At 33.2% G+C, this 72089-nt stretch overlaps 5 protein-coding genes across 5 annotated transcripts; 3 read left to right on the top strand and 2 right to left on the bottom strand.

Annotated features, from left to right (window-relative positions):
- Positions 1–3686: 3686 nt before the first annotated feature.
- Positions 3687–5594, top strand: LOC108324001 (protein VAPYRIN-LIKE). Its single transcript, XM_017556777.2, has one exon. It carries the CDS (start codon positions 4046–4048, stop codon positions 5450–5452), a length of 1407 nt encoding a protein of 468 aa, XP_017412266.1. The 5' UTR covers positions 3687–4045; the 3' UTR covers positions 5453–5594.
- A 3098-nt stretch (positions 5595–8692) lies between these two features.
- On the bottom strand, positions 8693–10938 carry LOC108324616 (polyprenol reductase 1). The gene is made up of 6 exons (XM_017557558.2): positions 10769–10938; positions 9682–9740; positions 9477–9607; positions 9042–9137; positions 8894–8965; positions 8693–8800 (listed from the first exon to the last, which is right to left on the bottom strand). Exons 1-6 carry the CDS (start codon positions 10936–10938, stop codon positions 8696–8698), a joined length of 633 nt encoding a protein of 210 aa, XP_017413047.1. The 3' UTR covers positions 8693–8695.
- Positions 10939–29675: 18737 nt separating this feature from the next.
- On the top strand, positions 29676–41264 carry LOC108326196 (serine/threonine-protein phosphatase BSL1). The gene is made up of 22 exons (XM_052875449.1): positions 29676–29757; positions 29877–30224; positions 30302–30362; positions 30490–30568; positions 30665–30744; positions 30841–30935; positions 31617–31716; positions 31820–31889; positions 32131–32232; positions 33845–33926; positions 34045–34212; positions 36635–36812; positions 36921–37122; positions 37507–37674; positions 37843–38081; positions 38981–39065; positions 39164–39262; positions 39333–39532; positions 39740–39815; positions 40349–40484; positions 40559–40698; positions 40796–41264. Exons 2-22 carry the CDS (start codon positions 30023–30025, stop codon positions 40877–40879), a joined length of 2646 nt encoding a protein of 881 aa, XP_052731409.1. The 5' UTR covers positions 29676–29757; positions 29877–30022; the 3' UTR covers positions 40880–41264.
- Positions 41265–47898: 6634 nt separating this feature from the next.
- On the top strand, positions 47899–49799 carry LOC108324883 (protein SLOW WALKER 1). The gene has a single exon (XM_017557820.2). The coding sequence runs from the start codon at positions 47977–47979 to the stop codon at positions 49558–49560; it is 1584 nt and encodes a 527-aa protein (XP_017413309.1). The 5' UTR covers positions 47899–47976; the 3' UTR covers positions 49561–49799.
- Positions 49800–52757: 2958 nt separating this feature from the next.
- LOC108325572 (peroxidase 3) lies at positions 52758–54279 on the bottom strand. The gene is made up of 4 exons (XM_017558669.2): positions 54030–54279; positions 53643–53834; positions 53366–53531; positions 52758–53275 (listed from the first exon to the last, which is right to left on the bottom strand). The coding sequence occupies exons 1-4, from the start codon at positions 54225–54227 to the stop codon at positions 52869–52871; spliced, it is 963 nt and encodes a 320-aa protein (XP_017414158.1). The 5' UTR covers positions 54228–54279; the 3' UTR covers positions 52758–52868.
- Between the last annotated feature and the right edge of the window lie 17810 nt (positions 54280–72089).

Here is a 72089-nt window from a genome sequence, read left to right on the forward strand (position 1 = left end):
AATCTTATGGCTTAGCATGCCACAATGGTCACACTTGTGTCACCATTTTCCTGGCTTGCGAGAGCGATTGTGATCATCACGTTGACATGCCAAAATAGAGGAATCATCAATAGAAACAAGTGTATCGTTGATAGGTTTACTTGGCACACACAAAAGGGTGGAACAAGTAAAAGTAAAATTGGGTATAACCAAAGTTGTTAAACTCGAGAGTTTACGTAAACTCATGAGAGAATGGTAAACTCAAATCTAAACTCAAATCGTAAACTCATAAGAGTTTACTTTATATAAAAAATATTAAAATATTTATAAATAATATAATATTTTATTGTTATATGATTTTATAAATAACTTTTTAAATTTTTTTAATGAAATATTATTGTTACTATTAGATTATTATATTATATTTTAAAGTATTTTTTATATTTTTTTATTATGATTATTATTTTATAATAAATTTAATTAGTTACAACATTTTATATAAGATATACTACACTTTATATGAAACAACAAAATGGTGTTAGACTGAGGCCCAAAAGCCCATAAAATAAAGGAAACCATAAGCTTCACCAAACTTTACTCCTACACCCATAGTTGGGCAGCATGAGTGCGACAAAGGCGCATCACCAGCACAACATAGGAAGATCACCACGGCAAGCTACCGGCAAGAGAACGGAGAATAACCATAACAGAACTACACTGCATCAACGATCACGTGACGAGTCGCAAGAGTGATAATGCAGAGAGTTGGAACCCTTATCACGAGTCACAATAGAGGAGAAGAACGTCGAGCTAATATCACATAAGAAACTATAATCTTTGTTGTCTTTCTGGATATGAAGAAAAGTCACATGGCCTCACCAACTTGTTTCCTAGATCACGAGTTTAGTCGAGTTCACAACGAGTTTAACAAGTTTACTCCAAAATCAAGTTTACTACCGAGTTAACTCGATATGAGTGTGGGAATGTAAACTCGGATGACTCTACGAGTTGAATCACGAGTTTGATAACCATGGCTATAACAGGGGAACCCAAAATCTAATCACAAACATGGGAATATTGATCAACAAGTCTATGTAAATCCTACATGAAGAACTTTGATCATTGTTCTATTTCTTGAGCTGGAGTAGAGGCAAAAGGTAAAACATCATTAAATTCATGAAAAAGAGCATGGATCTTACCCAAATAATTAGTCATAGAGTCTTGATTTCGAGGAACAACAATATTGAAAAGATCGTGTGACAAACACCATAAAGACGTTAAGTATCATTGGTTTTAAAGAAGATTGGATGGTACTCTCGAAAACCATACATAATTGAGCATCAATTATCTTCCAACGAGAAAAATCACCGAGAGCAATATCAGTTACTTTTTGAGTAAGATGATTAAGATGTCTCTGACTCTTAAGCCAAAGTTTAATGTTTGACACTCAAGTGACATAATTATTGTCATCTAACTTATCAATAAACAAGTACACATTAACATAGTTAGTAGAGACTAACGGGTCAGACACACTAATGGAAAAAGAGATATCGGAAGACGCCATGGAAGAAAGAGAGAAAATCCCTAAAACACCAAGGTTTGAAGGCAACAAGCACATATCCTGAAAGAGAAGGAGACAACTTTAGCATTATTGATCGTTGCCCAGATGATACGATCCTATCCAAAAAAGAGTATGACCATTTCTGAATTTGATTCCTCCCGTAGGATAAAAAAGAAAAACAGAAAAAAATGTGAAAATAAAACAGAGATGGAGACGCCACAATCTAGCAGATTGATGAGTCAATGTAGATTCGCCACAAAGATCTCAATCTTTGATAAGAACCACTATTATATGATAAAAACCAATAGAATCCTCTCTCAATGAATTCAAAATTCAAATATTTACTATTAAAAGCTTTCAGCTCTAGATACCATATCGAATATAGTAAAACTAGGTATAGGATTAATCTCCCTTATGTCTAAAACACACACAGGGTAATATATTTATAATGAAGAATAATACATGTATATTGTTGGAAGTCCCACATTAACTAGAGATAAGGCCAATTCATAGTTTATAAGTGGGTGCAAACCTCACCCTACAAGCCGGTTTTGTGGGGTTGAATTAGGCTTAAAGTCCACTTCTAACATATATATGGCAACCAAACACAAATATGGTAAATAGAAGATATTGTTAAAAAGCAATATGAACACTATCTACCAATATCAACAGTATCCACCACTATCAAACAAGATCAAAAGTCTATGTTTCCCTAATTAACATAAAATACAATATATCTAATAGTGTCCAAAATCCTCACTAATTATAATGTCATTTTGTCACTTTTAGTTCGTAGTGTCTGTTACTTAGTCTATGCTGAGGTGAAAATCAATCAGGACAAGCTTAGTTGACTTTATTGGTTCCTCCCTCAACATAGACCGAGAGGCAACAATGAAAATTATAAATTAAAACCAACATAAAAATGGTATATGCCATAATTAATGACAATTTTGGACTACTCAAATTAGGCAACCCGATGTCCATAGTTTCAAGCCAATATTCCCTCGAATATTTGGACCATAGTATTAAAGTGCGGTTGTCGTAGGAGTGTAAAGACTAGATGTGATTTCTTTCTTCGACAAAACACTTATGTCACCACCTTGGCTCTTTTAGCAGCTTGCGAAGGTGTGATAAGTTTGCTCATGAGCCTTCAAAGCTTCTTCTACATGGAGACGAGATTCCTATGCTTCCCTAAGGTGTGCTTCTTCTGCTTGTCAGGCTGCCTCTGCTCTTTGTTTTGCTTTTTTGGTTAAATTATCGTAGGTCATTGGCTAACATGACTCGCTGCAAGGTGGAAGTCTCACCATCATCCTCCAATGGAGTGGCACTAGTTTGATTCCTCATTGTTTGAATTTGCAGAAGTAGGAACAGTTTTACCTATCATACAATGGGCTCTAAAATGTTCAAGTTCAAAATTATTGGGGGACTCCAAACCATAGCATTCATAATGAGTTGTGTTCTTATCAGAAGGAAAAGCGTCACTATAACCGAGGTGCGAAAAGAATGAAGTCTCCTTTGCAAACTCATAGACTCCTTGACAATAAGCTTTAATTAGTTGACAAAGACCAAAAGAAAGTCCTCGTGCAGAAGATGTACAGGGCATCAATAATAAGGTTAAATAATAGAAAATATATTTGGCAGTAAATAAATACACTTGAATACTGACTTTTGGTTGTTAGTCTAGTACTCGATCATTTGAATCATTGAGAAACAAACAACCCAAATCAATTCTAATATATGCTAAATTCCCTCTTCATTTATAGATGAGGAGACCATTATTGTTCTAACAAAGTTTTTAGGTAGTAGATCCCGCACATTCGATATGCTTGGTTTCTAAAGTGGGTTGCCTGACACCCTATCTATCCAAAGGCCACTATCTAAGTGGTACAGGTTAAAAGAAACAATTTATTAAAAGTGTATCTGACAATGATATTGAGTGACCCGTTTAAACACAGCAAACATGATATTGAGTGACTCGTTCAAACCCAAACCGATGATCCTCAGAGACCTACTCATATCACCAACTAACTTGGTCAGAATTAGTCTGAGGCCTTTCCTAAAAATATTTGCAATCTAAATTTTTATTGAAATTGAAATTTTCATTAAAAACTGAATAAAACTTTTAACCAGAATAGTAGATCTTACTGGCAAATTCTTCAAATCAGGCAACTCTTGTCCGCGTCTTATGCAATTGAATAAGAATAACATTCTTGAGTCTCGGGTCGTCGCTAAAAATGCTTCAACACATTCAAAAGCGGCGCAGTACTATTCCACCCTTCTCCATTGTCTCAAGCAGTCATGGTCAACGTCTCCCACCTTCCCTGTCACGGTCACACCCCAACCAACAAGCATGCTACACATATATTAATTAACAGATCAGTGTCTAGTAATTAATTCACAAAAACATAGACTAAATAGACAGCGAAAGAATCAATCACCTTCTTTCAAGCAAGCACCCTTTAAAGTTCAAAGTCAGAATCAATCCATCAATCAACCAGATTGAAGATGGACAGACTGGTGAAAGCAGAAGCAAAGGAAGTCGAGGTGATGTTCTTAAAGGGCCAAAAGTGCAGCTCCTCCTTTAAGTTAACAAATCTAATGCACACCATGTCAGTGGCAGTGTCTCTAACCACCACAAACCCATCTCTATTCTCCATCAACAAACACTTCTCCACAATTCCACCACTCTCGTCCGCATCATACACTCTACACCTCTCCCACACCTCCGGCCAACCCCATCTTCCCGACCCCCCCGATGCCATCACCGTCCGAGCCACCATGCTCCCCACCGGAAAGGCCACCGTCGACCATCTCCGCCGCCTCTTCTCCAAACCCGGCCCTCACGTCTTCCGGGACGCCGTCTTAACCATCTCCCTAGTCGGACCCCACGTCGCCGAATACCTCATCTCCCGAAAACCCCAATCCCACAACCTCTTCACCAAAGCCATATCGGCGTGCACGAGATCGCAGCTCACGGAACTGCTTAAACCCGCCGTCGAAAACGGCAGCGCAGACGCCGTCGCCTACTTGCTCGACGCCGGCGCAGACGCTACCGCGACGGCAGAGTCCCTCATGCCACCCGCAATCAGGTCGGGGAGCCTCGACGTGGTGAAGCTTCTGGAAGCTTCTGGTTGCGAAATCGTGGAGTCAGTTCTGCACGAGGCCGCAGCAACGGATCGAATCGACGTGATGGAGTTTCTGCTGGAGCGTTGCGACGAGAAGTTGGAGGTGGATTCGGTGGACTCGGAGGGGAGAACTCCGATTCACGTGGCGGCGAGGGAGGGGTACGTGAGGGTTATCGAGTTCTGCGTCTCGATGGGAGGAAACCCTAATCGCGTGGACTGTAAGGGGAGGACCCCGCTCCATTACGCGGCGTGGAAGGGACACGTGAAGGCCGTGGAGTGTTTGTTAGAATGCTCAGACGTGAAGTGCGTGAAGGACAGGGAGGGGAGAACGGCATTTTGTGTTGCGGCGGAGAGTGAAGAGTCCGACGCGCGCAGGCGTTTGGTGGATTTGCTGGGGTTGGGCGACGCGCTGATGCGTGCGGCGAGGGTTGACGATGTTCAGGGCGTGAAGAGGTGTTTGGGGGAAGGGGCGAGTGTGAACGGGAGGGACCAGAACGGATGGACCCCACTGCATTGGGCTGCATTCAAGGGTCGAATAAAGAGCGTGAAGGTGCTGCTTGAACACGGTGCTGAGGTTGATACTGTGGATGATGCTGGCTACACTCCCCTGCATTGTGCTGCTGAGGCAGGGCATTTGCAACTTGCCCTCTTCTTGATCACTCATGGTGCTTCTCAATCACATCTCAAATCCTTTCCCTATCTTGCAGCTCACCCTCTTCACTTTTTCGACTCTTTCCAAAATCAGGTTTCTCTTCCTTCTAAATCTAACACACTCATGTATCACTGAATCCAAATCTCTGTTTTGTGTATATATTATGTGTAGTGTGGAATCTTCCTTGGTGACTGCTTGGTTGATGAAATGAGAAACGAAGCTGTACAAATCCAATCCAATAATAATGATAAGCGAAATCTCAACAGTTATTCTGAAATTGATACTGTAATATCATTCATTTTATGTTTACTTTGGGTTGAGTATTTAGACAAGAATTTCATTTGACACTTAATTTATGCATCCGGGAGTCTAATCCCACCATATCATTTCCATATCACTACATTGCCGAATAAGCCTTCTATGGTTTGAGCAACTTAAATGATCATGGTGACGCCCTGAGGGAGCGATCTTAAAGGCTCAAATTTCAGACATAAGACCAAGTTGCAAACATGAGTTCTAAAATGATCATTTCTTTTTTTCGTTTCATTGGCCTGATTAGGCACACAACCGAGTATGAAGCTTGGAAAGTCTTATCGAGTTTTACAAGTTTCATTAACAAAAAAAAGTTATCTTATTTGGCCTAGTTTTTTATTAGGGATTTGGTTGATTAGGTGAGATTTTCTTCTATGTCTAAAGAATTTTGTATAAACTGAGTTTGATTCTTATATGTTGGGGTTTTATTATTCGATGTTTAAAGAATTTTATTACAAGTACAAATCATTATCACTCAAACATTCATGTAATTGTTAAAGTGTATATTCTTTTACTTGAGTGATAAAGGTTCTCACTCAATCCTGAAATTTGAGTAAGAGATAGACGCAATTTTCTCTCCTTTTGGAACTCTCATCATTGAAGTGACAGCTAGTCACTCAAATACTGAAAAATCAGAGTTTGTTTGTGATTCTAAAACTCAATGGCTTGGTGCACACAGAGAGTGAGTGTTGATTCTTTCTTTACTATAAACTTAAGTAATTAAATGTTGGTTGATGATGGCTCAGTTTTCTCTTTCATAAATGCATCGCTCAAACATTCAAATGAAGCTCAAGAAATATGTCGGATCGTCTAAGAGAAAACTTTATCGTTCAAGTTTGTGAGTTGTCACTTAAGCAACATACTCACATCTAAAGTGTCATTCCTCTTGTTTAAAATTCAATGTTTTAAATCAAATGTGGATTATATAATGGATTTAACATGTTGTAATATTGGTAAATAATGACAAGAGTGATATCCTTATAACTAATGAACGTGTATTGTATGTCATAACTAGGGAGATACACTACCAAGTTGTTGTTGATGTAATCTTTTAATATTAAGTTAAGGATTTCATATAGTTTTTAAGTTTTATATATAAACAATGAGTCAAATGTACAAAAGTATTAGATTGTGAGAGTTTATGAAGATTTTTAATATCGCATCATGGTACAGAGTTACAAATATTTAATGAAATATAAGAAATTACTCAGTCATATAAAGTTGTTAAATGAAAATTATATTATAGAAAGTAGATTGTAAGACAATCCAAATATTATTAGTCTTTAGATTTAAAATTAATGAAAGTTATTATATATTTATGATTGATAAATTTAATGACTTTATGATTACTGATACTTATTATTACCTCTTTAATAATTATTGAAATTTTTTGTGATTATATTTTTATATGACTTATGATTTTACAGAAAAAGAGATAAATATATCCTGTAGATATTTCGAAAACACATTTTTTGGTTATTTATGTTTGTTGTTGTGTATATTTAGATCATGTAATATAACCATATACTAAATATGCAACCAAGAAAGAATATATTATGGAATTTTTGTTATTGTATTGTCCAAAAACTAAAGATTTTGATGTGTTATAAAAATAAAATTACACATTTAACTAACTATTGTCCCCTAAATATGTTAAATTGATTAACGTCTACTTAAGTGAAAATAAGTTTGAATTATTTAAATATAAAATCTATTTTTAGTTTTTATTTAAATTAAAAAAATTAAAATTAGATATTAAGGAAATGAAAAATACTATGTTGATGGTATTTTTCCAAATAAATATATTAATTATAATAACCCGGGTCATACCATAAAATATTACTTTATATGATCCTTTATTTAGAAAGTCCTCCTCTATTTGAAAATAATATTGACAGTTTAACTATTTATTTTGTTTTAAAAAATAAAATAGTGTATAATTGTTATTTCGAAATATTTATTTTTAGTTTTATTAGTGTAAACATTTATAGTTTTATTAGTGTTCGATTTTAATTGATGTAATCATGATTTGATGAGAGAATGCATGATATATATATACATAATTTTTTATGATATATAAAGATGATAATTATGTTAACATATTGAATGTGTTATATTTAGATCTTATCTAAGTATAAAATATTTTAAATATGTTTTGCAAAATATTTTGAAATAAATAGATTATAAATTAAAATATTCAAAAAATAAAATAGTGTATAATTGTAAACATATTTAAAATATTTTATATTTAGATAAGATCTAGATATAACACATTCAATATGTTAACATAATTCATCTTGGGTTATATATGTTTTTCGTCTTTTAAGTATCACACGATTTTGGTTTTAGTTCCTATTCAAAATTTTGATGGTTTTTAGTTCTTGTAGTTTTGAAACTCTTAGTAATAGTCCTTAAAAATGGATGGCGTTAAGTTTTAGTAGATGTGGCAAACGGCGAGGTCAGGTTTGATGTCAACTGTCGTGCCACGTTGATTGTTTCATTTTTCAAGTTGAATCTAACTTCGTCCACTACGGCGACCCAGAAGCTTCCCGTTTTTGTCCCTCGCCCTCCACGTCCTCCAGCAGCACTGTGGCTAGGAAGGTGTCGGCATCGTTGCCGTCCACGACAACCTCTTGGTAGGCACACACCCATAACAACATTAACCATGGTTATTTCAGGATCAAAAATTATATTTGTATACAAAGTTATGCAAGTTTTCCTCCAGAGATTTGTAATTTGATAATCATAGAAAAGATTACTCCAACCAATAATATTGTCACCGCGAAAGTTATCAGCTGAGTATTTTACATGGCCAGAATTTCCTGAAATTTCCACAATGAATGCAATCATATCTATTTAGGTTTATTTTGGAGGATAAAAGTAAAATAGGATCGACTCTGACTCTGAATGTTTGATTTTTACACCAAAAAGAGAGCCAAAAGTTATCTCCGTAATTTCAGTATAGCTTACCTACACTAAAAAGGCACGATCTAAACAAGTACAACTTGAGAAATAGTAAAGTTCTTTGCTGAGATCAATTGTGATAATTACACATTACTCATAGTCTCACAGAAGAAATGGAATTATAGCAAATCGATTACTTGGATAATCTTTAAATTTCTGACTATACCATTTATGTGTTTCCACAGCTGCGAATGACAGATTTGCCACCTATAAAAGAAATATGCCAAAAGCAAATGAAAAAACAGAAGATAATTTGTTTAAAATATTAAAACCTTGCAAAAACTGCAAAAGAAATATTACCACAAAAGCAAAGAGTAACCAGACTGTTAGGTTGGATCCTCCAGTTGCGACCACAAAACTAGCGTATATAACCTTCATCATTATCAAATATTAGGCTTTTCATATCAAACACATAAGCACAAGTTATAAGAGACGGAAAGAGGCTTACAATCTCAGAGAGATAATGTGGAGAGGAGACGATTTCAAACCAATCACCATGAGGAATTACGTATTCCTCTGCGTCCGTTGAATGTCGTAGAGAACCCTGCCAAAATTATAAAACTCATAACCTGACGATAATTGAATATAACAATATTAATATAACCTAGTCTACATCGTTACAAAACTAACATATTTGCTTCATACTCCAAAATTTCATTTTAAAGAATTATTTGTATATTAGTTTACAAAAATGTCAAACAAAGCAGAGCAAATGAAAAAAGCTATAGATATTTAATTTCTGACGCCAAATTTATCATCTATTGTGACTTGGTAGCATTAGTATAATTCTATATCAGTGAGATGAAAATAAATAGCAACTAGAAGCCATGAAGATAAAAAGTCTCAAAATCTAAGATTTAGAGGTCTAACAAGTAGATGATACAAGAATCTTATGGCAGTGGTATTGATGAATCCAACCCCATAAGAAAACAGCTGCAGAAATCCAATGCTTCCAACCCCATAATAAATCAATCCTCTTTATTTTATTATCTTCTGGAGAACAACCAGTGATAACTAAAAGGTAAAAATACAGGAAATTACGCAATCAATCTTTATGTATATAGTGTTCTAAGAACATAGGTGTGAACCTTCCTGGCCACGGTGCTGCTGGAGGGCGTGGAGGGCGAGGGGCAGAAATGGAAAGCTTCTAGATCGTCGTAGCGGACAAAGTTAGGTTCAACTTGAAAAATGAAACAATCAACGTGACACGACAGCTGGCATCAAACCTGGCCTTGTCGTTTGCCACATCTACTAAAACTTAACGTCATCCATTTTTAAGGACTAATACTAAGAGTTTCAAAACTACGAGGACTAAAAACCATTAAAGTTTTGAGTAGGGACTAAAACCAAAATCATGTGATACTTAAGGGACGAAAAACATATTTAACCCTTATCATCTTTATATATCATAAAATATTATGTATATATCTCGTGCATTCTCTCATCAAATCATGATTACATCAATTAAAATCGAACACTAATAAAACTAAGACTAATAAAACTAAGAGATAAACTAACAAATAAAGAAAAGAAGAAGAAAAAAAAAAATATATATATATATATATATTAATTATATAACCACCAAATTTCATATTAATTATTTTTTCAAAATAACTTATTTTGATCCAATAAATTAAAATACTAAAGAGTTTCTCAAAAACAATTACATCCAATATCAAATTCAATATGTAAAAATTTCAAAACAAAAAATTCAAGAAGAACATAATTTTAAGACATGAATTAATTACCAAACATTCAACCCAGTTAAACAACTCAAACTATAAAATCAAATCAAATCAAAACTCCAAAAGTTTCTATATCATTAATTTTTTTAGTAAAATTTAATTATGCAATAACCTAGAAAATAAAGTATTAAAATTGATAGGTGTTTTAAAATAATGAGATTAAATGTTTTAAAGTTAAAATAATTCAATAAAATAAATAGAATTTCTTAAACTTGTCTCATTACTTAAAACAAAAATCATCTCTCTAAAACTCTTTCTCTTAACTTTATCTAGATTCTCTCTAAAAATTTAACTCCTCGTTAATCTATTTGACGATCAGGCAGTTCCTAGAAGATCACGACTGTAAGAACCTGTATTTTAGAAGTGGTGGGGACATGGTGGTCACCCACCTCTTGCATTATTAGAATGCAATTGTTGGAGGTGCATTTACGGGGGAAGCTTAGCAAGGTGAGGGTTTTCATTTTTGGCATGTGAGAGAGAGAGAGAGAGAGAGCAGCCAGAGGGAGGGAACCCTTTCTCCCGTTTCCAGCCGTCCAAAGAGCACCCATGGGAAGCTGTACCAACTTCAGAAGGGCTGAGAGGAGGATCTGGGTTGGGCATCTGGTGGGAGTGGAGTCCTTGCAGCAAGATCTGGGAGAGGAAGTGAAGAATTGTTGAGGTTGCAAGGAGATCTTGATCTCCACGTCTGGGAGGAGATAGATCCCAAAATTTACAAGGAAGTCTTCAAGAGGTAAGGGGAGTTTGATTTATTTCCTTGATTTTTGAGATATTATATGTTTGTTGCAAATCTGGGTAAAATCTGGGAAGAAGGGGATGAAAATGGGGGTTTCTGGGTTCCTCTGGAATCTGGTGCGATTCTGCAGAATTCTGCAGAATGCGCGTACGTCCAATTTTGGTGAGTCAAAATTGGACGTTCGTCCAATTGGTGCTCGACCAAATAGTGGTCGGCCAAATTATAACGTGTAAAACGAGCGTTCGCCCAACTAGTGCTCAACCTAGGTCGGACAATTTAACCGTTCGGTCTTGCCTCCTCCAGTAACGAGCGTTACGTTCGTTCTAGGCTTGTTCTGTGAGCGTTCGGTTTTGTATTCTCGTGTAACGAGCGTCAGCATTCGTCCTTGAGTTAGTTAAATATTAGACGTTCGTCAAAGATATTATCTAGTGAATTAGAGATGTTAGACGTTCGTACTTAGTTTAGTATTCGCATTGTACAGATTGTGAGCGTTCGTTATCAATTGGTATTCTAGGTTTCAACTTGAGCGTTCGTCCCTAAATTGGCATCCACAAGAAGTAATCTTGGGCGTTCGGTATGGAGTATTAGTGATTGCAGTCGTTCGTCCTTAATATGGATTTTTAGGTTTGAATCCTGAACGTTCGGTTTTTGGGTATAAGTGAGCGTTCGACAATCGGTCTTCGTATAATAGTGATTATAACTATCGGTTTTAATTTGGTAGTCTCAGCTGGTGATTCTTAGCGTTCGGTTTTGATAATAGTAAGCGTTCGGTTTTGATGAGGTATTCTCAGGTTTAGCTTGTGAGCGTTCGACCTTAAATTGATATTCTAAGTTTGAATCTTAAACGATCGGTCTAAGGTGTTAGTGATTATAGCGTTCGGTCATAAGCTAACCTTCTTAGGTTTTAATCTTGAACGTTCGGTTTTTGGGTATAAGTGAGCGTTCGGTTTTAAGTTGCTTATTCTTAAGTTTTGAATCTTGAACGATCGGCCTTGGGGTATTAGTGACTAATGAGCGTTCGGTCGTTAGTTTCTGCTGATCGGTTAAGTTTTGATTTTAGCACCGTTCGGTTAGCTGTTGATTTATGTCGTTCGGTCAGGCTTCTTTTAATGCTGTTCGGCAAAGTGACCTAGTGGTTCGACTAAATATCAGAACATTCGTCCTAATCATGTCCAGATTAATGGGGTTTGAATTGAGTGTTCGGTATTGAGTTATTAGTGAGTATAAGCGTTCGTTCTTAACTTGGAATTCTTGGGTAGAAATCTTGAGCGTTCGGCTTTAAGTGTTCGGTTTGGATCTTGGACGTTCGACCTTGGTTTAATTGTGATTGTGAGCGTTCGTTCTCGGTGATATTAATCCTCAGGAAGTACTCGTCAGAGGTATTGTTACGACTACGCTTGCTCTTGAGCGTTCGTCCTTTGGGGCTCGGTTTAATAACATTTGGTGTCCATAGGCAGCGTTCGGTCGTTGATGATAATGGATCCCAGAACGTTCGTCCAGACAGTATCCGAGTTGGAAATAGCGTTCGGCAATATTGTATGAATCCGTGGGAGTATTTTGAAGCAATTATTGAGAATTGTTGGTTATTTCCTTGATCCAATATTGGTTTATTTATACATGTTATTGAGAATATGTATGAATTCGTGATTGAGCACGTTTATTCTGTTGGAGGTGGTACATACACTATGTTATTTACTTGTAACTTCGTCTGTCTTTTGAGCATTTTTGCTAGTCTCACGCGTGAGACTGAGATTCGAGTGTCACCTTCTTCTACGCGAGGAGGTGAATGTCTCGCCCAATGACTTCGGCTCGTGTTGAGTATAGTGCATCGTTATGCGTAGTATCGATGTTTTTACTCGTTAGTCCTTGAGGAGTCGGGGAGATAGGTCTGAAGTCGTGATGGAAGACGGCTCGGGTCGCCTGTTATTGAGAGCAGGTTATGACGACGAATTACAAGTAAACGACATTAGTTTATGAAAGACTAGTCTGCATCGTCATGTGGGTCGAGTTATCATGGGAATTGTTATAGTTTATATGTAATGGGTTTATGATGTGATACTTCTGGTTATTCATCTTGCATGTTGTGGCTGTGGTTTCCAACCGTGATGATCGTACTGGTACGGGAGAGATGGTAGTGCAGATAAAGCTGGATTTGGAATAATTCTTCGAGAGAGATGGGAAGTAAAACTTGTTGGGTCAATAGGTAGCAACGTGCGTTATTATTAGTGACGTTCGGTCTTGGTATTATTTACTTTCAGGTAGCAAGCGTTAATATGTAACAGTTGATCTTGATGTTAGTTGTTCTGAGGTAGCTAGCGTCTGATCTTAATTTGGTACCCTGTGGTTTAGTTTGATTACGTTCGGTCAGTACTGAGGTGTTCAGCAGAGTACTCTGGGTGTTTAACCCAGACTCAAGCGTTCTTTATTCTAGTGTTCTGTCTCGTAGCGATGGTTCTTAGAGAATGATCTTTATTGGTGATGTTGCTCTGAGGTTGCAATCATTTATGGGGAGTGACCGGCCTTGATATTCGTTGAGGTAGAGATCGATTAATAAATAGTGATTAGTCGTGATGATGCATGATTCAGGCAGTGATCATTCATAGGTAATGCTCGGTTTGGATGACGCTTGTCTCAGATAAGGATTGTTAACGGTTAGTGGTCGTACGTAGGGAACATCGGGTCTCGATGAGGTTACCCTCAGATAGTGTTAAATCCAGTAAAGTGATCAATTAAGCGTTCGTTCGAATGGTACTTAATCTGTGGTGCGCGAGATTTGATCTTTGAGCGATCATTTGAATAGGGTTCGAAATAATAGTAATTGTTCTAGTAGAGTGCGCTGTCTCAGCGTGCAGTCTAAGCGCTTGATCTTACTAAGCATTCAGTCTCTTGGTGTGCGACCTAATGGTACCCGGTCTAATAGCGTTTGATGTCTAGTGTCGAGCCTAAGTGATCAATCATAATGTTCGGCCTAATAGTATTCGACCTGACGTTCGGTTTCTAGCGTTCGGCCTAGTGTTTGATCTCAGTGTTCATTATGAGTGTGTTCGGTCATTATGGTTTTCTGAGTTTAGCGTTCGGCTCAATTGTACATGATCACCTAGCGTTCGTTCAAATGGGATTCAGCCTAATAGTATTCATTAGATAGCGTTCGGCGGATAGCACTCGGCAGATAGTGTTCGGCAGATAGCGTCCGTCCAAATAGTATCCGGTCTTAGAATGTTTGGGAAATAGCTTTGTCTAGTAGCTCATCAATGTATCATCCGTATGAGTGTCTAGTAGAAATTTTGGTATAATGGTATATGGGAATGTCTAACCTAAATATTATATGATGTTTATATCAAAGCAATTATGCATACTTTATAAATGATATATTGCATGTTAACTCACCCTTACTTATTTGTGCATGTATCGGAAAATCATATTTTTGCGATGATCGTATAACGTTTTTGTTATACGGGAGCAGATGAAGGAATGTCGCGTGATTTGGTGCAAGTGCAGGAAGAGATGGAAGAATGTATTAGAAGGATTCAATGTTATCTTTACTGTTAAGTCTGAGCTGTAAACTTTGTTTAGATTTGAGCTTGAGGTTCGGGGTGTTACCGTAATTGTATATTTTAAATTTTGAATTTTAAAAGGGCAAAAATTTTTGGGATGTTACAACGACGGAGTAATCTTCACTTCGATTTGATCAATTTTTAGTTTTGAGCAAGTAAGTTTCGGTTCCTTTTTCCTTTTCGCTTTAGGTTGAGATCATGCATGGTGATCTTCCATCACATGTGTGCTTTTATCTCTTCTTCTGATTTCTTCTTGATAAGAGGTATTAAGGACTATCTCTGATCTCATTTATGTGATTTGTAAGCGTTTTTAGAGTTCCTTGAGCTCTAAGAAAGGTTTAGAATCAATGTGAAATTTGTGATAACTCTTTAGAGGTAAGAGAATCTAGTGTTTGTACTTAAATTGGATTATAATGTATGAATTTTGATTATGATAATATATGTTGTTGTATATATGGTTGCCTGTGTATGGAATGCTGGTTTTGGTGCCAATTGTATTTAACTGAAAATAATGAATGAATGAGTCTAGAAATTTTGGTCTAAAGGAAAGATTTGAAGTTTAGAACATGTAATTGGGTCTTTTGTGACTGTTTGAGAAGAAGAATGAACTGATAAATGGTTTAGGTGGAATGAGGGTCACCATGGAATGGTTATCATGTTGTTAAAGGGTATCTTAAGGGTTTCAATAAGTGAATTTATGAGAAAATGGTTGGTTGGAGAAAATAGAAGTTTGGGGACAGTTTCTATGTCATTTAAAACTTATTAAAACTTTAAAACCAGGAAAAAATATGATGTGGAATCCAATAGTGGTTAATAAGTGTGTATTTGCATGTTTTTTTGTCTAAACGGGGTTTTAAAATGTGAATTTCTTAAGGAATACATCTGTGATGAATTGGATGGTTTGGGGTGAGTTGTTATGTGTATTCAAAATAATTTAGACCCTTAGTTTTCAAGGTTTTGAAGTAGAAGGAGTATGGGTGAGTTTGTGTAGTTTATAGTGATCAAATGGGTTTATGGTAGTTATTCTAAGCTATGAATGTATTTTCAGAGGTTTCACAATGTCTAGAAGGTCCTATAGATCAATTAAACATGTATAGAGGGTAAAGAGGGTCAAATTAGAAGTAAATGAGAATATGTTGTAACGTTGGGCACCCTCTAAGTGCCCCTTAACATCCTTTTTCTGAGAGGATTTCACCTGAGTGCCCCTTCTACCGAGAGGAATTTTCCCAAGCGCCCCTTTTGTCAAGAGGGATTTTCCTAACACCCTTGAGTGCCACTAGGCACTCCATTACAATGAGTTTGGCGCTTGGGCACCCCTTTTCCAGGCGCTGAGCACCCTTGGTTAGGTTTTTGGATTTTCAATTTTAGGGTGTTTTGTGATCTTTGATTCATTGTTTGTGATACCTTAATGAATGTAAATGATTGACTACTGAGTTTATATGAAACCAATTATGTGAATGAAGGGTTGTTGAAAAGAATTCCAAGGAAAAATTTCTTAATGTTGCTATCTAGTGTTGCGTGTATAAATGTATGGAATTACGTATTGGAGTTTATCCTAACACTCTAATTATCATCCATTCTCTAGTAGAGAGGGATGAGAGATGTGATGAGAGTAGTAAGAGGTTTTTGTATAGGGACCTTGTTTTGGCAAAAGACATTATAAATGACTAACTTTGTGTGATAGCTTGGATTGAGCTAGATATATTATCACTATAAGTGCATAAACTACCTTAATTATGAGTGAATTGTTAATGTATTATATGAATTCTTTTGTATCTTTAGCTTATCCTTTCTGTTTATGTATTGTTTGTGTGTTCTTGTGTTTTTTTCTTGACTGTGATTATCTAATGGGTGTGAGCAGATGACAATAAGGTGTCTGTAGAGTAAGTCTTGGAAGAAGGATCAACATATGTATAGTTTTATTATAACTAGTAGATGTATAAAGTTTTGCTTTAATTGGTTTGTATATAAAATTTCTTTTATAGTACTATAAATAATTTTATATTTCTTATTGTCGACTAGTTTATTTTATTAAAATTGTGATAACTCTTTTATAATATTTATACTATATTTTGGAATATTTTGAGATGTTACAAATTTTTAAAATTTTCTAATAAATCCAAAGTATGTATTATATGTGTGTAAATTGGTTTATGCCTCATTTATCCATATTCAAATTCGGAATCATGCTTCAGACAGTAACTATAAAATTACTTCTTTATTTTTCTATTTATAACTTTTCCAACCTTAACTAAATTATTACTTCATTTTTTATTATTTTAAATATTCTCATTTAATACTCATAAAATCGGTTCTTATACACAAAAAGTATATTAAATAAACTTGTTATTTTAGACGTTAAAATTGAAATATCTAAAAATAATAATAATAATTACAAAAATTCGAAAAATAATACTGTAATTAATACAAAACAAAAAAGTAATGATTCTATGAAAATTAAATTTGCATATAAATTCAATCATGTCTCTCAAAATTTCTAGACACGACTGCGCACAGAACTTCCACAAAATCACGTAATTTGCAAATCAGTTTTGTACCTTAAATAAAACATTGACACTCAGATTTTATAGAGTTCTCTTATTGAATTAAATGTCGCACAATTCACAACGTCATTCTCATTTAATGAAAGAGACAGATTGGTATATTAATCATTTTGACGTGGCCTTCTTATTAGTTTATTCCCAAAAGTCACTTTTTAAATTATTTATTCATATTCTTAGAATATTTTTATTCAACTTTATGGCATTGTCGAGGTATGAACTGCGTAACTCCAAAGATTGTAAAACAAGTCATGGACTAAAAGAAAGATAAATAACTATCAAATGCCAAAAACTAAAATTTGCTTTGTCCCTATTCAAAGGACACATATGACCTATTCTACTAAAATTACTTTTCATTCTTACATAGTCAATTCTTCTCTCTAGGTTTTTCTAAGTATTATATAAAATATTACCACACAATTTTCTAACCAAAGTTTTAAAATATATATTTATAAAAAATAGACTTGTCTAAGTTAATTTTACAAAAATAATTAGTTTATTAAATATCTAATAAAAATCAGGAAAATATTATCTTATTTTATAATTCGTGAACTTTCCCTTAAAATTTTCGATTTATGTCGTGACATGGAAGTTATCAAATTTGTTTCTGTAAAGACTTTATTTGAAAGCCAATGAAATTTTCCAACTATAGGCACTACATCATTTTCGATTTTTTTTTTCAAATCACTTTCATTGAAGCTTTTTACCATCGATTTTGATGATGATATACATACTAAAGATATTATTAATAGTTACTGATTAAGGAAAATCCCAAATTTAAGGAACCCATATAATAAATGTTTACTTATAGACAACACCTGTAAGATATTATTTTGTAAATGTTACTGGCTTGATAATTTACTAATCACTAAAAACAATGATGAAACTCACTCGTTCGTCCATTCGTTCACACAATGTATTTATGGAAACAAATGAAATATAAAATTTATTCTTTCCATATTCTTTTATCTAACTCCTTTCTTTTTTTATATATCTTTTCAGAATTGGCTTAGATTTTTTTTTTTCTATAAAACTTAGAACAAATTTAAACATTTCTTCAAATAAGTTACAAATCATCATACTTAACTTATATTGTAAATGGGAATTATAATATATTTAATTTTTGTTTAATAGTTTATTTATAAACCTAATAGAACAATTTGTAGATAGTATAACACTATTCAAGAAAATCAATAACTATGGTTCCATAGCTCATACATGATTTTTTACTTTTTAACGAATTTATAAATAAATACATTTTTTTTAGTTTAATACCATTACTTACATGATTTTTTGATAAGATGTACGGATTATTAAAATTTTCATTTCACTTGGCATATTCATTTTATATTTTCTTACTAGTCTCCTCTATTTCTCAATTGTTAATGTTTCGATGTCAATTGAAATTATATATATATATATATATATATATATATATATATATGAGAACAATTTATAAATAAATAAATTAATTTGATTTTTAAAATAATAAATATTATTTTTATTGAAAAAGGAAAAAATTATTTTGTAATAAATATAAAAATATATTTTATATTTTTATTTTATTATTTTTTTTTCACTCGTCCGAACAAGGTAGAAAATTTTTTCTATCATTTCAAATATTAGAGTCTAACATGTGCTTGATATTAAACTTTATACAAATAAGCATTACTTATTTTTAAATTTTTTTATAATTCATTTTAAAAATTAAAAAATATATTTGATATTTTTTTCAATTCATTGTTGTTAAAAAAAAAGGAAAAAATAAGAGAGAGAAAAGATGAAGAGACTTAAAAGGAGAGAAAGACCTATAAGAAACAAAAATACAATTATATCAACATAGAGATGTTGAATATCCAGTTCGCACCTTAAAAATTTTCAAAGTGTACAATAAAATGTCTATTTTTTTTAGTATAAACAAAGCTACACAAAACTTTTTGCCATCATCTCGTGGCCAAAGTTCTCTTCTATACCCATTGCTTGCAAGTCTTTTCGAGCCTCAACATGATGTTTTCTTTTGTCTTTGTCATTTAACAATGTGAAAATTATATTGTCACATATTTGTAGTATGCATGACATCCAAGTTGTATCGCAACAAATTAAACTCACATTATGGAAGTTGAAATAATATGTTTTACTTCTTCCATTGTTCATTTGTTCATTTGATATGTAGTGGTGTTTTTTTTCCAGTTTCTCTTTCATTTATTTAATGATTTAGTTTATTCTCAAATGTGATATTTATTTTATTGACTTGCTCAAAAAAATTCTCAAAATTTCCATTAAATTGGACTCGGATGAATCAAAATTTGTTCCCTCTAAAAAAAACGATTGATGACCCATAAAACGTCATTTATTAATGGAAGACAAAGTCGAGTTGTATCAAAATTACAAGATAGATAAGTTAGGCTAATATAAGTATTCTATCTTGAAAGCATTCTAAGACCAAAAAAGTTGCTAATGGTCCATAAAAGACATACTTGCATCTTGAACACTTCATTTTTTGAAGTCGTATGTTTCAACCCCTTTTTCCCATAACTTTTTCAACTCTAATGTAAAGGGTTACTTGTAGATGTCAATGTCATCACCTGACATTCACTTTCCAGGATTTATACTTGAGAGAATAAAGTTTGTTTACTTCATACACATCCATGAAGGAGTGATGTATGGAATGAGAACTAATGGCCAAATACTATAACTATTGTTCAAAGATCCAAATCAAAACCATCACTTGTTAAGGACAATTGTACATTATGAGGATTTGAAGCAAAATCAAGATAGTTTAGATCAAAAGTCTGCCTTTGAATCTCTAAGGTGCCTCATCGACATATCATTGGTATTATTCTTAGTATGCTAAACCATACTCTTAAATGTCTTTGAAGACATAAACAACATTTTCAATAGTAGGATCAATGGAAAGTATTGTAAAATTTTTGCTAGCAAATGTTTTTATTGCTTCTCATTTATCAAATTGTGTTCAGTAGTAGTTTCATGACCCTTTTGCTTCCATTTAGATCTCTTACATGTTGTGCACCTCTTTACCTTCATCCTCTCCCTAATATAACATACAATCGTTAGGACAATCATGAACCTTAGTATAATGAAGGTCAAACTTGTTGAGGAGCTTCTTTGAATTATAATTAGATGAAAGGATGTTTGCATGTTTAAAGACATCTTGCAACAACTTAAGGATCATGTGTATTGCTTTATTGATAATTTGACACGAAACTTTAATGTGATATAATTTCACCAAGAAAGAAAATTTTGAATACTTTATGCATCCATCATAAAGTGGTTTCTCCCTATCTTTCAATAAATCAAGCAATTCTTTATCCATAATATTTCCTCCATGTTGTGATTCTAATACACCTTCTTCAACCTCATATCTATTAAAAAAAAGTGATACATTACCTCAATGTATAGGTTAGCGTTGTAGTTTTGTTCAAATGCACCTAATATATCAAAATCTAGTATAATATAAACCATATAATTAGTTTTCTATATACAAAAATTAGAAAATAAAGTATATATGGATGCACATTAAGTTATAGTCTTCAAGGAGGAGTCTTCATACCAACAACAAGTCCAACAAACACTTGAGTGGTGAGTAATGATAAATGTTGATCTCGTTGTTCATATTCTATGCACAGGTGATTTTGTGAGCAATGCACCATGTCATATTTGTTTGAAATCTTTGGGAGTGCATGTGATTTTTTCTGATGTGCAAAGTCATTTTATCAAAATGTCAAAGGTCTGTTGTGTTGTTCATTTTCTTCTGCGATTTCATGAGGGCATGAAGTAGTTCAAGTTTGGGGGAGTTGATAAGTGTGAAAAAGAGTTGTTTTTACACTTATAAATGAGCTCAATCTTGTAATTATTCATGTTATTCCTCAGTGAAAAGTTGTAATAGGGAGTAGATTGTTATGTAAAATATTGTACAGGAAAGGGTGTATTATTTGGACTTTGTCAGCCAATTCTCGCTCAATGCAAGCCAAAATTCGCAGAGCCAGTAGGAAGAAATTCGCATAGCGCACCATCACCTGTGCGCTAAGCGAATAGCACCAGTTAAAGAAGCAGCAGTTTGAAAATTCGCAGAGCGCACACATGTTTGTGCGCTGAGCGAATTAATTAAGTTAAGTGGCTTAAAAAGATGTGACAGAAAGGCATAAACCATCTTCTGACACACAAACAAAGCGAGAAAAATACTGGAGAACTTCAGGAGACACTCAGGAGACCTTTCAAGACATCAAGACTTCACTTTCTGCAAGGAATTGCTGTAAAGAGTACGTTTGAGATGTTTAGGATAGACTAAATTTTCTGTTCATTGGAATTGGTTGTATGATGATACATTAATGTAAATTTCCTCTACAATATATGTTTATGTTCTTGTTCTTTTCTTCACTTGCTTTTGATTATACGGAAGTATAATTCTCTTTAAAAGTTCTTTTGTACTGAGAAGTATTTTTAGAACTAGAAACGTAAGAAAAGAAACTAAAAGTATGTACGCTTTGTGCTTTTGGTCATTCTCAACATCTGAATTTAATGCAAAATTATCTGTTGAATTAATTAAGGAATTAATAATTTAATAGATAATTTTAGAACTTGTTTTAAGGAATTAAACCAAGATACTCTTATGTGAATGCTTGAGCAGAGAATGTATGTTTCCAAGATTTTACTATAATGTTAGTCAAAGACCAATTCTAGTGATCTTTTATCGTATTTTTCAATCTTAATTTTTTTTACGTTGTTAATTTCATGCTAAATTTGAAATTGAAATCACAAATGTTATCATCAATAATTGATCTTGATAAGTAATTGAATAATGTGACTCAAATTCCCTTGGGAGAACGATACTCTTAACTTAATTCACTGTATTACTTGAACGATTTGGTATACTTGCCAAACAGTTATCAACCTCTACTTAGTACTTCTTGTTTAGTTAACTGGTACATCATTGCTTTGTAAACAAAATGCACTAAGGTTAAAGATGAAATGCTTTGGTAGCACAAATATTTTATCAAGGAAACATTGATTGATAATCCTACAAGCCATTTAGTGAAAGGTATGCAACATGAAGTTTAACCATTAAAAATGACAACTAAAACTAAATATAAATAAATATAATTTCCTAATGAAATTAGGATATTATCTAACATGGAATTAAAAGTTAATCAGTGTTTAAATTCATTTACCTTACATAATTAATCCCTCCAACCATAGGTACTTTCATTCCCAAACATAAAAGATCAGTTTCTTTTATAGCATATATAATAACCTACCAATTATTTTACTCCTTAGTCTTGTATTTGTAAGTAATGGTTGTTAAAATTGGATCTATTATGCAATATTATTTGAAAGTTAATTGTATGCGAAATTTTTTTATTTGAAAACAAAGAAAAAAGAAAAGGTAGAGTTGAAAAAAATTGATATGGAGAGAACATGAGAGTGAGAGTGACATTAGACAAATATGATAGTTAGGGATGTCAATGACATATTAGGATACAATTAACCTACAATTCACTACTGCAAAAAAAGATTTTGACGTTTGTTATTTTCGACATTCAACATCTAATTCAGATCCAACGTCTTATTGGGAGACGTCAATTGGAGGTGCGATCTCCTTCCCCGGACGTCAATTTTGACGTTAGACCCCTCCTAAACTGACGTCCCTTTTGTTTTTTTTTTTACAAAAATAATTTGTTTCTACACTATTACCACACCTAAAATACAGAAAATCATTATAGCACGTCATAAAACTGTATATACTGAGTTTCAAGCAATGGAGATTGAGCACTCGTTGTCGCCGCCAAGATTCATCAACTCACAAACAAAACATCATCATAATGCAAAATTAATCAGTGCAAATGAAATTTAATCGGTGCAAACTAAAGTTAATCAGTGCAAAAATAAATTAATTGGAAGAAAATTAATCAAACATACCTTATAGAACCAATGGCGAACGCGAATGAAGAAAAAACCTAAACGAAAATGCGAAAGAAACTGAGGCTCGCATTGTGAGTTTTTGGGGTTTAAAAAGGCATTTGACGTCTTCCCCCCTCCGGATCCAACGTCTAATTACTAAAAAAAATCCATTTTGGCACTACATTTTGGGTATTTTCGCAGCTCATTGACATATGGGAAAGGGGATCTGACGTCTAATGTGTATTAGACGTCATCCCCCTCTATGTTCGACATCTAATGTCTGAAAAGTGACTTTTCAATTCTGATTTTGCAGCTTCTGACAGAGGATTTGACGTCTGATCTAGGGGGCACCGACATTTATTTTCGGACCTTTTAAACGTATGATCTGGGGGGCTGACGTCTAAAAGAGGATTTGACGTCTGATTTAGGGCCGATGTTTATGTTGTAAAAATATATACTATTGGCGCTTAAAATGAGACATTCTCTGACCTTTTTGACGTCTGATCTAGGGGGCCGACGTCTAAAGGAGGATTTGACGTCTGATTTGAGGGGCCGACGTCTATGTTGTAAAAAAATTAATATTGACGCTTAAAATAAGGTATTTTCGGACCTTTTTGACGTCTAATCTGGGGGACCGACGTCTATACCTTATTTGACATCTAACCTTCGAGGAACCGACTTCTATAATGACGTTTTATTTACAAAAATTCCATCGATCATTTTTTTACATTGAATTTTCTTTCGTTAGACGTTAAACGTATGACGTTAAACACTATTTATGCACTAGTGATTGTTACTACAATAGTTAGGGATGTCAACATTAGACAAATACACTTCACCAGGTGAGCTTAACAATAAATGATGGCTTTCAGGAAAATGGATGGATCTGGAGAGAATAGTTGTTCTCTATCATTGACGAAAAGAATGATCAGGCTAACTGCTTCAATCCATTGCTTAAACAAAGAAATAAGAGAAAGCAACATGTGTAGTGTGTGGAAATGAGTTGTTAGCGGAAAAAAAACTAAGACAGAAAAAAAGGTAAAAATTAAATATTCATATTCCGTTTGTTTTAAATTGACTTAAATATAATATAAATTTAAATTTTTAGTAACATAATGTCAAAAACTGCCAAGAAATAAGTGTGATTATAAATATATTTTTTCTGGTGGAAAAATGATAGAAGAAAATTATTAAAGAGAGTAAATAAAAATAGAGGTGGTAATTTATACATGTCCAATGTCAAAATTAGATGTACTGAAACAAGTTAAAATTTTTGACTTGTTAGGTGAAAGGTGGGTTGATAGGTTAGCAATGCGCCATACCATTTTTTTTTTAAATTTTGTTTATATATATATATATATAATGTCTTAAATTAGATAAATTAGAATAATAATTATATTTGTATATTAAATTACTCTTGATAATTAATATAACATTCTAAAATATAAACATTTAACTATATAATAATCATAACAGATTTAATATGATAGATGAGTTGTAAACAGAAATATAAAATAAGATTTACAGTCATCTAAAAAATACCATAAAATAAAACTTTATATACAAACTAGTTAACTAAAACTATGTACATAATAGCTAACTATAGGAATTAAACATCCGCATCATCTCCATTTAACACCTGCTCAAGAGAAACTTTCTCACCCTCTACTCACACTCACCGGACGATCATAGCCAAGAAAGAATCAAGGAAACATACAAACAATCACAAAGAAAAGGGTAAGCTAGAATACAAAAAATTAATGATATATTTGAACATTTTAAACATTATACACATGATACACATATCACACCAACCAAACAAACACTTTATGCATGAAAATACTTTGACTGGACTGTCCGAACTTAGAATGAATGTCAAACTATAGTGGGTTGTGCACTTGCGGTGGCTTCTATTGCTTTGCAAAACCATTGCCAACGGGTTTCACCCTACCACACTTACAAGGTTAGTCTATTTCACGCCTTGGATCATATTGGAAGTACTCAAGACTAAGACCTCCTGCTACTCTCACCACATGTGTCAAACCTCTCTACTTGAGAATAATGACCATTAGAGTATCAGGATAACCCTCAAGACTGAGCTCCCTCCATTCATACTAATACAACTTGAAACCACACTCAGAAGTTCCACCTTGGTACCAACTTTCCCAACCTTGAAACCATTTGAAACCATATACATATCCATTCATTTTTACATTGCATACCAACATATAAACTTGCTAATAAAATTGTTTAGGATCATAAAAGAACAATGAAAAACAGATCATATGTGTACAAGTGAATTTGGTTTAGATTATATCAAAATTGCACATTACTGGTGGTATTAATCGATTAGATTGGTAATATAATCTGTTAAGGAAAACCATAATTCACATAAAGCAAAACAGGACAAAACTGCCTATTTTAATGTATTATGTCAATAACATAATCGAAAGTGTCTGTTTTAATCTATTATGTTAGTCACATAATCGATTAGGCTAAAGTGTTTGTTTTAATCTATTATGTTAGTCACATAATCGATTAAAATAGAAACTATGTCCAAATCAATTATTATGACCTTGAACACTTTCCCCACAACTTTAATTGATCCCTAGGACCCTTCACACACCGAGAAACCTCAAAAAATACCACTATAACTCAAATTGGTTATTCCAAACCCAAAATCACTTCTCTAGGCTACCCAAAACCATTTATACACTTTCTAACACCCATATCAGTTCACCAACTGCATGCACAAGTCTAAATACACTAGATAGCACACCCCATCACATCAAATTACTCACAACCATTCTATTTCAAGTTTTCGCTATGTAAAACCTCAATTTAAACTTAAAAGAGTAAAAAAACCTTCCATATCATACACTGAACACTTATACACCATATTTCTTTTATCTAAATGTCTAGCCAAGTCATAATGGTTCAATAACATGCTTCCAACTTCCCAAAACAGTTTACCCTCATTGCCTAAAAATCTCATCACCCAAAATCTCTCTTTTACACTAGAACACTCCAAAACTACAACCATAAACTACTCCTTTGTTCCATATCAGATTTAACTCAAAGAAAACTTATAACAAGTCTCAATTTACCTAATAACAACCCTAAAACAACTGCTTTCCCACCTTAGTCCCTATTTCTCAAACTCACCCATCAAAACCTCTCCTTTTCACCTTAACACCTAATGATTTGGTTACTCTTCACTCTAACCACTTTGAATTCAATACCAAACATCAATACACTTCATTATATACAATAATAACAGCAGAAGCATTACAAACACAACATACCAAACATTCAAACATCACTCAGTCACTCATTATCATCTAAACATCAAGAACATTAACACAAACCTAACAATTTCACTTAAATTATATTATCAATCGTAGAGATACTAAGTTTACAAACACAATCTAAAGCAAGATCTAGCTTCCCTTACCTTGCATCGAAGCCACTGAACTCTAAAAACACCGAAACCCTTACTTCTGACTTAAGGAACTCTAGAAATGCCTACAAATCACCAAATTGTGATTAGAGTGAGTCCTTAGAATCACAGATTGACAAAGAACTAGAAAAAGAATACCAAGGACACATGCAAATAGGTTTTTCTAACATGACCATAGTTAGAAAATTAAAGAAAAAGAGGGTAGAAACTTAAACAAGATCTAGATCTGTCATCTGTTAAAAATTTGTCATTTTCTACTTAGAAACTCCTCTGGTTTTGACATGTGACACTTTCAATAGAACATATTTGACATGTGAAAAACTTAAATTTTAGCACCACACTTTTGAGCATTAATAACGGAAAAGAAAATATTAAAACTTTTTTACAAAAGTAAAAACTCAATAGAATTAAAAAAAAAACTAAGTTGAGTTAATAACAAATATTAGAAGTAAAACAAATAAAAAAAATCTATAAATCAAATTATTAATTAAGATTTTAGATTTTTTCTTCTTCTTAGGATCGAGTAGCATTGCCTTAGCTAGACACTCCTACACTCTTAGATATTTAAGATTAGGTTGATAACCTCTCCATAATTTATAAGGAGTTTTACTAGTTTTCTTATGAGGTATCCTATTTTGTAAAAATCATACAATAAGTAGAGTTTCTTCCCAAATGTTATCAGGTGCATTAGAACTAATAAGAATGACATTCATAATTTCCTTAAGAGTTTTACTTTTTCTCTTAACTACTCCATTAGACTCAGGTAAATATGGTGGGGTTACTTCATGGATAATACATTCTCTAACACAATATTCATTGAACAATACATATTCATCACCTCTATCTAATTTGATCATTTTAATTTTCTTATTCAAATGATTTTCTACCTTTATGTTTGATGAAGTACACTTTAGAAACTAGCAAGATATACTCTTGAAAGAGCAACATAACCCAGGATAGAAGAAGAGGAAGAAAAGAAGAGAAGATGAGAAAGTGAAAGAAGATCAAATTGTGTTTTTTTTGGGGGAGGGGGTGGTGAGTGATATAATCAACAACCCATATGTGGAGGTACCTCCCACGAAGAAAATATAAAAAGTGGAAGAAATCATGTGGATAATGTGCGGTTGCCATCAATCTCGCACATATATATTTGTATCGTAAGACCGCCCACTCAGTTGCAAACCGGGTGGTGACATCCTGTTTGGATGCACACACTAGCCATCAGTAGGACCGGACGATAAGGGAGCTGAACCGATCGGTAAGGGAGCTGAACCGATCGGTCAATGATTAAGACATTTAACCTTAATCGATTCTAACAAAAAACTCATTCAAAAATCTATAAATATAGGTTTGAGGTAAAGAAATAGATGATATTTACTGTATTTACTGTAGCATTAATATCTGAACTGTAACATTGAACTAACTTTGACATTAAATTACTTTTTAAATGTACCCTTAAAATGACTTAGATGAACAGTTATAATAAAAACTTAGAATTAAAAATAACTTTCGACTTAGGTGACTTAGTGGACATTTAACTATTGATCTCGATCTTATATCCAAAACAATATTCATAACCATTTCTTCCTCTTTGATCTAGGGTTTTACTGTTCCGAAAAGAAAAAGGTAATGGTAACATCGTGTTTTGTTACAATATTTATAAATGTTCTGTTTGACAACACTTTTTTGTCCTGTAGTTTATTGGCACATTAGTATTTATTTTCTGAATTGTCAATTTGTAAATATATTTGCATGTTAAATGCATCTTCTAGGTACTTAATTGGCAAACTTCCTTCTTTTTTTCTTTACTAAAACCCTGATATCAATCTTACGGTGTATTCCATTTAACTTGTGTATACACCTTAGTTTTTACTTTTATATGGACGAAAATAATGAATGAATGTACTAACTAACAAAACATGTTATATTGCATGAAGTTGTTTTTTTTTCCCGACAATATGTAGCACATATAAAGCATTGACAAGTATGCTTTTTTTTTTTTCTGTTAAATGAAAGCAACTATCATATTTTATAGTTTTCTTAATCATATTTCATTGTTTCATTATTCTTAGACCCTTTTCATCTCATTTTCATTGCCCTCATTGTTTTAAACTGTCACCTTTTTTGCTTTTGAATTTGACCAGACCAATTACATCCTAATGACCAATTCACCACGTTGGAGTGAAACTCTTTGAGACCTCCAATTTCTACTATAACCAATGTGAACTTCTTCAAATATCATTACAATTCTTTTATATCCTCTTTATTTATTTGGAGATAAATTTAAGATCATGAGTTATATTCTCTTATCTTTAATCGAGGGTGTGTTATTGTTTTCTTATAGAATTTGAAGTAAATTATAGTAAATCTTCAACCTGTAAAATTTTATTTTTGTCAATAATTAGTTTTGTTCATTTTTTATTTATCTCTTATTTAATCAATCTTTTGTATGTATCCACTTTTTTAAATTTAACTATTTTAAATTAAATTGTAATTATAATTATAATAATAATAATAATTTTATTAGTATTTTAATAATAATTTCATTAATATTCTTCCAAGACTTTTGCAAGCACATCTAGCTCTACTTGGAAAATCATTGATGTAGACACTAAATTTTTATCTAACACCTTATAAATTTATAAGATAATAGGTTAAAGAAAGAGATAAAAACAAAAAAAGAAATAAATTTTAATAAAAGATATGTGTGTATCATTGTCATAGAACTCCAAAAAGAAAAAAATAATAATAAACAAATGGAATCTAATTTTCCTGGAAGAGGATATTGAAGCTGCAATGCATGTCGTTTTCAAGAGAAAAGGAGTTAAAATAATGAGGATAAAAGATCTTAAGGCAAAGTGCATCATGCGATAAAACCACCCAAAGAAACTAACTTCCATGTCTGAACGATGAGAAAACATATCCTTTGTCAGAGGTTAAGTCAGTAGTAGTATTAGTACAATACAAACACAAATTGGTATGTATCCACAATTGGGGAAGTTGGAAGTGTCATGGTCAAGCGTTTTGACATTCATTTTCAATTTCACAAATGACAGCCTGTAACCTTATTTTGACTTCTGCCATGTGTCTTTCCTTCCTTATTTATTCAAAAGGCTTTCTTTGTGTTTGTGTTTATGTTTGTGTGGCATTGGAATAACATAAATTACCATAACCTCTCTTCCTTCCTGCTCTGTAACTCCTTTACTCCCAAACCAAAACCCTCATTTCTAATCTCTCTGTTCTCAATTAATCAAATTCTCAATCTCTTATATTTGCCTCTAATCAATTTTCTGATCTGGAAAATTAAACAGGTCAAGAAGAGAGGGAGAGGGTGTACTCTATTGTACTATACTATAAGATTCAAGGGGTCCGGAGGAAGTCCGGGCCCACCATCACAGTTGCTGAATCTTAGGGTTCTTGTCTTTTTCTCTCTGATCCTCAAATTCTTGAGAAATTGATGGGGTCGAAACCGTGGCTTTACCCTGCTTCCACCTATAGAAATTTGGAAACTTTCTGGGATACCGATGAGGACGCGCCTGGTCCTCGTTGTGGACACACCCTCACTGCAGTTGCTGCCACCAAGACGCAGGGTCCCCGTTTGATCCTGTTCGGCGGCGCCACTGCCATTGAAGGAGGATCTTCCTCCGCTCCTGGCATTAGTAAGTTGCTTCATAAACACTCTATTTTCTTTCTTTTCCGATTTTGGTGGCCTGAATTTCCATGTTTTACCTTGCAGGGTTAGCTGGAGTCACAAATACAGTTCATTCATATGACGTGCAAACTAGAAAATGGACTAGGTGAGTTGATTCCACAATTTCACAATTCTTAATTTTTCTGAATTCAGCTCATTTGTATGTGTTTTCAGATCTTTTTTTCTTTAAATATTGGTACTAAAGTAATGATTTTTCTGCTGTGAGTATTTAGCCTTAAACCGGCCGGGGAGCCGCCTTCTCCTAGAGCTGCTCATGCAGCTGCTGCAGTTGGTACCATGGTTGTTTTTCAGGTGATTGTCAGAATTAGGATTGATAATGAAGATTGAGATTCATCTTCTTGACTAGTCTAGCCATCTTAACATTTCTTTGACTGGTTCCTTGGGTAGGGTGGGATAGGACCAGCTGGGCATTCTACTGATGATCTTTATGTGCTTGACTTGACCAACGATAAATACAAATGGCACAGGTGATATTGGTTGTAAATAGATTTTTATTTTCCCCTACATCTAGAATTTTGACAAAATCAAGCAATTAGTCAATGTTGCAATTGATTTAATTGTAGGGTTGTGGTACAAGGGCAAGGACCTGGACCTCGTTATGGCCATGTAATGGATTTGGTTGCTCAGAGATACCTAGTAACTGTCAGTGGAAATGATGGTGAGACAAATTTAATACTGGGTTGTCCTTTCTCAAATTTTTGTAATAAAACTGTGGTGAATATTTTAGTTGTTGAAAATAAAACAAGATATGAAGCATAGACTTTATTGATGGAACAATTGAATTGGCAAAATTATAGAGCATAGACTTGCGGTATTTTTTTTTAATTTCAATTTGGAACCTTCAAATTGTGTTTAGGGCAAAAGCTGCCTGAGAAAAGCTTATACTTGGACAAGCTTATACTTGGACAAGCTTGTACTTGGACAAGCTTATACGAGGACTGTGACTTGGAACTTCCCAATGGGAACCCAATCACAGTTGTGAATGTCTTGTGCTTTAGTTCCTTGTGGATCTAGGTTTTCCACACTTCAATAGGCTGAATGTCTGCAAAAAATTAAGCAAAGTCACAATATAATCTATGAATAATTGGTGCTTTAAAGTTTGACTCTCTTTTATTCAGTTCTTATTACATAATAACTTCATCTTATTTTAATTCAAAATTTTGAAGATAAATACAGCTTAATTGGTAGTGGATGTTTCTCTGAGTTGTTTCCCTTTGGCACTCGTGCTTATTTCTGTCTGGATATAGAATGATTGCCTTTGTTACTCCTGTGATGAAAGTGTATGTTGTTTGTATTGTGCTACATAACAAATAGTTTAATTTTTTACACCATATGTCAGGGAAAAGAGTTGTATCTGATGCTTGGGTTTTGGATACTGCTCAAAAACCTTATGTGTGGCAGAAGTTGAATCCAGAAGGTGACAGACCTTCTGCAAGAATGTAAGTGTATCTGTCGTCCTTGCTAAAGAAGTCTTAACTGTCTGAATTGTTTCTACACATATGGATGTATTGAATCTTTTCACTATTCTACCTCAATTTATAGGTATGCAACTGCTAGTGCCCGCTCAGATGGAATGTTTTTACTCTGTGGTGGAAGAGACTCTTCTGGAGCTGTACGACTGATCACATTCCTTTAATCAGATCATCATTTCTGTTGCTTTTAGAAAACTTAATGTGCTAATCTATCATACCTTAATTTTCAACATTCCATTTGCATTAAGTTGTAGTGTACTGTGACAAGTAATTATATGAAAGCAGAAAAGTTTACTTTGTTATGGTATTGTTCTGACTTCTGAATCTTCTTCTGGCCAATTTATGAAATATAATGGCATATATTGTATTTGTCTTTTGTAGCCACTGGCAGATGCCTATGGACTGCTCATGCATAGGAATGGCCAGTGGGAATGGACCCTTGCACCTGGAGTTTCCCCTTCACCAAGGTATCAACATGCTGCGGTAAGTGAGAGATTCCTATTGTAAAGTGCATTATTGATTCACCACTTGACGAAACTCCTTAATATACAAAGCTAAGCTAAGATTACCAAACTTTGAAGACACTTGAAAATCTCACAGAAACTCTAGTTCTCATATAGCTCAAATACATGAGGGAGCTTTTTGTTTGTAGCATAGGATGAGGTGTGTTCAAGAAGTAAAGAGGGAAACAAAAAAAAAAACAGTTAAATGAGTTGGCCAAAAAAATCAACATGCACGGAATCTTAGGAAGTTGCAGCTTCCTTGTCTCGTGTGATAATGAGGTAGTTAGGTGCACAAACCAACTCTAACTGCTAGTAGTTCGAATTAGTTTATGACATTTAAACTCCTTGTTCTAGAATATTCTTGAAAATTTTAGAATCTTCCGACCTAATTTAAAACAAAGCTTTTCACTTTTACAAAAAATTTTATTCCTGAGCTCTTCAAACACCTTCTCTAACTTCTTCGTTCAAATGCTTGATGCTCTTCTGATGTCATTGTTGTCAAGAATTTTTGCGAACCATTCTCTGGTCTCAACTCTGTTCACATTCTTTGGGGTCTGTTCTATTCACGTGAAAGAAGTTTTTATGTTTTGTTTTATATTCCTTATTTCATTCTTTTGTTCTGATATGCAACCTTATGCTGGTCTTTCTTGTTGTCATTTTTTATTACTTGACAATTGTTATTAACTTCTTTGTTTTTAGCTTAAAATTAAGGCTTTTAATTTTTAGTTATGAATATACCTTTAATTATGGTTACTTTTTTATTGTTAGCATTCATGCATGTTATATAAGTTATTTCATTTATATATGAAAAATTAGTAGTGGCCATCCAGCTATGGGGGTTTCAGGGTAAACTACTCTGTCACCACCCAGGATTTATAACTAGGCTTTATATTTCATAGCCACCTGAAAGGTATCTTTCGTACACAATACCTAAAATAAATGTTTTAAGCCATTTAGCTCACGTAGTCCAACGTGCTAATAAGCTATTTGTGGTTTATATTGTCTGGAAATATTATTCTATTGCTCACACGTGTTTTCTCATATTGTGTTTTACTTCTTCAAAAGTTGAATGTTTAGCTTACTTTTCTTTGTGTATCATCATTTTGTCTTCATTACAATAAATAGAGACTGAAATTTTAAAAGAATCTAAAGTGAATTTTTTTCTTTCCTATTTAATTCTATATTCTTCAACAAGTTTTTGATGTAGTTGTTGGATCAAAACAACATCACTGCCGTAGAAGTGGTGTAAGAGTTCTCTACTTCGAAACTGATGTCAATTGATCTTGACCAACTTATTCCTTTTGTTGAAATTTTTGGTATCTGGGTAGATAAGTAGGAAAAAACAGATTATTCTGACCAACATAAAATCAGTATTGTTCTGAAAGATGTGATAGAAAAGATAAAGTACTAAGCTCTAGTAGAAGACTCCTAATCCTAATTTAATATATATGGAATTAATAAGAGATCATCTAAGAATCTTTGAAGGCCAAAATATTCTTGATATAATCACGTGATATATGGAGATATCATTTGGATGGTCTAACACCTCTGAAGATTGTGTTTTGATTGTATGTGACATTGCATTTTATCAGGTTTTTGTTGGTGCACGATTACATGTTACGGGAGGTGTTCTTAGGGGTGGACGGTCCGTGGAAGGTGAAGCATCCATTGCAGGTAACTTGCTTTTCTATGTTATTACCAATTATTTTATTGTATATTTCTTGTCACATTTTTTATTTTTCTATTTCCCTCCTTCACTCCATGCCTATGCTTTCTTTTCTTGCTTTGACAGTATTGGACACTGCTGCTGGGGTTTGGTTGGACAGAAATGGCATTGTATCCTCGTCACGCTCAAACAAAGGTCATGATTATGACCCTTCTTTGGAGCTTATGCGTCGTTGTCGCCATGCAGCAGCAGCTGTTAGTACTCATATATTTATCTATGGTGGGCTAAGAGGAGGTAAGAACTAAGTACTTGCATTATGAGAGATGCTGTTGAAATTGTAGATTTGAGAGATTACTGGGACTTGAAAAACTGAATGAGGCATATTGAATTCGTTATTACAAAAACAGTGAAGCTCACAAGAATAGATAGAATCTGTCTTGTGTTTATTACAATTGAATTAGTCTTTATGAATTACACAACAAAGGTGCCATTGTTGGAAGTCCCACATTACTTGCCTCTATTATTAGGGTGTGTTTTATACACCTGCAACCAACTGTGCTAATTCCAATTCATTTTAAAAAGGAATTTAATAGGAGAATTGGAGTGTATTATGTCCTCTGTTTACATGGTTTGTTGATGGAATCTGTCATTTTTTTTTTGTGTTGTATCAATTGAGCTAGTTTTCTATGGAGGGGAGTGCAGGCTGTAGAATCTTCCACACTGCTAACCTCAATTATTATGGTGCGGTTTATATACCTATTGACAATTTCCCTAATGCCAATTGGATTTAAGAGGAAATCGAATATAATATTAGAGCCTTCAACCCAACCTTAATTTTCCATTGTTAGTGAAGGGGATCTTTCTCATTTTTTGTCATGTATTGCTTGGTCTCTAACAAGCAGCTATGGTGGGTGAGGTTTTGGAAAGTGCACATCACCCACCTCAATTGTTAGGGCGTGGTTCATGTACTTGTGTACCAATTGACTTATTGCCAATTGAATTTGAGGAGTCTACAACTTCTTATGAGAGCCCATGATCCATATCCATAGTTTCTGTGGTCTGTGGAGGGGATCTTTGTCATTTTTTGTGGTGTTTCACATGGTCTAGTAGGTAGTTGTGGTGGAGTGTTGGAGAACCCACATTTCCTGTCTCAATTATTAGGGTGGGGTTTATATACATGTTGGGAAATTTCACTTCTTGCTAAAATGGTAGAAAGCCAAAAGTCCATTGTATCATATACGGGATAGCATTGCAGGCAAATAGAGGTTGAAATATATGATATTATTGCTCTCTAGGTTGCTCCGTTTTTTTTTTCTATTTTTAATTTGTTGAAGTTTGAATGTAGTCTTAGAATTGCCAAAATATGTGCAATGTGGCATTTTTGGTCTGTTCTGTCTTTGACTTGTGTTAACATACTCGTGGAAAATGGACACATCACTGTCAAGCTTACATCATAGTGAGAAACAGATGGAAACCCTCTCTGCGGCAATTAGAGGATGACCTGAACCTTTTGATAATTGAGCAACCAAACTTAACAAATTAAAATATGGGGGGATTAAAAGGGTAATTTAACCTATGTTATATATAATATATATGTATAAAAAATTGAGTTGTGTGCTAATAGAAAGCAGAAATATTGACATAATATTAACTCAGATGTTCTATTCGCTAGAGACTCGCCAAAGATGACTAGAGGTTGCATGGGGAGGTGAACAAGAGCTGACAGAGGAGTGGATGATTCCTTCCTTTATCCTTGCTTGAAGACATGAACAGAGGTATATGTACGGGAGAAGTTTAATAGGTTTTAAGTGAGTGGGGGGGAGTGAGATAATGGGATTGAGTATGGGAAATAAGTTATGCAGTCCCACATCCATCTCTCAAGATTGTGACACCATATCATGTGTGCAACCATTACACCCATAGAGGCCACAATTATCGTTCTGGTGCAAGGTGCACTGCAGCAGAGTTGTGATTGTGGATCTAATGAATTCTGCAGCGTAATAGTGCTGTTATGACAGCTATTTTACAACATTGATTTTAAGATGAAATCTAACATCATCAAAGCAGTCTGCCATACTAATATACGGATTAAATATATATTGGCTGATTTGTGGACTCTAGCTCTTTGTGCTTTCTTAGCAAGAATATGTAGGATCCTTGGGTTACTTAAGTCCTACCTGTTTGGCTGTAATTAAATTGATACAAATTTGTTTAACTAATTTCTAGTCTATGTTCAATGACTTTAGCAATATAACAATTTTTGATTTCCATATTATTATCATAGCAAGAAAAATAGTTTGTCTAGCATGGTCTTATAGTTAGCCATCACAAAATAGGTTTTCACATGTCATGCGCTTGTGCTGGTTTGCTGAAAAATGATTGTGTTCTTTTGAAAATATTTTAGCATAATTATTTTTCTTAGCCTTTGTTGCTCACTTGCTCTTTTATATCCTTTTTCTGGAAATATTCTGATTGCATTGTTGACATTAGGGCTACACATTATAATGCCTTGAGTTGATTAATTGTCAGTTATCAATAGTTAGGTAGAAGCAAAACAATGCCTATTGAAGTAGCTAAGGTGTTACAATACTCCAATGTGTTATGGCGTGCAAGTGTTGAGATCATTTTACAATTTGTCTTAACACTAATGTTTCTTATATGTTAAAAAAAATTTATTTGTTTATCAATACTAATAGAAACATGTTATCCTGTGCAGATATATTACTAGACGATTTCTTAGTAGCTGAAAATTCACCATTGCAGTCTGACATTAATTCTCCTGATAGAGCTTCATCTGTTACAAGCTCCAAACCAAGTCAATCTAACTTAAATTATAATGTAACAACGCCAAAGTTGGATGGTGGATCAGACATTCTTTCATCTAGTGGCTTTGGGTATATCATTTATTGCTTCCTTCTTTATAAGCTCAACACTTCTACTTCACTGTTCTTATGCTCAGGCTATTTCAGTTTTATGACAACTTGATGTGTTCATTTTATCAGCATGGACAGAAATTCATTGGAGAAACTGAGGGAAGCATCAGCTGCTGAAGCTGAGGCAGCTACTGCTGTCTGGCAAGCTGTGCAGGCCATATCCAGTAGTCCTGCTGAAGAAACATCTGCATCAGATGACAACTCGCAAGCTCCTGAAACTGTTTCAGATGGAAGTGATACAGAGGGAGATGTTCGCCTTCATCCTAGAGCTGTATGTGTTTGGAATCCTTGTTTAAAACTGATAATGTTCCTCTCAACTGATAGAACTACGAAAAGTACAACTGAAAACAAGACTGTCTTGTAAATCTTTATCGCTTTATTTTCAATTCTGCACCTAACAATGTAATAGACATAAAAATGGCTTAGAATATTACAACATATTTTTCCCAGAGGTTGTTTGAGAGAACCTCACTCTGCACAATAATCCTGAACTTTTCCTTCCCAAAAAACTCTCTGCTCACCTCCTAATAAGACCATTTATAATAATCTGTTACAGTTATGTAATTACAACTGTACTAACTACCTTGTTTTTTCCTTCTTTTATAAACTATCAAATCTATCATCAAGCATGTAAAATCATGTACATTCATTACAGGTTGTAGTTGCGAAAGAGGCTGTTGGTAACCTGGGTGGAATGGTGAGGCAATTATCACTAGATCAATTTGAAAATGAAAGTAGACGCATGATTCCCATAAATAATGATTTGCCATATTCTACAAAGAAGTTCACCAGGCAGAAATCTCCTCAGGGATTACATAAAAAGGCAAGCATTATTTAATTTTTTATTGTGCTTTGTTTATAGTGCTTGACATAATATATTGCCTAGTCTCTACCCACTTAATTACCATATTGCTATATTAGACAATCTCTTATTACCACCAATCAAAAAAGAAAAAAGAAAGACAATCTCTTATTTTCGTTTTCTTGCCAGATAATTTCAACTTTGCTTAGGCCTCGCAACTGGAAAGCTCCTGCAAACAGGCGGTTCTTCTTGGATTCTTATGAAGTGGGTGAACTTTGCTATGCAGCCGAGCAAATATTTATGCATGAACCAACTGTTCTTCAGCTTAAAGCTCCTGTTAAAGTATTTGGTGATCTTCATGGTCAGTTTGGTGATTTGATGCGGCTATTTGATGAATATGGATTTCCTTCTACTGCAGGAGACATTACGTAAGTTTGTTACAAATATTCGTGGTAGAATGACATTGGTCATGTATTAAAATAGCAAAGTATAGATAGAGTATAAACCAAATCTTCTCTGGCCCACTTCCTGTGATATCTATCATGTAATCCTTGATCTTATTACTTTGTAGTCATCGGAACTTAGTCCCATCATTCTGATAATGAACTAGCTTGTTTTAAAGGTCAACCATGCATATTAAGTTTTAAAATAATGGGTTGTCCTTGGCAAGCACATCACCACATTCTTTTTTAAGAGTATTTGTTAGTGTGTAAAAGCTTTTTGAAGTTTATATGTTAGTTACAGTTGAGATCTTAAGGGATAATATTCTGCACTAGTAACGGTGGTTTATTCTTTTGAAATCAGTTTTAAGACAAATTAACTCTTGAAAACATACCTCTGCGTGTTGGTAAGGTTGCTTTTTGTGATGGGAAGTCACAGTTTCAAATCTCAGTAACGATTTCTCTGCTTTTTGGGATAAGATTGCTGACATTTGTTCTCCCCTGGCCCCACTCACTCAGTGGGAGCCTTGAACTTTGGGTTGTCTGTCTTTGCTTGTGGTTTTCTCTTCTCAATGGTTTGTTGTATTTAATTATTAACTATACACTGTTTAAAAACTGCCATGTCCAAAAGCCATGTCTAGACATGTTTACTACTTACAATTTAATGTCATTTGAAGTAAAATGTGCCAACTGATGGTTGGGAGTTAATATGTGCCATATGTTCCTAAAAGAATTGGTTAATCTGACACTGTTTTTTTTTTGTGTTAACTTAATAATACATTTCTTCTAGTCAACACCCAAGTGAGATTTTTTTCAAAGCCATTTTTCTCATGCCATGCATCTTTGTACGAATATTTTGGAATTAGCTAACCAGTGTAATGTTTCAGCTATATTGACTACCTGTTTTTGGGAGATTACGTTGATCGAGGACAGCACAGCTTGGAAACCATTACCTTACTACTTGCTCTTAAGGCAGGCTACTATTTAATTTTATGTTGTTTGTCTGGTATTATTGTATTTAGCTTTCTTTGTGTTTGTAATTGACTACTGACGTTCTTCTTATTATGTAGATTGAATATCCTGATAATGTTCACTTGATACGAGGAAATCACGAAGCTGCTGACATAAATGCATTGTTTGGTTTTCGTATTGAGTGCATTGAAAGAATGGTAGAGACTTAAACAAGTTGTATTCATTCAATTTTTTGATTCAACTCTGCAACTGACTACGTTATTTTAGGGTGAAAATGATGGTATATGGGCATGGACACGATTCAATCAACTTTTTAACTATCTTCCATTAGCTGCTCTTGTTGAAAAGAAAATTATCTGTATGCATGGTGGCATAGGAAGATCTATCAATTCAGTAGAACAAATAGAGAAGCTTGAAAGACCCATAACAATGGATGCAGGATCTATTATTTTAATGGACCTTCTATGGTACCTCTTCTTTGTTTATCCTCTATTTTTGTCATGTGGCTTCTTGTTATGTTTGCACCCCCACTCTCAATCTTTTCATTGAGGGTGATCCTTAATGCAACAGTTAGGGAACGTTTACCCTCCCCCAACCCCACTTGTTGGGCGTGATGTGCCTTGGGTCACCTTTTTCTGTTCTGTTTTTGTTACAATTTCTATGGGTTTGTGTAGGTCTGATCCCACAGAAAATGACAGTGTAGAGGGTTTGAGACCAAATGCTAGAGGCCCAGGGCTTGTCACTTTTGGTGTAAGTATATATGTTATCTTTATTTGTCAATTTTCGAATCCCACCTCTTTTAGGTTATGATGTATGAAAATGTATCCTCGTGTTTACAGCTAAGATTACAAACTACTGTATGAATGGTGTGGTCCTAGTTGATGATTTATCTTACTATTATGCATGTCATCCACATTCCGTGTTGGAAGAACCATTGTTTCATCTTCCCTTCCCCCCTTCCCATTTATATCTGTCAAAAATCAATAAACAGAATCTCTGTTGTATTTTGGGCGTTATTCTTTTGAATTTCAATTTCCACCATTTGATTACCTAGCCCTAGGGCCTACTGATTTGTTGCTGCTCTGGAAACTAATTATAATATTACTTTCCATTTATATTAGTAATTAAGACACCATTTGAACTGCAAAAGTATTATGAAATATTAACTATTGTTTTGGACCCAATTAACTCATTATATTTTTTACAATGGAATATTAGGCAATGGTGGGCATGCCTTGCTATTTAAATGGAAGCTGACCTATTACTTGTGTTATTTTATGCAGCCTGATCGCGTCACAGACTTCTGCAAGAAAAATAAATTACAGCTCATTATAAGGGCCCATGAGTGTGTCATGGATGGTTTTGAACGATTTGCCCAGGGACAACTAATCACCCTTTTTTCTGCTACTAACTATTGTGGTAAGCATAATTTCTCAGGTGCTTTCTAATTTGCATCTTACAGCATCTCTATCTTAATGATGTGTGCTGTTTAGGAACTGCAAACAATGCGGGAGCTATACTGGTAGTTGGCAGGGGTTTGGTTGTGGTTCCAAAATTAATTCATCCTTTACCACCTCCTCTTCAGTCTCCTGAAACTTCTCCCGAACGTGGTATGGATGAGACATGGATGCAGGTGAGCCCCTTTATGCAGAAAATTATATTTAACATTTACTAAACTGAATTTGTTACACTGTAATTCTCATTTTTCGTTGCATAATTGCTTTTGTCAGGAGCTTAATATTCAGAGGCCACCAACTCCTACTCGGGGTAGACCTCAACCAGACCTTGACCGTGGTTCACTAGCATATATATGAGACAGTTCAGGACATGAATAAGTACTGCACATTGGGGATTTCTCATTATCGCTTGATATCCTGCCAACCAAATATACTTGCCATTGTTGACTGAATACATATTTTGTACTGTATTTCTTCTGTAGTTTCAGAAAAGCAAACTCATTAGCATGCAAATAGCTTGAGAGAGTACATTATTTTATGTTAGCCAATTAGAGAATGATTATCGTGTGGAGATTGGGTTTATAAGGCTTGGGACATGGATAAAGTGGAAGAGATGTTAGTGTCAGCTCCCCTTAAACATGGGATGTATGACTTAGTGAGGGAATACCGTTGATTAGTATATATTGTATCATATAGAAATATTTTTTCCTCTTTATATAATTGTTCATAACCTTTGGATCAATCGTCTCTCGAGTCTCTGAATTTTTAGTATTTCACGTCCATGAAAGTCGGTGCTTCCGAGGTTTATAAGAGAGTATCCCCTCTCTAGTAAAAAGAAAAGGTCTCAACAAAAATATATAAAGGCAATTTTCCTTTCAAAAAGAGACATTTTCTTCTTCATCCTCCATGTTTTAACATTCTCATATAATTCTTTTTCTTTTGTCCACCTCCTCCCAAATATTCACTTTTTAGTTCCTCCACGCATCTATTTTATTCATTGCCCTTATTCATGAATATATTATCCTCCGCTGCTCCTTCTCCATCTCCTGTGCTTTTATTCATCACAAGTTTGCTCAATGGGTGCATTGCTGAGTACAAGGAAGAAGGAGAATGAAGGGTAAGAGTAAGATAGTGGTTCTGATTGATTATTATGGGAAACACAACTTTTTTAATAATTTTTATTGTCTATTACATTATTAACTTCAATATTAAAGTCATACTTATAACATTAATTTAAATTTCTAAATTTTATTACCAACAATTTTTCTAACAATTGATTAATTTAATAAATGAATTTATTTAGCAAACATTTTTAGATTTATGTTTAGACTTTTAAGATTAAATTGAAATTTTTTTATGTTTAAATATTTCTCATCGTGATTGATTGTCTTTTAGTTTTGTCGTTTGGTTTGAGATGAGTATCTTATTTTATCTTTTTTATTTATTTATTTTGAATGTCAATGAATTTTAGTTTAGAGTTTTGAGAAAATCATCATTAACTAATCTCTTCATTTGTGTATTAAGCTCTTTCTTCTAAGACTCTTGCTTGTTTTCAAATATGAATTTGAAAGAAAAAGATAAAAAAAATAAGGTTGTTTGGATGATGAGAAAAATATTAAAAAATGAAGGAAAATATATCTAGTTTTTACAACGGATTGTAAATGATAAGATGAATTTGATAGATTAAAAAATATTTTAATTGATAAAGTTATATGATTGTCATTTTACTTTTGTGATTAATACTAATTTAAAATAAAATATAATTAGTTTAATAAAATTATTATCAATATAATTATTATTATAATTAATATTATTATATTATTTTATATTAATAATAATATTATTATTTTTATATAAATTATTATTATTATTTTTGCATAAATTATTATTATTATTATTATTATTATTATTATTATTAATAGGTTTAATATATCATTTGATCTCTACTTTTAGGGGTTTGGTTCAAAGTAATCCTACCTTTTAAAAAAGTTCAGTAAGACCTCATATTTCGTTAAAAAATGTTCAATCCAATCTTTTCTACTCACGCCGTTAAAAACATAACGGTGCAAATGTCATCGTAGCATCTCATAAGCACGTGGCACACGTTAATAGGTGGATTTAAATGATTTTTTAATTTAAAAAAAGTTTAAAAAAGTCCCTGCCACGTCATCATCACCATCTCCAGACAAACCCTAATTTCTCTCCAAAAAAACCCTAGCCGCCGCACCATCCAGCACCGTCACCACCATCCTTGCCAGCAGCTGTCCTCTCCAACCCATCACGCACCATCATCAAAGCGTTGCGACGAGAATGCGAGAAACCCTAGGTCCCCACGGTTTGCTTGCAGGTCTGATTGTGGTTGCAGTTAAGGCAAGCAGCGGCGCGATTAGTGGTGGAGAAGAGTGGCGATTCGCGATCTGCAGCAGCGGCGTATGGTGGACGATTCTGTGGTGGAGATTGGACGGCAGTGCTGCTAGCGCAATGGTGATTTGGTTGGTGCGAGGGTGAAAATGGTGAAGATTAGTGGTCACGACATAACAAGGGATCACGTTGGGTGGTGGCGCGAGAACGAAGGTGAGATGCGAAGGTGATGAAGGTGCAATAGAAGGGAGAAGACGCTTTGGTGGTGGCGCGTGATGCATTGGAAAGGATGGTTGTCGGCGAGGATGGTGGTGATGGCGCTGCATGGTGCGGTGGCTAGGCTTCTTAGAGAGAAATTATGGTTTGTTTGGAAATGGTGATGATAACGTGACAGTAATTTTTTTAAACTTTTTTAAAATTAAAAAATCATTTAAGTCCACCTATTAATGTGTGTCACATGCTTATGAGATGCCACGGTGGCATTTGCACCGTTATATTTCTAACGGTGTGAGCGAAAAGGACCAGATTGAACATTTTTTAACGAAATATGGGATCTTATTGAACTTTTTTAAAAGGTAGGATTACTTTGAACCAAACCCCTAAAAGTAGGGACCAAATGATTTATTAAACCTTATTACTATTATTGTTATAATAGTGCTTTGTTCAACTTCTAAATTAGATTATTTTATACTTCAAAACAATTATGTTTTATTGAATCTCAAAAAATTCACATTCATAATAAAATTAAACAAGGATAAATAATGTGAAATCACATTGAACAATTCACAATGATAGTTCTTCTCTTCACCAATGCTCGAAAATCCTTCAACCATTTCCTACTTTTCTATCTTGGCAAATAATTCCAAATAAGTTGTGTATAGTGTAGGATCGTGTAAGTATTAGCCTGCCTGATATCTCAATCAAGGTAACTTAATGATTCTGGGAGATAAAGATGAGTTTAATACATCTTGATCAAGATAACCTAGTGATGCGAATCCAACCAAACCAATGATGGTATTATGTCACTTTGTTGCAATTTTTAAGTAATTAGTTTGTATAAATAATGGTCCAATCCTTTGAAAAGTTAGTTGACCAAATTATGTTTTGGGTTAATCAATTAAATGAGCTTTTTTTTTTGTTTTATTTTAAGTTATAATAAAAGCCTAGTTGGCCACTTAGTTATCAACCTTTGGAATACCAAAAAGATGCAAAGCTGAATGCTTTTGGGTGACTTTTGGCTACCACAGTTGCAGTTACAATCAACCATTAGTTTAGTGGAATTATTATTAGTTTAAGTGGAATATAATTGCAATTAATTTTGTTTTTTGTAATTTTGATGGTTTGACTATTTTGATCAAATGAATATGAATTGAATTTTATTAAAAAATATTAGAGTTTTATCTCTTTTATCTTAGTGAGAGTGATTTTCCTAAGTTCTTGAGTGATTTAAGAATCATTAACTATATCAAAGGATTTTTCCATCATTTGTGTATTGTTTGCCTTCGAAAGAGTGATTCTTTCCTTCCACCTTTCATATTTACCTATTGTCTTTTCTTCACCAAATTAAAAAAAAAAAACTAATTCTAACCAAATTTTTTACTTATTACCATTCTAACCTAGATAGATCCGTAAACAAACGAATCCACCCTTTGAATTCCTCATCACTTAGTGAATATGAGATGTAAGGATGAGCTTGCTATATCTAGGTTATATATATATATATATATATATATATATATATATATATATATATATATATATATATATATATATAAACACACATACATATGAGAACATCTCAAACAAAGAATAAAGATATGAGACAACAACATCTTATATAGGGATTAAAGGTATAAGATGAGAAACATATTGGACATGGATTGGCTAGCTTCCATAAAGCAATAAGTCATCCCTTTAATGTTAGTACCGCTACAACAGAGTAATCATTGGCATTTGTGAAGAATTTTAAATGTCCCTGTGGGTAATTAATGAAAACCAGGTATACAAGGGTAACTCATTTTTAGGTAAAAAGTATCTTAAGCTTTTATATCATTATTGAAGTTGTAAGATATTCCTTACCATTGAATTAAACTTTATAGTACTTGAAGACAAAGTATATCTTGACAAGCAAATAAAAAAACAATACTATACCTTGTAGGACAATACTTGAAGAAAAAGTATATCTTGGCAAGTAATAGAAGAACAATACTATACCTTGTAGGACAATATGATTCCATACGAACAAATTGAAACAAACACAACGTATATATGATTTTCTATCTCTCTCAATAGTACATACCAGATTGGAAGAATCTTGATTTCAAGTCGTCCCATATGGCCTAGGAATTGTCCATCTAGAGGATGTTGTGACATATGTCAGCGAAAACGGAATGCACAAGCCAAGAGACGACCATGTTGTTGCATCTTGTCCAAGCATTGTAATGAATATATATATATATATATATGTGTGTGTGTGTGTGTGTGTGTGTGTGTGTGTGTGTGTGTGTGTGTGTGTGTGTGTGTGTGTGTGTGTGTGTGTGTGTGTGTGTTATTTTTGAACAAAAGAACATGTAAGAGTTCTTAGAGAAATCAAATGATTGATCTAATATATCTATTAACTTTATAGTTTTATGCAAACTTAATGGGCAAACGAGTCTCCTGTTGGACGAAAATAAAAAATTCTAAATCCAATGAGCCATCATACCTTTAGGGGTGTCTCACTTGGCAAAGTAAAGGATTTGTTGGAGCGAGTCTGAGTTTGAGCAAATGACAAACTTAGAGTTGTTGGGTGAATCCCTTGATGGCTAAGTGAGAAAGTAGAGCTAAGAACATAAGATGAGATTTAACCGGGATTTTATGTATGAGGTTGAGTATAGCCATATATCTACTAGGTATGTAATGTGAATCCAATCAATGATGAGGACACGTTACTTTCCTGCAGTTTTTAAGTAATTAGTTTGTTTAAATAATGACCCAATCCTTTGTAAAATTAGTTGACTAAATTATGGTTTGGGTTAATCAATTAATGAATATTATTTAAATTTGTAAAACTTAGTCATTAACATTTGGAAGGCCAAAATGATGCAAAGCTGAATGCTTTTGGATGACCTTTGGTTGCCACATTTCAATTACAATTATCCATTAAAATTTTTGTATTTTGAATAGCGAAAGCTTTTAATAAGTTGAACTATTTTCATTAAAAAAGTTGAAGTTTTATGTAGAAATATTAGAGTTTTAATTCTTTTATCTTAGTAAGAGTGATTCTCATAAGTTATTGAGTGATTCAAGAACCCTTGGTCGTATCGAAGGACTTTCTCATCCTTTGCGTGTTGTCTCGCTTGGAAAGAGTGATTCTTTCCTCTACCTTTCGTAATTTTGTCCAAGTTTATCTTGTAGTCATAAATTTCATTCTTCATATCCAAATTAAGTAATTCTTGAGCCTAAAATTGAAGTTTAGAACGTGAAGTTTCACCTTGTTTTGAAATCACCCCAATTAGAGTTCTATAGCTCAAGATATCAACATTTCTAAATTACTATTAATCTTTTCACCAATTTTCCAAATTTTCTACAAGGTTTACCCTAACAAATCATAAATTAGTTCTTGTGCAAATGAGATTCACATCAATTGGTTGGATTCACATCAGTATGAGGCTCAGTAGAGCTAGAGTCACTTTATGCCATAAATCTATGGAGTTGTAATTGTTCTATCTTGTGTGTGAATAATATGTATGAATATGGTCATTTCTAAGGATATTTTTCATATTGTATGGTGTTAGTGTATGCATTTGAGTATGAATTCTTACTTGAAGTTATTTTAATTATACTAAACTCACATACTCATAAAAAATGAGGTTTATGTGGTGAGAGTTGAAAGAGATTCTTTATTTGCGGGATTGGAATGAAATAGTGTCATAACTTAGATGATTGATAGGAACTAACCTTATTATGGTAAGTTAGACACACTAAGTGAAGCCATGACCATTATTTTTCTACAATCTTTTGTAAAAACACATGATAGGTTTAAGACTTGATTTGAATCCAACATATTTACATACATCTTTTGCAAATAGAATCTAAGTTCAGAGTATATGTTTATTCTTATAAATGTTTAGATTGATTGAGATTATTATTGTTATATTGATGAATATCCTAATATACTGTGAATAAATTGAGATTTGTTTTTTCTTCTTGTTAGTTATTGGTTGAGAATGATGTTAGTGGCAGTGACACGTAATCATACAAATATTGTGCTTAGATGATGATTCTTTTTATATATATATATATATATATATATATATATATATATATATATATATATATTAATGTATGTGTTTTTAAGTTATGAAACTTTTTAAATATTTTTTTAAAATATTTTATTCTATTAAGGAAAATTGTATATATAAAACTTAATATCAATTATGAAATGACTTAATTATTATTAGTGGTAATATTCTTCTAATTAGTTTTCAACCTTTTAATTCCTTATACAATAATTTAAATTAATATTTTAAAATTATATAGTAAAATAAAACTTTAATATTTTTAATGTATTATTAATTTTATGTGTATATAATTACTAATTATTATAACTCAACTATATTTTATATTAATTTTAATAATATTGACAAATCCAAATTAAATATTAACAATTATAAATAATAACCACGGTTTCTTTAAAAATAACTTTTATCAGTATAAACTTTTTATATATATATATATATATATATTTTAAATTACAACAGAGATATTAATTATTAATCAAATTATTTTACATAAAAAGTAGGTAAAAAAGAAAAAAATTAGACCTCCGAATTCTTACCAAATTTTCAAATGGTGGAGAAGGAGATAAAGGTGAGAAATTGGTGAATCCTTTGACTGGGTACAATAAACTAGTTTAATTGAATAAAAAAAAATAGACAAAGGATTTATTAAAAAGTGGTGTAAGGAAGAGTTTAATTTATAAATAATTAATGTTTGATTGTATTATATTATTATATGATGGTAAAATTGTTTTGGTTTAGGGGGCTTGAAACAAAAAGACGTTTATGACGCAGCCTTAAACCCTAAACCCGAGTTGGCTGCGAGGTGGAAGAATGGAGGAAGGAAAAGTTGAGAGGAGGTTCCGAGTGAAGCCGAAGCTGAAATCGAAAGCGAGAAATCCAAAGCAAACACCTGAATCCAAGTACTGGTCTTCCTTCAAGACACGCCAAATCCCTGACCTCATCTCCGTCCCTTCCCTCACCTTCTCTCCCACACCTCCTCACTCCTTCGCCGCCGCCCACTCCGCCACCCTCACTCTCTTCAGCTCCCAAACCCTCTCCCCCACCGCTACCATCTCCTCCTTCTCCGACGCCGTCTCCTGCGCCTCCTTCCGCTCCGATGCCCTTCTCCTCGCCGCCTCCGACCTCTCTGGCCTCGTCCAGGTCTTTGATGCCAAGTCCCGCACCCCCCTCCGCCGCCTCCGCTCCCACACCCGTCCCGTCCGCTTCGTGCACTTTCCCATCCTCGACAAGCTCCACCTCATCTCCGCCGGGGACGACGCCCTTGTCAAGTTCTGGGACGTTGCCGAGGAGGCTTCCGTCGCAGAATTCGTCGGCCACAAGGACTATGTCCGGTGCGGAGACTCCTCCCCTGTTAACTCCGATGTCTTCATTACCGGTTCCTATGACCACGTTGTCAAGCTCTGGGATGTTAGGGTTAGGGATTCGAAGTCGTCGGTGCAGATCAACCACGGAGCGCCCGTGGAAGATGCTGTTTTTTTGCCGTCCGGAGGGATGGTTGCGACGGCGGGTGGGAATTCCGTTAAGCTGTGGGACTTGATAGGCGGCGGGAGGCTTTTGTTCTCCATGGAGAGTCACAACAAGACAGTTACTTCGTTATGTGTTGGTAGAATTGGGAATGATTTTGGAGAGGAATCGAATCAGTTTAGGATTATGAGTGTGGGGTTGGATGGCTACTTGAAGGTGTTTGATTATGGATCGTTCAAGGTTACACATTCTATGAGGTTTCCTGCGCCTCTTTTGTCTGTTGGTTACTCGCCGGATTGTTCAACGCGAGTGATTGGGACCTCCAATGGGGTGATCTATGCTAGCAAAAGGAAAGTGAAGGAGAGTGAAAAGGAGAAGGAGATTGAGTCCAGTTCGTTTTGGAGAGTTGCGCCAGTGGAGCGTACCGAGAAGAGTGTGTTGAGGCCTTCACATTTTAGGTATTTCCAGAGAGGGCAGGGAGAGAAACCGTCTGCAGGGGATTACTTGGTTATGAAGCCCAAGAAGGTGAAGTTGGCTGAGCATGACAAATTGTTGAATAAGTTTGAGCACGCGGAGGCTCTGGTGTCTGTGTTGGAAAGTAAGAACCCCGAGAATGTGTTGGCTGTGATGGAGGAATTGGTGGCTAGAAAGAAGTTGCTCAAGTGTGTCTCCAACTTGGGTGTGGAGAAGCTGGAACTCCTCATGGTGTTCTTGCATAAGTATTGTACCCTGCCTAGATATTCCAGTTTGCTTATGGGGTTGACTAAGAAAGTTCTTGAAATGAGGGCGGATGACATTAGAGCTTCTCAAGCCCTCAAGAGCCATGTGAGAAATCTTAAGAGGTCTGTTGAGGAGGAGATTCGGGTGCAACAGTCATTGCAAGAGATACAGGGTATAATTTCTCCTTTGTTGAAGATTGCTGGAAGATGAAATTTTGGGTTTCTCATCTATGAGCTGATTTTGTTAGGCTATCTTTTTTCTTTTTTTATCTAAGAATGTATTCTTTATTCCTGGAATTTGGTTTAAGCAATGTAAGGTTCTCTAGAATTTTGTTGGCAAATTTGATCCTAGGAAAGCATCAGGAAATGTTTTAAATTATTGCCAGCTGTGTTTAAGGGATTCAACTTGCATTTCCATCTATCATCTAATTTATATAATTTTGTTTGGTATGATGGTCCTCACAACATGCGTATCCTCTAGCATGTTGTGTATATGATATTGCTGTGTTTCTGATCTCAGAATTAGATTGAGTGCTATTAAATTAGAGCTCTTTTGTGCGCCTATCTAGCAGGTATCCAAATTTTCTAGCAGCCTACTGTTAAATAGATATGTAATATGCTATTGTATTAAATCACTGAACTTTGAACTGCAGTGGTTACAGTACATCGAATTTGTTAACAAAAATTTGGCAAAATGACTCGTTAAAGTACGTCTTTGCTATGCTTTGCAATATATCATTACTCCTTTCTTAAAAGGGTTGCTCATATGCATATGAATGTTTAGATAGACTTAATAAGGCAAGTTGGTAATGAGTTCATGGTGATTTTATTTAATCATTAAGTTGACGTACAAATTTATTTTATATATTCAATAAGAAGTCAGATAAGTTTTCAGGCTAGGTGGATCAATGGTTTAGCTATAAATAATGTACATGGATTGATCCAATGATTTAGCAATTATCATAATCAACTCAAATTAAACTATAAAGCATTGAAAATACTGCAACGGATATTTTAAGCTTTACTTTTAGAATCTAAACCTTCGGGGCTTACGAGTTTCTGGCTTCATTAGTGTCTAGTATTTACTTCTCTGCTGTGCCTGAGTGATGATAGGAGGATTTATGAAGGAATAGTTGAATGCTGATGCTGCAATAGGTATAGAACCACACACTGTTGGCTGTTACTTCACTCGTTTGATCTCTTGGTCTGGTCTTCTTTGGAAGCTAACGCCCTCCAGCATTATATCTTAGATACAAAACCTGAATTTGTGGTTGGAAGCCCAAGTCTATGTGGTCATCTTTTTATCTCTAATTGGATGGGATATCTGAAGCTGGGTTCTATTTCTTGCTATATTATGTTAGCGTTAATTAGTAATTATTTTCTAGCTTTCAGATATTGCTGAGTTAGGTAATGAGTACTTACAGCTGATTTTGGTACTTTATTATTCTGTTTGTGTTATTGATTTTAACAAAGCTACTGGCTTTAATGACCACAGACCCTGATTACAAGCCAAGCAAAGGAAATTGAAACCATTTATACATAAAGTCATACTAGGCAGTCCATACAAAAAGAATATTTGTTATTCCACAGCTATTCATATATTACATTTTGAAATATTGATTTTGTTTGGTATGTTATGCAAATTTTTATGCGTGAACCAGCCCTTGTTCAGCTGAAAGCTCCCTTCTAAAGTATTTGGTGATCTTCTGGGTCAGTGGTGATTTGATTTATAAAATGGATTGCCTTCTTCTGCAGGAGACATAACGTAAGATTGTTAAGTGTATGCATTTGTAGATTAACATTGCCCATATATCAAAATGGCTTATGTTTAGAATATCGATCAACTCTTGTCTGCCCCCATTTTAATGTGATATCTTCTATCGCATAATCCTCTATCTTTTTATTTCTTTGCTGTCATTAGAACTTAGTTCCATCTCTCTCATCACGAACTAACATGTGAAAATATCAAATCCATATTCTTAAACTGTTAATAATAATTTCACCTTTGCTAGAAGATCACCAAATTTGTTTGTAGGAGTTAATGTTAGTATATGTCATAAACATTATGAAGTTCATATGTTAACTACGGTTGAGGTCTCGAGGGATATTGTTCTGCACTTGGCAATTGTAGTTCATTATTTTGACTTCAGTCTAAGTGTGCTCTTAAAAATGTACCTTTTCCTATGTACCCTTGGTAAGGTTGCTGCTTAGTGATCCAGAGGTTTACAGATTTAAATCTTGGTGACAGTTTCTCTGCTTGCTGGGGGTAAGATTGCTTACATTTATTTTCCCTTGACGCCACTAACTGGGAGCCTCAAGCTTTTGCGTGCTTGCCTTTGCTTGTGGATTTAACATTTTGTGAATGGTTTGTTGTATTTAATTAGCCTTACACTTTGTCTGTTGTTTTACCATCAAAAACCATGTCTAGAAATGTTTACCTACAATTTGTTGCAATTTGACGCAAAATCTGCCGAGTGATGGTTGGAGTTAATATGCCCCCGTGTGCTCTTTAACAAAATTGGTTAATCTTAAACGGACTAGGATCCTCTCCAATTTTGTCAGAACTGGATGAAGTCTCAACCCTCACTTAGTTTTTATATTTAATAATTCTAGTTTTAATACATACAGCTAGAACATTGATGAATGGTGTGATTTCAAAACTGGACACTATCAAGTCTTTTTGTGGATCCATCTTACACTTGGTCTGTTTTGTTATTGTTCTGTGTAAATAATACATTTATTCTAATAAATACCTGAGTGATATTTTTCTAAAGCATTTTTCTCATGCTATGTTCCTTCACTGGTGGGAATTTGGAATTAGATATTGCGTTTAATATTTCATGTATATTTGATCCTGTTTTGGGAGATTACGTTGGAGAACAGCACAGCTTGGACATCATCAGTTGCTAGTTGCTCGTTCAAGTCTTAAGGCAGCCTACTGTTTAATTTTATTTGTCTGGCATTCTTGTGTTCATAATTGGCCTTTTATTGCATTCTTGTCTGTGTAATTTGAATATCATGAAAATAGACACTTTAGTCTTCATGGTCCACCTTAATATTTTTGGGTCCAATGGAGTTCATAGGTATAAAAAGAAACCTTGTCAAATAGAATCCTTTTTTGATTATTTTTCGATTCTTAATATGATACATAAGAACCATTATTACAAAGAGTATTATATACTTGGTATAAAATATGAATTGCTTGTTGAATAAACATGTAATATAACTTATAGAAATTTATAACAATATGAAAATTATATTAATAAATAATATCATAGAGATTTAACACTATTTTTTGTTGACATCTAATAATATTGTGTCAAAATATCACCAAATAAATCAGTTTCAAAATATGTTGTTCTTATTTTAAAGGATGTAATAGATCTATGTGAGAAGTCCACGTCAGTGTATACAAACACATTCTTTTATAATTAAAAAGACATTTAAACAACTCAAAGGAACAACTGGCAGATGATATAACTGAAGGAAATTAAGAGCACAAACTAGTGGTGAACTTGTTTATGAGTTGACAACAGAACACTTGTTCCGTATTTGTCCAGCAGAGTCAGTGAGGACCTCAATGTTTCCCATTCTCTTCATTGATTGTGCGAACTCTGTGAAGAACTTGGCTTCATTCACCAACTCTCCAGCTATATCTGCTGATTGATCCAGTGTTAGAAGGGCAGCGTCTGACTGGAACAGACCCTTCTTCTGGAGAAGGTTAGGATAATAGTCACTATCGAAATCGGTCGAGCTTCCAGGGTCCATTTCCACCGTTGTGGTTCTGTCACTAAGACTCTGGCATTTGGTCTTCAAGAACGCAGCATAGGTGGCATTCAAAGAAGGGTCTTGATCACCTTTCCCGGTGAAATTATAAAGCCTGTTACTGAACAAGTTGCAATGCCCAACTCCAATTGTGTGTGCCCCTAAGATATGAAAATCATATATATGGGTGTTAATTAGACTGTTAATTAATTAATGTGTACTGTATTAGCAATTAATATCATGAACCTTACCTGATAATACAACCAGATCGTGCAAAGTGAGACCTTTGCTAGCAAAACTCTGTCTGAGTTGGGTGAGGTTGAAGAAAGGTGCTGGGATATTTGCCAAGGCTTCGTTACTTGTCGATACCGTGCCATCTCTTCTACCAGTGAGAACTTCCCACATAGGTTTATTAAACTGAAAATTCTCAGGAAAACATGCTGTCAGGAAATAAGAATATATATGTGTTGAAACAAATTCAAGATGTATGTAGTAGAACTAGAGTAGACATATGAAGAGTTAGCTTACTTGGACAGAAACAGCGTCTCTTGCTGCCAATGCCAGTATGTCAGCACAAGATACAGTTTTGGGACATTTTGCTTCCAGTGCACTTTTTATGGAATCTATGACATCAAAGCCAGCCAAAGAAAGATTTGGAATAGCGTCCCTCTCTGCAGTGTTATTCGCAGTAGAGTTCAACAAAACCGACGCATCACAGCCCTGAAATGTCCGTTTGCAGTGAAACCATGTTATGCTATATATATATATACACATTATCATTGTTACATAGCTCCAAAACATTTACCACTTTTGCATGTTGTAAAATTTGTGTACCAAAACTGGATAAAAATATCCCTTAAAAGAAAACATGAATACGTAAAACAATGGAATTGATAGTAATATGTTTGTATATACCCTGACAAAACAATCATGAAAATGCAATCTAATCAACTTGGCTGGCAAATTGGGATTAGCTGACACATGCTGTTGTGTTTGGCTCTTGATGATGTCCTCGGCTTGAGGGCAGGAATCGCGGTAGAAATTTTTCCTCAGGCTACCTCCTTGACAAACCCCAAGAAAAAGTGCAACACATAGCAAAATTCCGATCTTCATATTCAAATGAAACCGTTCTTAACTCACTCTCTTATAGTAAGTATATAGTGTTTATTAGCTTGAGAAATTGAATGCTTAGCTAGAAGGACCTTGCTCCCTTTTATAGACCTTATAAGTCACCATTCTAAAGCATATATTATGTATATTTTAATTGTGTGGGAGAGGTTTCTTCTAGTTATGTGCAAATATAATTCCATGCATCTCTTCAATCATTGGACGCAATATGCATGCATAGGGCATAGCTATTAGCTATAGTTTCATTCTAATATGCACCAACCAATGAACAGTCATGACACGGTTTTGAAATTATTAGAATATAAAACCAAAGAATAATCAACTGAGTCTTTCAATTCTGTAGTGGTTAGAACATGCCAGCCTTGAATAATTGTATTCCTTTTTGTCATAATCTTCTTAGGTCAACCCTTTCCAAGTTTCTTGTATAGTTATAACTCTCTGAATTATGCATATCTTCTAACATATATATCAAACGAGTCATAGTGAGATGCAAACACAGAGAATTCTTAAAAGTTTAGTTTAGGAAACAACGTATGTGTTTTAATATTTAGATTGAGCCGTTTTGAAGCATTAACTTCCATTATTTTGCCAAAGAAAGAATAGCTGGGGACTGATTCCCATTATATATAACCACATTATATCGGAAATGTTCACACTTTTGAGTTCAATTATCAAAGTATGAACACGCAGCCTGAATTCGTTGGTTCAAGTAGTATCATCCAATCCCTTTAAATAAAGTCTTGTATTGAAACATCGTAGATGTGAAGATGTTTCGTGTTAATATTATATTATCTAACCAATTGTGGATATATGCTAAACAGTTCCTTACATAGTTCTGTTGTTTCTTGTGTTAGAAGGTAACAACTCAAATTATTTGCATTCGAAGGAAGGTTTAATTAAGGGGGGAAAAGAAATTTCATTAACCAAAGTCAATGGTTATCTGTGCATGGTTTTCGGGTTTGTCTTGTAGCCACCCTCTGCACATGGTTGCTGGCTTTAAGATGTTTTGTCTTTAGACACAAAATGGTTAGAGTATATTCATTTCACTTCTCTCAATAAGCACGTATATATCCTCGTTCTTGCACGATTGGACTATAAGCAGTACATAAAAGTCAATATTCTGCCAGAGGTTGAGATTATTATAGGTTTTATATAACATTATGTTTGTGATATAAAACATTTTTTAATATCTTGAGTGTTTTTTATTTTTGGTTCCATGAAAGAATGTGTTTACCTTAGGAAGGTACTTTACACTAAAAATGGGTTGTTAAGGCCTGTAATATGGTTAATATTTTCTTATCTTCATTTTGAATAAATAAAATAAAATTTGTAATAAGTTGGGTATATATGTACAGTTAAGATTCTTTTATTTTGTTTAAATGTTTTTGAGAATAAATAATATATATATATATATATATATATATATATATATATATATATATATATATATATATATATATATATATATATTTGAGAACAAAATGTTTTGTGTATATGTGAAGCATTCAAATAATAGGGAAAAGTTGTCTTTTACCTCATCAAATTATCACTATTTGAATAAGAAAATTTTAGTATTGTTAAGTTAATAATTACATTACTGTAGGGAAATGATACAATACAGTTGTTTTCAGTATTGGTTTCAATTTTATAATTGAAACAAATTAAGAAGAGATAAAATTGGAAGGGTTTTTGGTTTCGATTATAAATCGAAATAAAAAAAGTTAGTATTTTACTTTAGTTAAAATAGCTGAAGCCATTAAACTACAAATAAAAAACAAAAAAAATTGTTCATATGGTTTTGATTGTAATCATAAATGAGATTATATATTCCTTTTTAATTTAAAATAATTATATAATTTAAAGGGTATTTGGCTTCGGTTCTTTTCAAAATCAAAGTTAAAGATGCTTCAAATTAAATAATTTTTTTAAATCAAAAAGGGTTATGGTCTTAGTTTTGTTCATAGTGAACCAAATATCTTTTCATTTTTTATAGGAATAACTTAAACATATTGTAGTTTTTTAAAATATTTTTTCTTAAAGGGTATTCGACTTTGGTTCTTAATAAATCGAAGCTGAATACCCATTTATGCTTCGAATTATATAGATAATCAAAATCTAATATTTTTTTATAGATTTTTTTTTTCTGAAAGGGAATTTGTACTAGTGTAAAAATTACTTTAGACGTCTGTTATTTTGGGCCTTTTACGTCCGACCCGTATCGAACTTCTATATGGGTGACGTTGATGAGACATCCGACTAAACAGGTCTAATGTGTAAGACCCTGGAACAAGTTTAGCCTCTGTAATTCATTGGACGTCTTTGTATACACTGACAGACGTCTATACACGTTCGATGTGGCATTAACAAACGTCTAGGGGGTATTTTTTTAAAAAACATTTATTTATTTTTGCAATAAAACCACACCTGAAAAGCAGAAAATTGTCCCAAAACATTATAATATTATATATCAACTCGTTTGAAGTTAACAAAGTATTAAAAAACAATCCAAAACCTAAAATATCAAAAGTTAAAGTTAAACTAAATCTAAATATGTTGAACAACAATAATAAATCTTCCTATTTAAGTCCATCTTTGCAGAAGATAAGTTGTTCACTCCTGTCTTATCTTCTTAATTGCGTCCTCTAGTATAGCAGATGTACTCTTGAAGCGCTGCAAAATGAACAAAGATGCATTATGTACCTATCTTACAACAAAGTTAAGTTGTTAGAAACTAAGAATCTAAATAAGTTAAGCATCATTACCTCATTTCAGTCATCTGTAATGACAACTCGAATGATGGTCTTAATCTAAGACATGACATAGTAGCCACATTCCCATGAATCTAGTTGCTTGTTACACTAAAATGATAAACTAAATAGTCAAGCATTTAGATCATTCAATAACTAGTAAAATAAATTAGAACTATAAATAACTTACAACGTTTGATTACAGGACAGATACTAGTTGACCTCGGTTTTTATCCATTCTCTATTTACATTGAAAACACAAGGTAATATTAATATAACTATATTTATCATAAAAATTGAAGGTCAAAATGAATTTGAAACATAAAAAGAGAAACACTTACCCTTGAAGCATGTTTCTCAAGTCATTTTTCATCTTCCTGTGCAGCGAACAAAACCATACAATTTTACATTGTTTGGGAATGATGAGCATCAACTGCCAATAAGACCTATCATGATTCATAAATAGTTAGTAAACTAATTAAGAAAACTTTAATGAAATTTTACATCAATCAACCCATACCCATCAATGTATGGCGCAAAGTATATGTCTCTGTTTGACTCAACCATTCATGTTTCCAAATACTTTTGTTTGCTCTTAATTGTGTTACCAGAAGGTTGAATGGTCTGAGGTTCAACAAATCCGTACATGGAAGACCGACCTTGGTCCACAATGACTGTGTCCATGTACCTAAAACAACAAAGTTAAGTTGTTAGAAACTAAGAATGTAAATAAGTTTAATATGGATGACAAAATTAACTATCTTACATGCACCATAGTTGAAGGATGAAAATATTCAACATCCTGTCTCCCCCAATGATCTTCAATGCATCAATGAATGTGATATATACTAGGACATGGGGGGATGCCAAATACTCTATTATACTGAACCGAAATTTTATCAATCTTATCCATAAACTCCAACGTACGTACATGTTATAGCAAATTATGAAAAATAAGTTTTCCAAACTCTCCAATCGGACAATTCAAAATTTAACACAAACGATTAAAAGATTAATCGTTTGTGTTAAATTTCAAACGGGAACTAAGTTTCACTCAATTAGATACTAATAATCTAACATACCAATCATAACAACACAACAACACTTTATCACATGCATATTCAAAAGCCAATAACATGCATACGCAAAAGCCAATAACACGCATACACAAAAGTCAATAACATGTATATATCCAAAAGTCAACAACATGCAAATCCAAAAGTCAACAACATGCAAATTCGACGGTTAATAACATGCATATTCGAAAGTTAATAACATGCATATCCAAATGCCAAAAACATGTATACCGAAAAGCCAATAACATGCATAGAAAAAAAAATTTAAACAAGAATGCTAACATTCTTAACCGATTACAAACGTAGTGGAGGAATTGGAGGAGTGGAAAACGCAAAAAATGTTGTCCAAAACGCAAGAAATTTTCGCCCAAGGAAACGAGCAAAACTGCACCAAAACACAATGAAAACTCACTTTAATCGGTTCAAATGGAAGATAATTCATCAAAGACTAATTTAATCAGAGTAAAAGTAAGTTTAAACGGTCCAAAAGAGAAAAAACTTACCCAAAAATGCAAAGCCGCGAGAGAAAACGCGAGGAAGAAAATGATGAATAGTGCGCGTAACTGCCCCGAGTTCACGCAAAGTGTAATAAACAACATTAAACGTCGGGGACCTCCCCCATCAGACGTCTATAGAGACATCAGACGTCCGACAAATGGGTCCCGGACGTCTATGTGTATTTAAAAAATTAAATTTGGCGGAGGCTATATACGTCCGATATATGGGGCCCGATCGCCTATACAGACATCACACATTCGACATAGGGGCCCAACGTCTACAATGCGAAATAAAATTACTTTTGGTATTCTTTGCCACCATCAGACGTCCGATTTAGGGGCCCAGACGTCTAAAGTAGTGGACAAGGCAAATTTTCAGCTACCTGTCAAGTCTTTAGGCGTCAGACATAGGGGCCCGGACGTCTACACTGCGAAATAAAATGACTTTTGGTATTTTTGCCCCCATCAGACGTCGGGGACTAGCCAGGTCGGACGTCTACAACATTAACTTAGTTACAAAAGTGTCGCTGGTCATTTTTTACGTGGGATATTCGAGGGTCGGACGTCTAAAGGGTGACGTTAAAGGCATTTTCTACACTAGTATTGGTTTTGATTATGACCTGAATCGAAGTCGAATACTCCTTTTTGTTTTGGTTTTGGTTATAATCGAAGTCTAATATTAGCATTTTTTTAAAATATTTTTTTTCAAACTACATATTAAATCTGCACAAAATCTAGAACAGAAACAAAATAAATAAGAATATAGATAGTTGTAAATGTGGTAAATGCTCATAAAACCTTACAAATTATGATATCGTTATAACAATTAAATATTATTGTACATTTCTTATTAGATATTTTGTACAAGTTTTCCTTAAATAATGAATGAACTTATCGAAAATTAATATAAGACTCTTGAATTTCTACACAAAATATAATAATTTCAATTAGTATATAAAAAGACAAAGTTGTAAAGTATTTGATTCAATGCTATTATTAGTGTTTCCCAACTAGTTGTAATACGGGTACAAATAATGATTGTCATTCAATGCATTACATAGTAACTGCACTCATATGAGCTAGTTTGTTTATTACACTACAATATATCAACATAATTATAAATAATTAAATAATATCGTTGGAACAAAACAATTATAAATATATGGACTAAAATACCAAACATTGAGGAACAATCATGCAAGCTTTTTAACCTTAATAGTTGATTTCCCTAACAACATTACATGTATTGTAATTGAACTATGAAAAATAGAACGTTTTAGGATACACTTATATAATAAAGAAAGTTTATAACATTGAGGTTCTTACTAATCTATTACTTGTCTAAGATGGTTGGGGGAGACTTGAAAAAGAGCAAAACTTCCCTTGAGGAAATTTCCCTTAAAATCCTTGTAAGAGGTGTTGAAAAACGTGAAAAGTTGTCTCTCCTTGATTGAAATGAGGGAAACCCAAGGTTGGTTGGGGTGCGGCAAGACCCGAAAAAAATAGAGAAAAGAAGCTGGAGTGGGACAAAGGGCGAGAGTTGCGCAGACGACAGAGAAGGCTTGTATAAAAGCCTAACCGTTCGGATACAGTTGGGTAGGCGCCACGTTGAGTTCCCTCAGAACGCCCATTTGAAAATTTGAAAAAGGGAAAGAGGAATCTGAGGTCACGGAACAAGTAGGAATATGCATAGAAAAAGTTTGAGGCATACCCTTCCTGACCGTGGCACGCCCGCTCGTTCAACTGACAGAGCGCCAATTTAAAGAAGTCTGCATCGCCAGCCGCCTTCACGAAGCTAAGCCTATTGACTAGCTCCTTTAGCGTGCGTTTGGTGATGACGGAGGAAGCATAAAGCTTCACCCTGTGGGGAGCCCAGTCATAGCCGACGACATCAGGCAGAGCTTCGCTCCTTCCGTCCCACGCGCCGGCATAATCCACGTTTATTCCCACCTCCTCCTTTCCACTATCTTCAAGCAGGCGGGAAGAATTCTCAAAGGCTGGGGTTTCGACCTGGTGATTGGCGGGAGGGTTTCTCTCGTTGCCGGAATCGAAGTTGGTAGAAGAAGAAGAAGCAGCAGCGCCATCAGCATACCCCACACCTTTTCTCCTGGAGAACTCAGAAGCAACTGAAGAAGACATAATTTACCGGGAAGACTAAGTTTGAAGCTTTGGAAAGGGGGAAAGGTAGGGAAAACGCTTGGTAGTCAGAGAGCTCGAGGGAAAAAGTGAAAATATGAGATGACCCTACCATTATTTATAGGGGGTAAAGGTGGTTCATTAAACTCATCTAGAGTGTCCAAAGGGAAAAGATCTGATGATTCAAATGTCGTGACGTTATGTCTTACAATTTTTCCCGCTCTTTTTACAGTCGCGACTCTTCGACTCCCGCTTTTCCTGCCATTTTACGGATATTGAAGGGATGTGACGATTGATGAGTTGTAATGGCCCATGAAACAAGAGAACCCAAAATCGATCGGTTAATACTTCAAAACCCTACGCAATATTTAAGATTTTGCTAGGGCTTGGGGGGCCTATGTTACTACGGACTTATAGCTTACCGATCGGGTACGGTGACAAACTGGATGGAAAGGACCGAACGGTTGACGTGCCAGAAAACATCTCATGATCGCTCGGTTCCGACAACCATTGAGCAGAGTTAAGGCGCAATTAATGTCACAACGACAACTGTTAAGTGGTTAAGGTTTGCATTAATGACCATTAAGAGGTAAATTAATTGCTCAGATTCTTCTAAACTCTATAAATATGGATTAATTTCGAGGTAAACTCACTTTTACTCACTATTGATTTATTAAAGACCTATAATGAAAGATTCTGACTTTAGCGTCAAAGTATATTATGCAGGTCACCCCCCATCCACCGATCGGTCACTCGAAGCAAGGAGCAAGGCAAACGTTCGGCACACTGAAGCTTACACAAGCAGTTATCCTCGTCCCGTTTCAGCAGAAACAACTTCTATTTCCAAGATGACCTCCTGATCGCCCTAAGACATGACCTTATTCCTATTGACAATGGTTGCCTCATCACCCGACTCTGCATCTCGTTCGATTGACCCTAAGATGGAAGATCCAATCAATGATGACATCGATGACGAAGAAGAAGCATTATACGCATATCCTCGACTTCCATTTCCTCCAAACTCCTCAGACGAAGACACATAAACACTCGGTTCTTGGAGAAAGGTGGAGAGTTGTGGTGAAAATGGTATTGAGGCCCACTACTATTTATAGCCAAAAGAGACATCCTAATGGGCCATCCTCAGCCATCAGATTGAGCCATATTTGACGATTCACAAAGTGTGACTCTTCGTTTTCTGGGGTGCACGAATATGAATGTGCTACGTGTCCCTATCCCAACGGTTATAACTTTTCCTCCAATTGTTGTATCCCCACGAACCACAACGAACGATTCTGACTGGTCAAATGAGCTACCACAAAAGACTATAGCACCCCTCCAATGCGGTTAAGACAACCTTCATCACAAACCCCTTTGGCTATCATGATATGTTGGGGCTTGGGGGTTTTGTGTATTGTATGATTGTCCGGTCAACCTTGGATCAAACAGTCCAAACAGTCAGCCACGCACTATTCCGACACCAAACGAACATTCAGCCTATAGAGAGATTACCTCTAACAGTGATTAATTTAAGACAAAGTATGATTATTATCAATTGGACCATAATTAGGTCATCACTAATCCAAAACTCATTCCAAAATCTATAAATACATGTTTGAAGTTAAGAGGTAAATGATGACATTTAATACGCATTAATAATTTGAACTGTCAAATCTTTATTGACTTTGGTATTATAATATCTTTTACAGGTAACTTTCAAATATAACAAACTAATGATAAGCACGAGTGATAGTGTAAGAACGAACATTTGGATAATTAATAACTAAATATAATAATAAACCGTTTACCGCGACTTGGCATCCAAACGTAAAATTTTGTTTGAACTTTTATTTAAAAGTGTGAAAAGGTTAAAGGAGATTAGAAGAACCATTTTGGAATGAAAATCCATTAAAAATGTGTTGCTCACTTTCTTATATTAATGGATTGAGCACCATTATGCGGAGAGAAGCACTGAATATCACATGAATAAAATAATTTTAAAAAATAGGTTTAGGATAGGACGTTAAACTTATAAGAGATATAAGTAGAATTTATATAAAAAAGAAAAAGTAAAGTAAACTTATAAACGTAAATTTTGGATTTAGAGTGGAGATTTCTTCAATAAAAAGAAAGTACATTCATTAGTATTTGTACTTTCCTTTACAGAGTTTAACATATTACAAATTAAAAAATCCAATAAAAAAGTATATTGAAATTTTAAAAATATTTAAATTAGTAAAATATATGTTAAGCATTCTTTCTATTTCCAACTCTGATGCTAAAAAGTATATATATGTAAACCATGCTTATTTAAAAAATATTATAAAAAACGTTAAATATATACAAATATTTTCCTAAAATACTTAGGTTAGATGTATTTTTTCACTTTAAGCATAAAAATTTCAATTCTTTATTATAAACAAAAAAAAATTGTTAAGCAAATCAAACATAATTTAGTCTGTAAGAAATTAATTTTCTATTATGAGTTAGAATACTCAAAATAATTTACATCTTTTAGATAATTGATATAATTTTTCTATCACATCAATTACATTTTATGAATCATTCACTAATATTTTATTCTCATTTTTTTAAAACCCAAATAATCTTCTTTTTTCACTTTCTTTTTTATATCCTATTCTTTTAATACAAAGAAAACCATTAGTACCAAGGATAAATTAAAAAGTTAAGTGAGTTGGTTGAGAATGTAAATTCCAATATAGGTACTCTTTCAGTAAATATTTCGTGGGATCGAAAGACGTACTTTGCTGATGTATCTTTGTTGTTTCTAGATGTTCGGAAAGCTCGTTTCTCCTCACCTTTTTAGAAGTCCCTCGCGCTTTTTCAGCTCGTACCGCTTGTCCACTTTCACCAACGGAGGGGGAGATACCTGCGAAGATACTTCGACGCTCAAGTCATACGTGAGTTATGGAGTCTCAGCTCTCAAGAAAGCGATTTTATTATCACTATAGAATATTATCTAGTGTCAATAGGACGTAAGTAGAACGTACCTGGCCTTTGGCCATGTTATTGTATTTATAAGTGTTTTATAAGCCAAATAAAGACAACCTTACCTGAAAATCTGATTAGTTACTCATAAATATCTTAACCGCTTAAAATATCTTTAATCAGATATTTTATCCAATAAATATTTTTAATCATATTATACATGTATAGTACGAACAATGACAGGGAAATTCATTATTAATTTATAAAAATTGTTCCACAATTTTTTTTTATTTTTGAAATTTGAATATTTGGTTTTGGGAGGGAGTAATGTGTGTCTCAGGTAAGATCTTAAATGAACATGAGTGTGCTATATAATATAACATAACTTTTTTTTATGAGAAAATATATTATATGTATGTACAAATCAATCTAATGCAAAGATGCAGGTATCAGATTTATGGTCCCACCATAATGATCCATGTTGGGGAGTCAAATTGGATCGGCAATCACTCAAATTTCTTCCGCTCCTTGTCTCCATTCCATAGCTCTGGCCCGGTTGGCTCTTTTTCCATTGGATTCTTTATTTTTCAAACTACAACCAGTTTCATTATTTCCTTTTTTGAGTTTATCTTTTTTATACTTAATATTACATATAGATGAATATTATATATTAATATATTATGAATTATTAATGAATCTGTAAAATTTATTAATAAATTAGAATTTTTATTATAAATAAAAATAGTTGTTGATAATGAATTTGTTAATAATATTTGTTAATAAAATTTGTTGATAATTTGTAATGTTTATTAAGACCAATAATTTTCATTGATAAATTTTCTCAATAAAATGAAAATTGGTGATTCAATTTTTTAAAATTCGTTTATAAATTTGTTAATATTTAATTTTTAAAGTCATAAGTAATTTTATCAGTAAATTCGTTACTAAATTTATTGTTAATTTAATCTTTTAAAATTCATAGTAAACTCGTCAATAAAATGAGTACCAATTTTTCTGGCAAATTTAACAATATATTTATTATTATAAATTAATTGAAAATAAATTGGAAGAAGAAAATAATAAGGATGTTAACAACGTAAAGGAAGAGGGGAGAGAGAAAAAGAAAAAGGAGAAATAAGGAAAGAGAATGAGGAGAAGGGGAAAAAAAATTAAATTACAATATTTATTAATGAATATTTAGCAACAGTCAAAATATATCAATAATTACATGTGGATATCTAATCACGAATAAGTACTGACAAATTTTAGATATATATAATTATTGATGAATTATTATTTATAAAATTTTAATTGTTGATAATTATCAATATATCAAATAACATTTTGTTAATAAATTTTTTATTATTGATAAATTATTGATGATTTTGATTTATTAATAAATATTTGACAAATTTTGTCGCTTAATAAATTCTTTTTTTTAAGTATTTTATAATTAAAATAAAAGTGTAAAAATAAATATAATCTGATTTATTATTAGCCTCTGAAAAGCAAAATAAAATAAACAGTCATCATGTTAGACAAACTCAAATTGCATTATGCTAAGAGATGGATTGACCAAACCATCATATTAGCGCACTACATACACACTTGTGTGATAGCTTTGAAGTCTTTTTTAATTAGTCAACTTATATCTCTAATTAAATAACTTATAAAAATATTTATTTTATATTTTAAATATTTTACTGTGATTAATAGCTATAATGAATTGCTGATAAATTAATCATATCAAACCGTTCCACTGAATTATAAGTCACTCTAATAAACTTAACCGCGGCTCTTTAGTTATAATACACTGATAAGTTAAATAAATTTTTAATGCAAATGAATATATGATAATTAGAAGCATTTTCTTGCGTAGTTGATGAGATACGCTATTTTAGATATTATCTTTTATCTTTTAGTTAATTTATTATTATTTATTTATATTTTAGGTTTAGTCTATATTTTTTTATTATAAATAAAAATTATATATATATATATATATATATATATATATATATATATATATATATATATATATATATATATATATATTCAACATAAGAGACGTAATTTCATAGATAATTTTTACTATGTTCAACACATTAATATGACTTGAAAATTTTTTATGTTGTTTTGGAAAACAAAATGCGTGAATTAGAGTTTTTAGCTCTTGAACTATGCAACTCTAAGTATTAATTATTTGATTGTGTTTATATGAACAGAGATGACTGTGTTTAGAGGTTTCTGAGAGCGACGAAATGAGGTGAGTTTGAAAGTTTTAGCAGAGTTTGTGGGTGTAGTTGAGATCTAGCCATAGAAATCAGCTATAAATGTACAAAATCAATTCATTCTTTGATTCATTTCATTATTGTTTCTAATGTAATGTATGTGTAGGTCTTATGTAGAACACATTCTTCTTGTACCCAAAAAAGTGAAAAAGAGAGTAACTTTGATCTTGTGACTGAAAACTACACTACACTTATCTTCTGTTACTATCACATGTCTGAGACTTCAACAACTTTTCTCCATTAATTGTGTGACTGGTGAGTTGGTGTAGCTAAGTTTAAACCTTTTGTATTCTACTGTAAAATGTAAGAACTAAATAAACTTATGATGATAGGAACATCACTGGCTCAACTCTGATCTGATTCTCAGTGTACATCAAACACTTCATTTGATAATTTTTTTAATGATTCAACTTTAACGGAAATGTTTTATGGAGTAAGGGCATAGCATCATCTGATATGAGGTCTCAGAAACTGAAGCAATTTTCATAAGCATAAACTGCACAATCCATTTTTGTTCCCAATTAAAGTAGAAGTAACTTTTAAATGGACTTGACCTGTTAGTTAAAAACTCTATTGTACAAATTATTTATGAAACATGATTATGCAAAAATTATAATAACAGATCATTTTGTCAGATTTAAAACAAAATTAAAACAACTATTCTAGATTAATTAATGAATAAAATATATTCTCTAAAGTTAAGTCATAAATAAAATTATATTTGATGTAGACAAAATGAGTTTTGTTATTTTTGACAATGAACCAAACACAGCAGACTTTGGAGCCAATTATTATGTTGAATAGCATCAAACTAAGGAATCTGTACGCCAAAACCTTTATGTGGTCATGTTAGATAAAGATAATGGTTGAGTTGAGAAGTCAGAACACAAAGAGAATGATTATTCAGACTGTGGTTCGACTTCTACCTTCACATTATCTCACACAAAACATCAAATGTTAATACAATTGTTTCAATAAATTACTTACATACTTAATCAAAGTAATTTTATCATAAACTATGATAGATATATGTTATGTTCACACTTTTTTTTTATGTATGTAATATTCTAACTTCGGTTAATTATTTATTTCTTCAAAAATATTAAATTTCACTTTAATAACAAATAAAATCATATCACGTAAATTATATTACAAAAATATTATATTTTAAAAAAAATATATTTCATTTTATTAAATTATAATTTTTTTACATTTTTAAAATTAATTTTAATTATTTATTTTAATTTTTTTTCTTTTTATAAACATTTTTACAATTAAATATAACATTAACAATTATCATTTTATATTATTTTAATAATTAAGAGCATTTTATTAAAGTAGGGGCATTTTAGTAATCTTCAATTTCTACCAATTAAATAATTTCTTTTATCTAGTTGGTCAAATCTTACGTTAATTCTAACAAACTTTATTTCAAATCTACTTTCACTCATCTTTATTCCTTAAGTTCTAAAGATGTGTTTTTCTAATTAATAATTTGAGAGCGACTCTACCTCGATGTTGTAGTAAAATATTTCTAGCTTTTTTATTAAAATAAATAAAATATATTTGATGAGATTTTTGTTTGAATAAATTATGTTAGGTTTGCCTCTAATAGTATAAATTACTATTTTAAGACTATATAATTTGTTATTTTTGTGTCGGTGACTAATACTTTAATTGGTGGAGAAATAAATAGTGTAGATAAAAATAAAACTAAATATACTCCATTCCATAAAAATATAAAAAGATGAAAAAAGAACAAATTGAATAAAAGAGTTATTTTCTATACTTTTTAAAAAGTTTTTAACCAACTCAATAACTCATTAAATCTTTCTTAGAACTATATTAGAGGTTCTTTGGCTTTCAATTATTTGAAGTGCTAATTTTGAAAAGGGTTATGAAAAATGAATGCTCAAGGTCCATCATAAAAAAATTAAAATGCAATTGCAAGAGTTGAAGGACAAGATGTTATGTATGATAGGAAGAGCTTAGTTGATCAATTTTGTGATTAGTGATACCACTATTTTCTCTTTTGAATTTATAAGTGTCATATTGTTGTTACTCACGAGATTGAATTAGGTATTTTATATTGATCAATGATATTGCTTCAAGGGAAGAAATAACTGTTAATTGAAAGCATATTTGTAGTCTTAAGGTTGAAGAAGATTTTAATGTGATCAATTTTAAAAGAAGAAAATCAGACTTTCATATTAGACTTTGCCATCATTTAAAAAGATTATGAAACTAAGACGTTTTAAGTTTTTCAAGTTAAAACATTTGTTACGAAACATTTTAAATGAAATAATCTAACTTTCTTAAATTGTATCTATTTTTTGTTAAATGTTTACTATTTTAAATGAAACTTTCCTTCATAATATATATGAGAGAGTACAAGTGAGATATTGTAAGTTTTTTAAGTTAAAATATTTGTTATGAAACATATTAAATTAAATAACCTAACTTTGTTGAATTTATCTATTTTTCTATAAACTTTTACTATTTTAAATAAAACTTTTTTTTTATAATATATAATACGAAAGAGCATAATTAAGATGTTTTAAGTTTTTCAAGTTAAAACAACTGTTTCGAAACATTGTAAATAAAATAGCCTAATATGTTGAATTACATGTATTTTTCCATTAAATGTTTTACTATTTTAAATGAAGATTTCTTTTATAATATATATAACATGTAAGAGTCTAAAGACATAACCATTTGTTTAATGTAAATTTTTCTTTTCATATTTTACTCATTTAGATCACAGTAGAATAATTTTGTTATAAAATAGAGTTTAAAATCTTCAACTTAAGCTTTTTAGTCACCTAAAATACCTTTTAAACAAAAAGTTACAAACTTTCCAAAAACATTTTAGAACTAAATTTTATATTTGGTTTAAAAAGTTTCTTTTATCATAAAAGTAAAAAGAAAAAAAAAACAAAAAGACTAGAAATCAACCATTTATTTGCATTCTGCCAACACCGGAGTCTCTGTACTAGAAAACAAAATGTCTTAAACCAATTATTTATAAATATATATACTGTAATGGTTGATTACGGTTGGAAATTTTCATCTATTAAAGATAAGATCAAATTATAATATATAAGTGTGTATAAATTTTATTTTATAAAGTTAGTTTCTTGAAATTGAATTAGACTTAAAATCACTTTTTAACATGTATCAAAGTCATGATTGAAATCTATTTTAATTAATTTTATGGGTGGAAATAGACTTAAAATCATTTTTTAATAATTATATTTGAAACATATACATATTTTTATTTCTTTTATTGTAATGCTGCATTTTCTCAAGACACGTGAACAAACTGGTGTCTCTTGTGTTTTATTTTTATTTTTTTTAATGTTTTAATTAACGAAAACATTACTTGAACAGTAGTTAACCAAACTCCACATGTTTGACTTTGCGTGGTGGTGGTTGTGAAAAATTGTAAAATAGTCTGTGAATGGAAAAGTGAATGTGGCGAAAAAGACAGGTCTGTGCCGTGAAAAGAAGACAGTTTGCATAGGATCCAAATAACTATGACAAAAAATGACAAATAGTTTTGGTAACCAAAACAAAAATTAAGGGTTATCGCTCTTCATTTCCTTTAATCACGCCAATCACATAAAAAGGATCCATAGTTATTGGAAATACAAAAGTTGTCTCTCCAACGATAGTGATAATAATAATAATAAGATGAATAAAAGAAGAATAATCTTTCTCAACAACAATAACTCTCTCTGACCCATAAACAAAAGAAGCTTTTTGCAACGCTCTTCTAAAAATTCGAATTCCTCTGTTCAAAGTACGGATGCAGTATGTCTTCGCCCTGAATTTCTTGAAAGTTGGAATTTCCTTTGCACCATATGATTTAATTATTTTTGTTTCTATTTTAAAATAATGATGGAGATAGTACATCTATTCTTCTGCATTGATAATGTATTATCAACTTATGTTAAATATGTTTTCTGTTTTTTTTTTCCCTTTACCTTCTTATGTAATGTTTAAATATATACAAGGTTGTTAAACTCGAGAGTTTACGTAAACTCGTGAGAGTCTAATAAACTCTACTCGTAAGCTCGACTCGTAAACTCGTAAGAGTTTACTTGGCATAAAAAAAAATATAAATAAAATTTTAATTTAAATAAAATTATATAAATTCAATAAGCTTCTTTGCTACAAACATAAAAATAAATAAAATGCCCAGGAGCTTAAAATATTGTGGCAGCAAAGTTTTTTCAACCGTGCAGTGTATTTTAATTTTTAAAAATAAAATGAATGCTGCAATGACATAAGATTATTAAAATATATGCTACTGTAAAACATAAATTATTAAAATATATGCTGCAGTGCTGTAAAGTTTACTCGTTAAAGTACTTGCTCTTAAAACATAAAACCAAGTTAACCATTGAGGGTTTACACGCAACCCGCAAGTTCAAAGACGATACAGCAAGGTTGACGGCGAGGTCGACAGCGAAGTCGACGGCGAGATCAACGGTGAGGTCGATGGCGAGATCGATGGCAAGATCGATAGACGACGCGAATGATGGGAACGAAGGCGAGATCGAACGACCAGAACGAAGGTGGTGCAACGGACGACGAGTTCGAACGCCGAGATGGACGACGCAACGGAGGGCGAGCCTGATGAACGAGGGCGCGACGGAGGGCATGATCGAACACGAGAGCTTGAGAACGAAGATGAACAGTGAGCGAAGATGAATAGTGAAAACGAAGATCCCAAACTCGCAAAATCGAAACCAGACTCGCGATTTCAGGTGAGTTTAGCGAGTCTACCACCGATTCCACCGATTCTACACCAAAAGCGAGTTTGCTTACGAGTTAACTCGAAAGCACCATGTGAACTCGTAAACTCGACTGAGTTAACGAGTTAACTCGCGAGTTTGATAACCTTGTATACAAGTTTAATATGTCTCTCTCGGTTTGTTAAGTTTATTTAAAGTGATATTACATTTTTCCAAATGTTCACATTTATCATTTATTTATATTTTGTTAAGTTAGTCTTTCCTGTTTATGACGTTTAAAACGCTAACAATATAATTGTTTTCTGGTCAAAACTGAATGAGTTATATAGTTATGAATTGTGTGACACGCTAAGTTCAATTGACTTTGCAATTTTCTTAATTTTACCCAAATTAATTTGCTTATTTTTTCTTCTCCATCAACGTCTTCAGTCCAAGAAGAAAAACCAAAAAGAAAAAAAAAACAAGACTCCTATTTGCAGTCATCATCCTCTAAGCGAAAATTCAGAATCCTAATTCAAACCCTAGTCTCAAATTACAATACCAAACCAGCAGAAAGAAATCAAGAACACAAAAGTAGAAACCACAAAAACCAAGGACTTGAATATATATATATATATATATATATATTTATAAATACATATTTTATGTTCTCATTTTATGTATTGAGTGGAGGGTCAAATATGTAGTAGTAAAGTAGAAATGAGTTTGTGAAGTTCAAGAGAGATTTTTTCATTATAAATCGTCTGTTGAGATGCTATTAGAATTGTATTGTAATATTATATGAGTAATTGAACTCTCTCATGTCGAGGTTGGATGTAATCAATTCTAACTCTTTGTACATTTACTTTTTGGATATTTAGTTGTGCTCTCATTTAATTTGTTTGTGAATTAGTTTGTGCTTATTGTTAGATAATCTTATCACCCATCTTATTTTACTTGCTTGGGAGAGAATTGGTTTCACATTATGGTCTAACTAATTCTTCTCTTGCTTTTAGATGTTAGGAATAGGTCTAAGGCTCTGATGGAAGCAGCCTCCACGTTCAAGACTGGAGCGGCTCCTTGGACAGAATGACGCAGCGGAATGAAGAATGGTTTGAAGGAGTTCGGCGCATGCAAGGTGTTTGTCAGAATGCGTGACAGTGTTTGGATGTGTGTGTGAGGTAGAGTTCTAACTCAGATGGCCTTCCAACGGGGAAGGGAGCTAGAGGAAGACAAGCTAAAATAGCTTTGAGCAATGAACTTGAGAGAATGGCTGGATTTCAGCAGCATTTCATTATCAAACTCAAGTTGAGTTTACAAATGATGAAGCTTTCTTTTTATAGGAGAAGATGAGCTTGGAAGCGTGCAAGGAAAGCTACTCTATTATGCTAATTACATGTGCTGAAAACTAATGA

The sequence above is a fragment of the Vigna angularis genome, chromosome 3, assembly GCF_016808095.1.
Source record: "Vigna angularis cultivar LongXiaoDou No.4 chromosome 3, ASM1680809v1, whole genome shotgun sequence".
In the NCBI taxonomy this organism is placed as follows: domain Eukaryota; kingdom Viridiplantae; phylum Streptophyta; class Magnoliopsida; order Fabales; family Fabaceae; genus Vigna; species Vigna angularis.

Excerpts from the sequence above, each read along its gene's own strand:
- LOC108324001 (XM_017556777.2), top strand. The coding sequence starts at position 4,046 with ATGGACAGACTGGTGAAAGCAGAAGCAAAGGAAGTCGAGGTGATGTTC.
- LOC108324616 (XM_017557558.2), bottom strand. The coding sequence starts at position 10,938 with ATGCCCAACCCAGATCCTCCTCTCAGCCCTTCTGAAGTTGGTACAGCT. Across the intron at positions 9,608-9,681 it reads GCAGCACCGTGGCCAGGAAG|TTATCACTGGTTGTTCTCCA; the intron begins GTTCACACCTAT and ends TTTACCTTTTAG. Across the intron at positions 8,966-9,041 it reads CACATTATCTCTCTGAGATT|GTTATATACGCTAGTTTTGT; the intron begins GTAAGCCTCTTT and ends ATAATGATGAAG.
- LOC108326196 (XM_052875449.1), top strand. The coding sequence starts at position 30,023 with ATGGGGTCGAAACCGTGGCTTTACCCTGCTTCCACCTATAGAAATTTG. Across the intron at positions 37,123-37,506 it reads TTCGCCTTCATCCTAGAGCT|GTTGTAGTTGCGAAAGAGGC; the intron begins GTATGTGTTTGG and ends CATTCATTACAG. Across the intron at positions 37,675-37,842 it reads CTCAGGGATTACATAAAAAG|ATAATTTCAACTTTGCTTAG; the intron begins GCAAGCATTATT and ends TTTTCTTGCCAG.
- LOC108324883 (XM_017557820.2), top strand. The coding sequence starts at position 47,977 with ATGGAGGAAGGAAAAGTTGAGAGGAGGTTCCGAGTGAAGCCGAAGCTG.
- LOC108325572 (XM_017558669.2), bottom strand. The coding sequence starts at position 54,227 with ATGAAGATCGGAATTTTGCTATGTGTTGCACTTTTTCTTGGGGTTTGT. Across the intron at positions 53,835-54,029 it reads TTCATGATTGTTTTGTCAGG|GGCTGTGATGCGTCGGTTTT; the intron begins GTATATACAAAC and ends CGGACATTTCAG. Across the intron at positions 53,532-53,642 it reads GAGACGCTGTTTCTGTCCAA|TTTAATAAACCTATGTGGGA; the intron begins GTAAGCTAACTC and ends GAGAATTTTCAG.